The 70,722-nt window shown below is 45.1% G+C and overlaps 3 protein-coding genes and 1 long non-coding RNA gene across 19 annotated transcripts in view; 3 read left to right on the forward strand and 1 right to left on the reverse strand.

Moving 5' to 3' along the window:
- Nucleotides 1-1,378: 1,378 nt before the first annotated feature.
- Nucleotides 1,379-28,469, forward strand: LOC107967499 (uncharacterized). Of its 7 annotated transcripts, none has more exons than XR_008538280.1 (5): nt 1,379-1,753; nt 3,492-4,301; nt 12,492-12,653; nt 12,786-12,843; nt 28,166-28,469. It is a non-coding gene; the product is annotated as an uncharacterized LOC107967499 (long non-coding RNA). The 7 variants fall into 7 exon arrangements; XR_008538281.1 differs by having other exon boundaries at nt 28,178-28,469; XR_008538283.1 differs by lacking the exon at nt 28,166-28,469 and adding an exon at nt 17,481-17,495.
- HSD17B6 (hydroxysteroid 17-beta dehydrogenase 6) lies at nt 9,985-35,019 on the reverse strand. The gene is made up of 4 exons (XM_016923169.4): nt 34,828-35,019; nt 23,970-24,180; nt 13,288-13,619; nt 9,985-10,445 (listed from the first exon to the last, which is right to left on the reverse strand). Exons 3-4 carry the CDS (start codon nt 13,598-13,600, stop codon nt 10,420-10,422), a joined length of 339 nt encoding a protein of 112 aa, XP_016778658.1. The 5' UTR covers nt 13,601-13,619; nt 23,970-24,180; nt 34,828-35,019; the 3' UTR covers nt 9,985-10,419.
- Nucleotides 34,997-57,050, forward strand: PRIM1 (DNA primase subunit 1). Of its 2 annotated transcripts, none has more exons than XM_001168535.6 (13): nt 34,997-35,213; nt 36,207-36,364; nt 40,374-40,480; nt 40,552-40,625; nt 41,219-41,355; nt 43,289-43,347; nt 44,316-44,425; nt 45,573-45,664; nt 45,834-45,975; nt 48,040-48,109; nt 48,870-48,961; nt 53,150-53,248; nt 55,657-57,050. In XM_001168535.6, exons 1-13 carry the CDS (start codon nt 35,111-35,113, stop codon nt 55,674-55,676), a joined length of 1,263 nt encoding a protein of 420 aa, XP_001168535.1. In that variant the 5' UTR covers nt 34,997-35,110; the 3' UTR covers nt 55,677-57,050. The 2 variants fall into 2 exon arrangements, with proteins under 2 accessions (XP_001168535.1, XP_054519126.1); XM_054663151.2 differs by lacking the exon at nt 55,657-57,050 and adding an exon at nt 53,643-55,615.
- Nucleotides 57,051-61,848: 4,798 nt separating this feature from the next.
- Nucleotides 61,849-70,722, forward strand: part of NACA (nascent polypeptide associated complex subunit alpha) — a 12,972-nt gene continuing 4,098 nt past the window's right edge. Inside the window, exons 1-3 of one of the 9 annotated variants that reach the window (XM_054663150.2) lie at nt 61,876-62,454; nt 62,885-62,956; nt 65,976-70,722. The exon at nt 65,976-70,722 is cut by the window's right edge and continues 665 nt beyond it. In XM_054663150.2, the coding sequence (XP_054519125.2) occupies nt 62,887-62,956; nt 65,976-70,722 (4,817 nt within the window). In that variant the 5' untranslated portion in view covers nt 61,876-62,454; nt 62,885-62,886. Of the gene's footprint in view, nt 62,455-62,858; nt 62,957-65,975 lie in introns of all 9 variants that reach the window. The other 8 variants (XM_054663149.2, XM_024347755.3, XM_024347759.2 and 5 more) reach the window with 8 other exon arrangements.

Here is a 70,722-nt window from a genome sequence, read left to right on the forward strand (position 1 = left end):
TCCCAGGTTCAAGCAGTTTTCCTGTCTCCACCTCCCGAGTAGCTGGGATTACAGGCATGCACCACCATGCCTGGCTAACTTTTGTATTTTTAGTAGAGACGGGGTTTCACCATGTTGGCCAGGCTGGTCTCGAACTCCTGACCTCAAATGATCTGCCCGCCTCAGCCTCCGAAAGTGCTGGGATTACAGGCATGAGCCACCGCACCCTGCCAGTTTTATACTTTTCTACATGAAGGTATTGAGAGGTGACAGCGTGCTGGCAGTCCTCAGAGCCCTCGCTTGCTCTCGGCACCTCCCCTCCCTGGGCTCCCACTTTGGTGGCATTTGAGGAGCCCTTCAGTCCCCCACTGCACTGTGGGAGCCCCCTTCTGGGCTGGCCAAGGCCGGAGCCCACTCCCTCAGCTTGCAGGGAGGTGTGGAGGGAGAGACACGAGCGGGAACCGGGGCTGTGTGCGGCACTTGCGGGCCAGCTGGAGTTCCGGGTGGGCGTGGGCTTGGTGGGCCCCGCACTCGGAGCAGCCAGCCAGGCCTGCTGGCCCCGGGCAATGGGGGACTTAGCACCCGGGCCAGTGGCTGCGGAGGGTGTACTGGGTCCCCCAGCAGTGCCAGCCCACCGGCGCTGCGCTCGATTTCTCGCCGGGCCTTGGATGCCTTCCCACGGGGCGGGGCTCAGGACCTGCAGCCCGCCATGCCTGAGCCTCCCACCCCCTCCGTGGGCTCCTGTGCGGCCGTGAGCCTCCCGGACGAGCACCACCCCCTGCTCCACGGCGCCCAGTCCCATCGACCACCCAAGGGCTGAGGAATGCGAGCGCACGGCACAGGACTGGCAGGCAGCTCCACCTGCAGCCCCGGTGCAGGATCCACTAGGTGAAGCCAGCTGGGCTCCTGAGTCTGGTGGGGACGTGGAGAGTCTTTATATCTAGCTCAGGGATTGTAAATACACCAATCAGCACCATGTGTTTAGCTCAAGGTTTGTGAGTGCACCAATCGACACTCCGTATCTAGCTGCTCTGGTGAGGACGTGGAGAACCTTTATGTCTAGCTCAAGGATTGTAAATACACCAATCGGCACTCTGTATCTAGCTAAAGGTTTGTAAACACACCAATCAGCACCCTGTGTTTAGCTCAAGGTTTGTGAGTGCACCAATCAACACTCTGTATCTAGCTGCTCTGGTGGGGCCTTGGAGAACCTGTGTGTGGAAAATCTGTATCTAACTAATCTGATGGGGATGTGGAGAACCTTTGTATCTAGCTCAGGGATTGTGAACGCACCAGTCAGCGCCCTGACAAAACAGGCCACTCGGCTCTACCAATCAGCAGGATGTGGGTGGGGCCAGATAAGAGAATAAAAGCAGGCTGCCCCAGCCAGCATTGGCAACCTGCTCGGGTCCCCTTCCACACTGTGGAAGCTTTGTTCTTTCACTCTTTGCAATAAATCTTGCTACTGCTCGCTCTTTGGGTCCATGCTGCTTTTATGAGCTGTAACACTCACCGCGAAGATCTGCAGCTTCACTCCTGAGCCCAGCAAGACCACGAGCCCACCGGGAGGAACGAACAACTCCAGACGCGCTACCTTAAGAGCTGTAATACTCACTGTGAAGGTCTGCAGCTTCACTCCTGAGCCAGCGAGACCACGAACCTACCAGAAGGAAGAAACTCCGAACACATCTGAACATCAGAAGGGACAGACTCCAGACGTGCTGCCTTACGAGCTGTAACACTCACCGCGAGGGTCCGCGGCTTCATTCTTGAGGTCAGTGAGACCAAGAACCCACTAATTCCAGACACAGTATTATACAAATTTTGTCAGATTTATTCCTAGGTACTTTATATTTTTGTTGTTGCTATTGCAAATTATAACATTTTAAAAATTAGTTTCTATATTATGTTTGAGATTTGCTTCAAGACATACTGATAGAAATGGTTTATAACTAATTGAATAAAACAAGAATTAATTAGCCCATTCTTTTCTGCTGGAGTGCAGTGGCGCAATCTCAGCTCACTGCAACATCTGCCTCCCAGGTTCAAGCGATTCTTGTGCCTCAGCCTACCAAGTAGCTGGGATCGCAGGTGCACGCCATGATGCCCGGCTAATTTTTATATTTTTAGTAGAGATGGGGTTTTGCCACGTTGGCCAGGCTGGTCTTGAACTCCTGACCTCAGGTGATCCATCCCCACCTCGGCCTCTCAAAGTGCTGGGATTACAGGCGTGAGCCACCGCGCCCAGCCAATTAGTCCATTCTTAAATAAAAAATAAAGGAGATAGACATGTCACCTTTTAAACATAGATGGAATGATGAAGTTAGAAATCACTATTTGCAACCATCGTAGTAATAACTGATTTAGATAAGAATCATTAGTAATTCTAAAAATTACTTGTTAAAGTTTGATGAGGAACAGGACATTTATACAATCTCAAAATAGCCTCACAAATTACTCATTAATTACAAAGGAAAAAATGTTAACTTTGCAGTGGAGAAGCATGGCAGACTCTAAGCAAGGATTCACAATTAACACCAATAATGAGATAAACACATCTATGCCTACTGACGTGATGCAGTGAGAGGGACACCATATCACTTCTGTGGCATTTCTGCCAAAATGCACATCCTGGATCTAATCATGAGGACACAGCATACAATCCAACTTGGGGTCGCTTTACAAAATAACTGGCCCACACTCTTTAAAAATGTCAGAAATGTGAAAGACAGAATTGTGAAAAAGAAATTAAACTATTCAAAATTAAGTGAGAACAGGAACATGACAATTGAATGCAAAGTAAGATGCTGCATTAGATCCTGGGGAAAAAATTTAATTGCTATATAGAACATTTTTCAAACAACTGGCAGAATTTATATAAGAACTAAAGATTAGATAATGGTATTACATCAAAGCAGGGTGACCAGATGTCTCTATTTACCTAGGACAGTACTCATTTATATTTGTTATCCCTGTGTAAATTTTTTTAATTTTTTGTATTCATACATAATAGATGTACTTATTTTGGGGATACATGTGATAATTTGATACATTCATATAATGTGTAAAGATAAAATCAGGGTTCCGTGTAAATGATTAATAGTGCCTCCTGGCCAGGCACGGTGGCTCACACCTGTAATCCCAGCACTCTGGGAGTCTGAGGCGGATGGATCACTTGAAGTCAGGAGTTTGAGACCAGCCTGGCCAACATGGTGAAACCTTGTCTCTATGAAAAATACAAAAATTAGCCGGGCATGGTGGCACATGCCTGTGATCCCAGATACTCAGGAGGCTGAGGCACAGGAATCACGTGAACCCAAGAGATGGAGGTTGCAGCGAGCCGAGATTGCGCCACTGCACTCCAGCCTGGGTAACAGAGCAAGACTCTGACTCAAAAAATAAATAAATAAAAGTGCCTCCTTTCACTCTCAAAAGTAACCCATATAGAGGTCACCCATATAGGGGAAAGTCTGCTGTGGGGATTTCTGAGAAATCTTTTGTTCTCCTCATAGAAGATGATAGATGCAGACATCACCACCATTCTCCCTTATACCATCATTCTCTTTTATGTGAAAGTTGCCAGAATCAAAATGGAGTCACTAATGTTTAAAGAAAGAAGAGCCCTGACAAATCGAGCCACAGAAGGCCATGAAGAGAAGGTTCTTTATGCTTGTATGCCTCACAAAAAAGACTCTGGAAAAATCGTATCCTTGCACAGAAGCCACCAGAAATTTCCATAAAAAACACTGCAAGAACATCTGCCCCCGAACTGCCTGTCCAACCTGGACTGACATCATCCTTGTTATTGATCTTTGTAGCCAAATATAATTATTTTAAAACAATTGTGCAATTCGCCTCTTTTCTTTAAAAATCTTTGTCTTCCTTTACCTCCCTGAATATGCACATAGTTTACTATGACGGGTATATTCTCATTGCAATACTCTATTCCCAAATAAATGTCTTTTTCTTTTAGAGAGCCTCCCTTTGTTATTTAGGTTGACTTATATGGTGTCACTTGAAAGTGATGTCTGGATCCGCAGCAACCATCTTACAACCTTGAAGTGACAAGCTGGAAGAAAAGGCCAGAAGATGCACATAGAGTTTAATCCTGACAGAGATGAGTTACTGAAGCAATGCCAGTGACCTCCTATCCGCTAATTTACTATTACTTAACAAACTTTTTTCTTTTTTTTTTTTGAGACAGGGTCTCGCTCTGTCACCCAGGCTGGAGTGCAGTGTTGTGATCTCAGCTCACTGCAAACTCCATCTCCCAGGTTCAAGCGATTCTCATGCTTCAGCCTCCTGATTAGCTGGGATTACAGGTGCGTACCACCACCCCTGGCTAATTTTTTTGTTTTGTTGTTGTTGTTGTTGAGACGAAGTCTCACTCTGTCACCCAGGCTGGAGTGCTGTGGCGCAATCTCAGCTCACTGCAACCTCTGCCTCCCAGGTTCAAGTGATTCTCCTGCCTCAGCCTCCCAAGCAGCTGGGATTACAGGCACCCGCCACCGCGCCTGGCTAATTTTTGTAGTTTTAGTAGAGACGGGGTTTCACCTTGTTGGCCATACTGTTCTCGAACTCCTGACCTAGTGATCCGCCCACCTCAGCCTCCCAAAGTGCTGGGATTACAGGAGTGAGCCACCATACCTGGCCAATTTTCGTATTTTTAGTAGAGACAGGGTTCGCCATGTTGGCCAAGCTGGTCTCAAACTCCTGACCACAGGTAATCCACCCCTGCCTCAGCCTCCCAAAGTGCTAGATTACAGGCGTGAGCCACCGTGCCTGGCCTAAGAAAACAAACTCTTACTTAAGTCATGCTATTTGAAGCCCGTTCTCCCACTTATGCACCAAACTGAATCCTCTCTCAACCTCCTTGCCATCATTTTAGCAATTCTCCAATCTCTCTCCTACATCATGACTTGTACTAAGTACCCAGTACAATAACTGAATAGAAGAGCTACCCCTATGTCCATCATTGTGAAGTTTTGGAACACCTGCAATAAAAGATAAAGATTCCAAGTAAAATAAACATTTATGTACTTATCTTCTAAATACAGCCTAAAACCTTCCATAGAATAGGGACAAAAAGGAACAAAGGAACAAGAATCAGAATGGCATTAAGGTTCTTAATGGATACGACAAGAAAGTGAAGCAATGTCTTTAAAATCCTGAAAGAAAATTATTTTCAACCCTAGAAGTCCATGCTCAGCTAATCTATTATAAGAACAGAGACCTTTTCTCTTTTTTTTTTTTTTTTGAGACGGAGTCTCACCCTCTCACTCAGGCTGGAGTGCAGTGGTGCGATCTCGGCTCACTGCAACCTCCACCTCCCGGGCTCAAGCGATTCTCCTGCCTCAGCCTCCAGAGTAGCTGGATTTCAGGTGCCCACCACTACACCCAGCTAATTTTTGTATTTTTAGTAAGATGAGGTTTCACCATGTTGGTCAGGCTGGTCTCGAACTCCTAACCGCAGGTGATCCACCCAGCTTGGCCTCCCAAAGTGCTGGGATTACAGGCGTGAGCCACCATGACTGGCCAACAGAGCATGCCTGGCCAACAGAGATTTTTTTTTTTTTTTGAGATGGAGTCTCACTCTGTCGCCCAGGCTGGAGTGCCGCGGCGCGATCTTGGCTCACTGCAAGCTCCACCTCCCGGGTTCACGCCATTCTCCTGCCTCAGCCTCCCGAACAGCTGGGACTAGAGGCACCTGCCACCACACCCGGCTAACTTTTTGTATTTTTAGTAGAGACGGGGGTTTCACCGTGTTCGCCAGGATGGTCTCGATCTCCTGACCTCGTGATCTGCCCGCCTCGGCCTCCCAAAGTGCTGGGATTACAGGTGTGAGCCACGCACCCGGCCTCACTTAGAACTTTTTAAAAGAGGCAAAGGCAGAGGAGAACAAAGGAAGGAGGAAGTAACTTGTGGAATGCTGAGAAAGGTAAAAACACCTTCAAATAAGGAAGAGGAACAGGCTATGACCTAATGCTTGTTTGGACCAGTATAAGCACGCCAGGGCAAATATTTAAGTTAAATTGTGGGAGCTAAGAACATAAAGTACATTGTTTTCTTTATTACAGCTAGCAGATATTTAAGAATGTTAGTACAGGTCTTTGAATAAATTATGTTTTTAAGAGAAGTCACTATTTATTCCTAATCAGATGGGGAGGAAAGTCTTTGAGGAGGAACCTCTACTTTACTTTTTACACCCCCCAAAAAATAAATCCCAAGCAGTATAAACAGAGAAATCCATACCTAAACACACCAAAATAAAGATCAAAGAAAAAATAAAATCAAAGAAAGAGAATATCCTTAAATAGCCAGAAAGAAAAGACAGATTATTTTCAAAGGAAAAACAATTAGGCTAACAACTGACTTATCAAGACATGAACAACAGGAGACAGAAGACTGGAATGGTGTCTTCAATGTGCCAAGAGAAAGTAATTATTAACATAGACTAGCCTATCTGCAAAATTATCTTTCAAGAATGAGGGTAATTAGACATTTTAATAAATTTTTTTTTAAAAAAAAGATTTTGCCCCAGCATCTTCTATAATTCTTAGGCATATATTCGGTAACGAAGAAAGCAATTTTAGATGGAAAATTCAAGAAGGAATAATGAGCAAAAAAAAAAAAAAAGGTAAAAAGAGGATAAATCTAAACAAACATTACATATTGGAGAGCCAAAAAACAGAACTGAAATACACAGCAGCAAGAGCATGTATGTCAGGAAGGATGACTGAAATGTGAGTGTTCTGAAGGCCTTGGATTACTCAGGAGAAAGGTAAAGATGTTAATTTTACATTTGATAAACCACATATGCACTTAAAATTTCTACAGGAACTACTAGGGAAATAGAAATAGAGAATATTATAGTACTTTCAATTTAGTAGTGGAAAAAGTGGAATAAAAATTCAATCAATTCAAAAGAGCATAAAGGAAACAGGAAAAAATGGGACAAATAAAAAGCACAAAATAAGATGAAAGAAATAAATCCAAACATAATAATTAAGGCCAGGCTCAGTGGCTCATGCCTGTAATCCCAACACTTTGGGAAGCTGAGGCATTAAGATCACTTGAGACCAGGAGTTTGAGACCAGCCTGGGCAATGCAGTGAGACCCACTCTACAAAACTTTTTAATTTTAAGTTAGCTAAGTGTGGTGGTGCACACCTGCAATCCTAGATACTCAGGAGGCTGAGGTGGGAGGATGGCTTGAGTCCAGGAATTCGACATTACAGTGAGCTGATCGTGGCATTACACTCCAACCTGGATGACAGAGTGAGACTTTGCCTCTAAAAAAAAATAAAATAATAATAATATAGTAGTACAGATGAAAGAAATGTTCTACTAAAAAAAAAATTGTCAGATTGGATTAGTTTTTATATCAGCTATATGCTACTTACAAGAGGCTCACATAAAATACAGAGACACAGAAAAGTTGAAAGTATAAGGATTAAAAAAGACTCCAAGGTGGCCGGGCGCGGTGGCTCACGCCTGTAATCCCAGCACTTCGGCAGGCCAAGACGAGCGGATCCCGAGGTCAGGAAATCGAGACCATCCTGGCAAACACGATGAAACCCCGTCTCTACTAAAAATACAAAAAAATTAGCCGGGCCTGATGGCGGGCGCCTGTAGTCCCAGCAACTTGTAAGGCTGAGGCAGGAGAATGGTGTGAACCCAGGAGGCGGAGCTTGCCGTGAGCCGAGATTGCGCCACTGCACTCCAGCCTGGGCGACTGAGCGAGACTCCGTCTCAAAAAAAAAAAAAAAAAAAAAAAAGACTCCAAGGTAAAAAGTCTTTGTAACTGAAGGGATAGTAACATTATAAACTGAGAGAAGGACTAGAAAGAAAAGTAGAATTGGTGAAGAGAGGCCGGGTGCAGTGGCTCATGCCTGTAATCCCAGCACTTTGGGAGGCCGAGGCGGGCGGATCACCTGAGGTCACCAGCCTGGCCAACATGGTGAAACCCTGTCTCTACTAAAAATACAAAAATTAGACGGGCATGGTGGTGTGTGCCTGTAATCCCAGCTACCTAGGAGGCTGAGGCAGCAGAATCGCTGGAACTCGGGAAGCAGAGGCTGCAGTGAGCTGAGATCGCGCCACTGCACTCCAGCCTGGGTGACACAGCAAGACTCTATCTCCAAGAAAGAAAAAACAAAAAAGAATTGGTGAAGAGGTGAGAGGAAAACAAAGACTCCTTTAGATTTTGTGAGTTTCAGGCACTAGTAGAATTTCCAGATGGAGAAATGCGGCAAGTAGTTGGAAATTCAAATGTGAGGAGTAAGAAACCAAGGGCACAGATAAAAAGGGTAATAGACAAAAGTATGAGTATAGAGGATTCATTCGGCATTTGTTGAGCCCTTAACATGTACCAGGCAAGGTGCCAGAAGTTGGAAATACAAAAATGAGTAAGAGAGGCCCATATCTTCAAGGAGCTTACAGTCTAAAAGATGGGAAAACAATAACAATACAATAGAAATAAACGGGTATGCACAGCAAAGAGACTATAACTACCCATAACTTCCGACTCCGCCTGGGGGAGTTAAGAACATCCTCAGACAAGAAGCAATATTTTATTATTTTTTTAAATTGAGATGGTATCTCACTGTGTTGCCCAGGCTGGTGTTGAACTCCTGGGCTCAAGCAATCCTCCCACCCCGGCCTCCCAAAGTGCTGGAAGGAAGTAATATTTTAAAATACATTTTAGATTTTCAACATTTTTTTAGCCAAATCAGTAAATTTTCAAGTTTAAAGTAAATTGTTTTTTTAAAAATTTACACTTTGGGCCAGGTGCAGTGCCTCACGCCTGTAATCCCAGCACTTTGGGAGGCCAAGACAGGCGGATCACCTGAGGTCAGGAGTTCGAGACCAGTCTGACCAACATGGAGAAACCCAGCTCTACTAAAAATACAAAATTAGCAGGGTATGGTGGTGGGCGCCTGTAATCCCAGCTACTTGGGAGGCTGAGGCAGGAGAATCGCTTGAACCTGGGAGGCGGAGTTTGCAGTGAGCGGAGATCATGCCGTTGCACGCCAGCCGGGGCAACAAGAGCAAAACTCCATTTCCAAAAAAAAAAAAAAATTTACACTTTGGAAGGCCAAGGCAAGTGGTTGGCTTGAGCCCAGGAGTCTGAGACCAACATGGGCAACATGGAGAAACCTCATGTCTACAAAAAATACAAAAATTAGCCAGGCATGGTGGTGCACCCCTGTAGTCCCAGCTACTCTGGAGGCTAAGAGGTAGAAGGATCACATGAGCCTGGGAGGTCAAGGCTGAAGTGAGCCGACCATGCCACTGCACTCCAGCCTAGGTGACAGGGCAGGACCCTGTCTCGAAAAATAAATAAATAGGCCGGACGTGGTGGCTCATGCCTGTAATCCCAGCATTTTGGGAGGCCGAGGCGGGCAGATCATGAAGTCAGGAGATTGAGACCATCCTGGCTAACACAGTGAAACCCTGTCTCTACTAAAAATACAAAAACAAAATTAGCCGGGCATGGTGTTGGGCGCCTGTAGTCCCAGCTATTTGGGAGGCTGAGGTGGGAGAATGGCGTGAACCCAGGAGGCGGGGCTTGCAGTGAGCCAAGATTGCACCGCTGCACTCCATCCTGGGCGACCGAGTGAGACTCCATCTCAAAAATAAATAAATAAACAAACAAATAAATAACATCCTGCAACCCAAGCAAAACAAGATTTTACTTTTTAGAGATGGGGTCTCACTGTGTTGTCCAGGCTGGAGTACAGTGGCTATTCACAAGTGCTATCATAGCCCACTGTAGCCTCAAACTCCTGCTCAAGCAATGTTCCCACCTCAGCCTCTCAAGTAGCTGGAACTACGATGTGTAGCCACTACACCCAGCCAAAAGAAGCAATTTCATTGCTACTTTGCAACTCCTAGAGTGAGGAGTTATTTAGGAGATCCAATTACCAGAATCTACTGAATCATAAAACCAAGGGAGAAGGAGAAGAAGGTAATCAAAGAGGAGTTGAATAATATCTAGACAAAATAGAACTTAAAAAGAGAATTTATTCATAATTGCCAAAAACTGAAAACAACCAAGATGTCCTTCATTAGGTGAATGATAAACTGTGGTACATACATACAATGGAATACTATGCAGCGAGAAAAAGAAATGAGCTGTCAGGCTCGGCGCAGTGGCTCATACCTGTAATTCCAGCATTTTGGGAGGCTGAGGCAAGAGGATCACTTGAGCCCAGAAGTTCAGTGCTGCAGTGAGCTATTATTGCACCGCTGCACTTCAACCTGGGCAACAGAGTAAGACCTCCATCTCAACAAAACAAAACAAACAAACAAAAAAACAGAAATGAGCTATGAAGCCATGAAAAGACATGGAGAACAGGTGTGGTGGCTCATGCCTGTAATCCCAACACTGGGAAGCCAAGGTTGGAGGATCTGTTGAGCCCAGGAGTTCAAGACCAGCCTAGGTGACATGGTGAGATGACGTCTCTAAAAGAAAAAAAATTTTTAATTAGCCAGGCATGGTGGTGTGTACCTGTACTCCAGCTACTTGGGAGGCTGAGGTGGGAGGATCGCTTGAACCAAGGAGAGTGAGGCTGCAGTGGGCCATGATCATTCCACTGCACTCAGGCCTGGGCAACAGAGCAAGATCCTGTCTCAAAAAAAAAAAAAAAAAAAGGCAAGACATGAAGGAATCTTAAATGCATACTGCTAAGTGAAAGAAGCCAGTCTAAAAGACTACATATAACATTATTCCGGCCGGGCGCGATGGCTCACGCCTGTAATCCTAACATTTTGGGAGGCCAAGGCGGGCAGATCACCTGAGGTCAGGAGTTCGAGGCAAGCCTGGCCAACATGGTGAAACCCCATCTCTACTAAAAATATAAAAATTAGCCCGGTATGGTGGTGCATGCTTGTAGTGCCAGCTACTTGGGAGGCTGAGAAAGGAGAATCGCTTGAAGCCGGGAGGTGGAGGTTGCAGTGAGCCGAGATTACGCCATTGCACTCCAACCTGGGTGACAAGAGTGAAATTCTGTCTCAAAAAAATATGATTCCAACTATATGACATCTGGAAATGGAAAAACTATGGAGACAGTAAAAAGAGCAGTGGTTGCCAGGAATGTGGGGAGTGATGAATATGTAAAGCACGAGGGACTTTTAGGGAACTGAAACTATTCTGTGTGATACAATAATGGTGGCTACTTGTCATTACACATTTGTTCAAACCCACAGAACTACATAATACAAAGTGAACCCTAATGTAAACTATGGACTTTAGTTAACGATAACATATCAACATTGGTTCATCAATTGTAACAAATGTACCACACCAATGAAAGATGTTAATAATAGGGAAAACTGGGCAGGCACAGTGGCTCATGCCTGTCATCCCAGCACTTTGGGAGGCTGAGGCAAGAGGATCGCCTGAGGTTGGGAGTTCAAGACCAGCCTGGCTAACATGCTGAAACCCCGTCTCTACTAAAAATACAAAAACTCCCTGTCTCTACTGAAAATACAAAAAGTTAGCCGGGCGTGGTGGCGGGCGCCTGTAGTCCCACCTACTCAGGAGACTGAGGCAGGAGAATGGCGTGAACCCGGGAGGCGGAGTTTGCAGTGAGCCAAGATCGCACCACTGCACTCCAGCCTGGGCAACAGAGCGAGACTCCATCTCAAAAAAAAAAAAATACAAAAACTAGCCAGGCGTAGTGGTACATGCCTTTAGTCCCAGCTACTCGGGAGGCTGAGTTATGAGAATTGCTTGAATCTGGGGGGCGGAGGTTGCAGTGAGCCAAGATTTCGCCACTGCACTCCAGTCTTGGCGACAGAGTAAAACTCTGTCTCAAAAAAAAAAAGGGAAAATTGTTGAGGGGGTATATAGGAACTCGGTACTTTCTGTTCAATTTTCTATAAACCTAAAATTTCTCTAAGAAATAGTGTGTTGATTTTTAAATATAATGAAATTTTAAAACATTTTTTAAAGAAGACCAAAGATTGACTTCAAGAAATGCCTGTATTTTAAGTAGCAGCCAAGATAATCAGATTCTTAAGAACATCTTAGCCTGGGCAATATACCAAGACCGTGTTTCTGCTAAAAATAAAAATAAAAAAAAATTAGCCAGGCATGGTGGCAACCGCTTCTAATCCCAGCTAATTGAAAGGGTGAGGCAGGAAGATCGCTTGAGCCCAGGAGATCAAGGCTGCAGTGAGCTATGATCATGCCACTGTACCCCAACTCCTCAAATATAAAGAATTATGTTTATAAATACTCTACTTCCAATATGAGATAATAGCTTCAAATCTATTGAGCTTGTTTTTCAACAACAAAATAAACATTGTTAAGGAAATTAAACGCCACAAAAGACCTCAACAGTCCTTCAAATGACAAGGCCAGCCTTCTAAGCTCAGCTTTGATACACACAGTCAGCCCTTCATATCCATGGATTCAATCAATCGTGGATAGAAAACACAATTTTTAATTTGCATCTGTACTGAACATATACAGACTTTTTTCCTTGTCATTATTCCCTAAACCAGGGGTCTCCAGTGCCTGGGCCATAGACTGGTACCAGCCCATGGCCTGTTAGAAACCAGGCCGCACAGCAGGAGGTGAGCAGCAGACAAGCAAGCAAAGCTTCATCTGTATTTACAGCCACTCCCCATCACGGGCATTACTGCCTGAGCTCCGCCTCCTGTCAGGTCAGTGGCAGCAGTAGATTCTCACAGGAGCACTAACCCTATTGTGAACTGCACATGCCAGGGATATATCCTATGCACTCCTGTTGAGAATCTAATGCCTGATGATCTGTCACTGTCTCTTATTACCCCCAGATGGGACCATGTAGATACAGGAAAACAAGCTCAGGGCTCCAACTGATTCTACATCATGGTGAGTTGTATAATTATTTCATTATATATTACAATGTAATAATATAATGAAGTGCACAATAAATGCAATGCACTTGAATCATCCCAAAACCATCCCCACTCCCTGTCCATGGAAAAACTGTCTTCCACAAAACCGGTCCCTGGTGCCAAAAAGGCTGGGGACGGCTGCCCTAAACAATACAGTATAACTACTATTTACATATCATTTACAAAGTATTTAGTATTTTATGTAACCCAGGCATGATTTAAAGTATCCATACCTTAAAGGATGTGCATAGGTTATAACCAAATACTGCACTATTTTATATAAGGGATTTGAGCATCCTCGGATTTTAGTATCCACAAGCAGTCCTTGAACCAATCCCCAGGAGACACCAAGGAACAACTGTATATATAACCTTAGCATCTTCATGCTAAGTAAATAAAAGGAGAAAATATTTCATACCTCTGTCCCCCACATGCTCCTTCACCCACTGAGTAGCTGCAGCGATGCTCTCCATCTTGGTAACATCCAGGGTCACCGTCTCCAGCCTGTCAGACGTCTGGCCCCTCAGCTGCTCGGCCCCCTTCTCCGTCAGACACGCAGCCAGCACTCTCAAGCCTCGTGCATCCAGCTGTCTGGCCAGCAGGTTCCCAAAGCCCGAGTCACAGCCCGTGATAAAGACATACTTGTCTTGGAGGTGGCTCACCACCTGCCTCTCCCGGTACCAGTGCAGAAGGTAGTACAGGCCCACGAAGGCCGCCAGGTAGAGCCACATAGTGAAGGTGCTTCCTTCTCTTTCAATAGAAAGAAAACATTTTATTCCTTCCTTATTATTTAACAAATATATCTATTCAGTATTTGCCATGTGCCAGGCATTGCACTAGGTGATAGGGACTCTTTATTGATTAATACTTGGTCCTACCCTCAAGGGGCCACAGTCTAGAGAGGGAAGTCAGTGAGGTAACCAAACAAATCCAATGCAGTGTGAAAGGTGCCATAACAGAAGTATACACACAGTCTACAAAGGAAGATGACCGATAGCCTAGCACAGAAGGAATGATTTTGGTACTACTTCCTACCAAATAGGATAAGTAAGTTCAAAAAGTGGATAAGGATGACAACATTCCAGGCAGTAACAATGTGTACATGAAGGGAGTCGTGAGCAGCACAGAACTTCTTGAGACCTATAAACAATTCTGCATGAGTGCAGAGCAGAACATACATAAGAAGAGACTGGAGATGAGGTAGTGAAGGGCCAAATCATGAAGGGCCTTGTAAGCCACACTACGGAATCTGGATGTTATCCTGTGGACAGAGTATGTTACTAGAAGACATTAAACAGAGTATGCTACTAGAGTCAGGTGGCCAGATTAAGTTTTAGGAAGATTTGTCTCACAATGGCAGTGGAGGATAGATGAAACAGGTGTGGTGAAGGCAGTGAGATCCATTAGGAGATCCAATAGTTTGGGTGAGTTATTGCAGCCAAAGCAATTTGTAAACCTAGACCAATCAGAAGCATTGTTGAAATGAGTGTTCACAGATGCCTATGTTTCTATATGAAATTCTGAAGCAAAGTCCACCATTTTTTAGTAATCTATACATGTTGGCTGAACTAACATAATTCATAACAACATAGGTAGAGGTCAAATATGGGTATGGGCCCGCTAGCATCATAAGGCCTATACCACAACGCCTGCATGAGGCTAGTCTATGCAATTCAAACTCCTTAGTTTGACATGAATGTCCCCAGCACTCTGGCTACTTAGGCTTCTCTCTTGCATCCTACTCTTTAGCCAAAACAAACAACTTTCAGTCCCCTGCAAAGCACAGGCTTTTCATGCCTCTGCATACACTTCTTTCTACTGGAAAGAAGTAGCCCTCATCTACTTGGCAAATAACACTCTTTTTTTTTGAGACAGAGTTTCACTCTTTTTGCCCAGACTGGAGTGCAATGGCGCAATCTCAGCTCACTGCAACCTCCGCCTCCTGGGTTCAAGTGATTCTCCTTGCCTCAGCCTCCCGAGTAGCTGGGATTACAGGCACGTGCCACCAAGCCGGGCTAATTTTGTATTTTTAGTAGGGAGAGAGTTTTTTACCATGTCGGCCAGGCTAGTCGTGAACTCCTGACCTCAGGTGATCCACCCACCTTGGCCTCCCAAAATGCTGGGATTACAGGCATGAGCCACCACACCCAGCCATAACACTCATCTTTTAAGTCTCAGCCTAATCATCACTTTCATTCAGCAAACATTAATTCAACAACTACTTGAGTCAGACACAGTGTTAGGCACTGATACACAAGAGTGAACAATACATAGTCCATTTTTCATTGAATTCACAGTCTCATTATGAAGACTGACAACAATGCATTATAACAGAAGTAAAAACAGGAGGCTGCTGGAACACTCAGGAGAGGCTTCTAAGGCAGTTTAGAGAGGTCTGAGAAGCTTCCTAGAGAGAATAAAATATAAGTTGAGATCTACAGGTGTACTAGTCCGTTTTCACACAGCTATAAAGATACCACCCAAGACTGGGTAATTTATAAAGAAAAGAGGTTTAATTGATTCACAGTTCCACATGGCTGGGGAGGTCTCAGGAAAATTACAATCATGGTAGAAGGGGAAGCAAACACATGATGGCAGGAAAGCAAAAGCAAGCAAGAGAGGAACTACCAAACACTTATAAAACCATCAGCTCTCATGAGAACTCAACATGGGGGAAACCACCCCCGTGATCCAATCACCTCCCACCAGGTTCCTCCCTAAACACCTAGGAATTACAATTCAAGATATGATTTGGGTAGGGACACAAAGCCAAACCATATCAAAAGGATAATTAAAAAATAATAGCTAGGCCAGGCACACTGGCACATGCCTGTAATCTCAGCATGTTGGGAGGCCAAGGCAGGCAGATCACCTGAGGTCAGGAGTTTGAGATCAGCCTGGTCAACATGGCGAAACCCCATCTCTACAAAAATACAAAAATTAGCCAGGCATGATTGTGGGCACCTGTAATCCCAGCTACTCGGGAGGCTGAGGCAGGAGAATCGCTTGAACCCGGGAGGTGGAGGTTGCAGTGAGCCGAGATCATGCCATTGCATTCCAGCCTGGGTGACAGAGCGAGATTCTGCCCATCTCAAAAAAAAAAAAAAAATTGCAACCCTTGCCGAGCACTTGCTGTGTATCAGGCTCTGTTCTAAGATGTCACATATATTAACTTTTTGAATTCTCACAAGAACCCTACAAGATAGGTCCCATCATTATTCCTCTGTGTCAGTTCAGATACCAAGACAAAATTAGACATGCAAGAGATTATGGGGGAAACACCCTCAGAGGACAAAGGGGGAAGGCACAGGAATAGGTGGTAATGCAGATCTGACACCTCGGGAAGGAGAGGGGAACAGAAGGAGGAGAAGATAGGAAGAGCTTTAGACTGTAGTAGAGCCCCAAGAAAGTCTCAGCCAGGCCCATGAGCCTGAGCAAAGACTGCCACTGGAGAAGTTCCGCACTGGGCTGAACTGGTCCAGCTCCAGTACTGCCATCCTTCTGGTCATTGGCTGACCAGTGCCCAAGAGGAGCGTGCCTCAGTGTAAATACCACAGCAGATCGGAGGGTGCCACAACTGGAGGCTGGAAGTCAACCTCACTCCTCATAGCAGATTTTCTTGAGTGATCTGAGCAATGCACCTCAATGGCTGCCACACTGTTTCATAGGTGAGCACTGAGAGATTACATACAGTACTAGACAGAGGGGACAAAAAATGGTCCAGGCAAGAGACTTTCCTGCCCTGATTTAACCTGCCCCATGGTCTAACAGAATTGACTATACCCTCCTTAGTGTCCCCATTGTGGCCTGGGTTTATCATGATGCCTGCTGTACTTCATTGCACTGCTTTTCCCCATTTTTAGACTATAAGGCCCTTGAGAGCCCAGGTTACATATTAGTCTGCACCTGGCCCAGTGAATGGCACATAGCAGATACTTAATAAATGTTAGATAAATTAAGTTACACTAAGTAAAAATATCCTGAGAAAAAATTGAGAGGAAAAAAAGCAGGGAGAATGAGCCAGAGAAGTAGGAAAAAGCAAGCTGATGAAAGCCAAGGGAAGCGGGGCTTAATGAGGATCAGCAATGCAACCAGGAGGTCTGCTGGGTAATAGGAGGGCACTGGTGCTCTTAACGGGAAGACTCAGACAGTGAAGGGCACAGAAGCCAATCTTCAGTGGGCTGCTGCATGAATTGGAGGGCAGGAAGTGGAGCCGAGTGGAGACTCTTTTTCAAAAGCCTGGTCTGGGAAGGACAGGAGAGAAGGCAGTAAGTAGCGAGAGGGCAACTTAGGGTGTAGGCAAGTAAAGTGGAAGGAGACAGTGAAAGGGAGAAAACAGTGGAGAGAGGCATATATTGCTCCTCCCTCCCCCACCATCTTCTCTTTCTCTCCTTTTCCCCTCTTCCCTCTGTCTCTCTCCTTCCTTCTCTGAAGCCCTTTGCCTCTCTCCAATCTGAGAGCTCTGTGTTCTCTAGCCAGCTGCCTCTGTTCTGCCCAAGTGGCATTCCCTGGTGCACTACAGTAACACAGAGAGCTTCATCCTGACTGTTTATTGACTAAAAGGTAATTTTCTGTTGCCAGTCAAAGATGAAAACGTATTTCCCCCATTAGAGAGAAGCTTGGCCCTCACAGTTTCCCCGGGCATTACTATTCAGCCATCGCATGCCTAGCAGCAAGAAGACCTGCAGAAGAGATACACCTGGCGGAATCCCAAACCCTAGGCCAAACCTGAATGTGCCTCGAATATTTCAAATGTCCAAATACCCGAAGTGGCGTGGCCTGCTTGCTTTTACAAACCATTCATCTGCAAAAGCTGTGCAATTACTTTACGTTTTTGCCTTTGACTCAAATTATTTATACACAGTACTTAAGCTGCTATTTCTTGATTTACCAATTTTTGACATTCTCAATTAACTTCCTGCTATGGTAAATAAGAATTCAGCTTTCTTACATCATATTGTCAGTCTCTTCCTTTCTCATCTACACTATGCTATCTGGTTAATTTTATTTAATGAGTTTTGAGGTCGAGCCTTGAAAACACCTTCATAATCACACATGCATAAGTTAAGAACTTCCACTGTTTATTTCAGGTCTGATCCCCATCTTGGGCTTCATCATTGCTTGAAGCTACTCTCCCACAAAGATCTTGAAAAGCTAGGCCAGGCACGGTGGCTCACGCCTGTAATCCCAGCACTTTGGGAAGCTGAGGCAGGCAGATCACCTGAGGTCAGGAGTTCGAGACCAGCCTGGGCAACATGACTAAGCCCCATCTCTACTAAAAATACAAAAATTAGCTGAGTGTGGTGGCAGTGCCTGTAGTCCCAGCTACTTGGGAGGCGGAGGCACAAGAATCGCTTAAACCTGGGAGGCGGAGGTTGCAGTAAGCCAAGATCATGCCACTGCACTCCAGCTTAAGTGACGGAGTGAGACTCTGCCTCAAAAAAAAAAAAAAAAACCTTGAAAAGCTGAAACTGCCCTCTCTGCACAGCCCCATCCTATCTTTGGGGCTCTTCCCCTCCCCCCACTCCCCTCTACTTCTTTCTTCCTGCTCTGCCTTCCTTTTCCTCAGCCTCTCTCTATTACTGCAATCCTCTCACAGTTTCATTTGCCTCCTTATTCAGCACAGGTCTCATAGTTGGCCATTTTAGGGGTGCTTCACTAGCACCCCAAAGCCTTTACCATCCATGTTCTCTAGCTGCCAGCTGCCATGTGGTGCTAGAGAAAGACCAGAAAACAAACTTTTATACAACAAATCAATGTTATCCTATCTCAGCTGCGCCCCCTCCCCCCCGCCCACCGCCAATATAAGGCAAACCTTCTGTTTGCCTCCATTTGACTCCTCCCTTATTATTTCGCAACAACACCTGTTCCAAATCTTTACTAGCCTTCAAAATTTCCCAACCTCATGTTTACCTAGCTCTCCTTCCACAGATGAGCATACACGTTGCTTCCCTGCCAAAATCCAGATCTGCTCAACCTGGACACTCTAATTCCTACCCACAACATTTTGCCTGTCATCTCAGGGGGTTCCAGGGCCCAGTGAGGCTACCTCTGCTCTAAATTTCTCTGTATTGTCTTCTATCCTCTTTCTTCTGCCTTTCATCCTCCCTAAGACCATCCTAACCTGCCACCCCTTTAATAACCATCCTCTCTCTTCCCCATATGGCCAAAATATTCAAAGGGCAAGCACAGGCCCTCTATTTTCTTGCCACCCACGAGCTCCTTGCACTTCACCTTCCATTCCCATCACTCTCTGGAAAATCTCTCACAGCTCACCAAGGACCTATTAGCAGACAATTCCCAAGGCTTCCTCTCTCTTCTCCTCAGACCTCACTGCAATATTTAGCACATTCTTTTTTCTTATGATTTTATCTGATTCTTAGATCCTAACCTGGCCTTCAGTGAAGAAGAAGAAGATTGCTTTCAGATCGTGCCATGCTCTCATTGGATTCTGTCTGTGACTCCCTGTCACCCACAGGATAAAGTCAGAACTCCTCAGCTTGACACACGATAATAATAGTGAACAGTTATAGAGAACTTTCCTTGCCAGGCACTGTGTGAAACCATATATATATATATATATATATATATATATATACACACACATACATATACAATACACACACACACACATATGGTTTCACACATATATGTGTGTGTGTGTATATTGTATACATGTGTGTGTATACATTGTATATATATGTGTATATACGTGTATATATACACGTATACACACACGTATTTTATATATACATATATACACACATATATTATATATACACACATATATTATATATACATAATATACACAATATATACACATATACACGTATATATAATATATATTATATATGTGTGTATATATGTGTATATATAATATATCCTCTATTGTGTATATATAATATATACACTATATATATAATATATGTGTGTATATATATAATATATATAATATATATACACAATAGAGGGTATATGCAATTATTTTGTTTTTGTTTTCGTTTTGTTTTGTTTTGAGATGGAGTCTCGCTCTGTCCCCCAGGCTGGAGTGCAGTGATCTCGGCTCACTGCAAGCTCCGCCTCCCAGGTTCACGCCATTCTCCTGCCTCAGCCTCCCGAGTAGCTGGGACTACAGGCGCCTGCCACCACGCCCAGCTAATTTTTTTTTTTTATTTTTTAGTGGAGACAGAGTTTCACCGTGTTAGGCAGGATGGTCTCGATCTCCTGACCTCGTGATCCTCCCACCTCAGCCTCCCAAAGTGCTGGGATTACAGGCGTGAGCCACCGCGCCTGGCAGTGTATGCAATTATTATGCCCACTTTTCACATGAGGAAACTGAAGCACAGATTAAGGCAAGAATTAAGTGACTTTTCCAAGGTGAAACAGAGTGAATAGTAGAGACAGGATCAACTCCAGAGTGTTCACCTGCAGAAGCCTTGCATCTAACCACTGCGCTACACTGCCTTTCCCTTTCAAGACCAGCCTGGGCAACATGACTAAGCCCTATCTCTACTAAAAATACAAAAATTAGCTGACTTTTCATGGTCAGGCCGTGGCCTACATTTGCCCCTTGGCTCCTGTCTCTCACAGCCAGAAGCCATAGTTTAATCCTTCTGACTACCCAATTTGAAGCACACGCTTCTCCGTTCACTTCTGAGATGCTCTACTCCCGTTCTCCTACAGCAGTCACAGACAGCGTCCCTTCCCCTTCACCCCTCCCAGCTCCTCCTCTCCTTTCTCTACCCTAAATGCAAGGACTCCTCAATGCCTCTTGATTGGCCTATCACAGAAGCTTTCTCACTAACCCCACAGTGTCACTCTCACTTCCCCTCTCATCCACATAGGGCTGTCTGGTTAATTTCCCTAAAGCGCAGCTCTGCCGATGTCACTCCCTGAATAGCATTCAACCTACTGAAAATCTAAATCTAAAACCTTAGTTGTACAAGGCCCTCCATGATTGGATCTTGACCTTTTCTCCCCCTCCTCTTTCTCACACTGCCTATGTTCCATCAAAACCAAAGAGCTTTAAAATGAAGGAAGTATGATTTGCTGAGCCTTGGAGGACAGATGGTATTTGACATGCAGAGATTGGGAACCAGGGCATTTCAGGCAAAGGGAATAGTGAGAGCAAAGACCTGGAACATGGAAAGTACAGAGCACTAATAAATGGAGATACCAACAAGACTACTCTGGATGATTCCGACTACCTTTTGTCACACGCGTCCCAGTGAAGAGATCACCAAACAGGCTTTGTGTGAGCAACAAGGCTGTTTATTTCACCTGGGTGCAGGCGGGCTGAGTCCGAAAAGAGAGTCAGCAAAGGGAGATGGGGTGGGGTCGTTTTATAGGATTTGGGTGGGTAGCAGAAAATTACATTTAAAGGGGGTTTTTCTCTTGCAGGCAGGGGCGGGGGTCATAAGGTGCTCAGTGGGGGAGCTTCTGAGCCAGGAGAAGGAATTTCACGAGGTTAATCACTCAGTTAATGTGGGGCAGGAACAAATCACAGTGGTGGAATGTCATCAGTTGAGGCTATTTTCACTTCTTTTGTGGATCTTCAGTTGCTTCAGGCCATCTGGATGTATACATGCAGGTCACAGGGGATGTGATGGCTTAGCTTGGGCTCAGAGGCCTGACACCTTTCCTTTTCTTTCTTTCCAAGAACCTCTCTGCATGAGCTTCCCTGCCCCAACCCTGATTTTGTGGATAGTATAGAATCATGAGGCTGGGCACAGTGGCTCACACTTGTAATCCCAATACTTTAGAAGGCTGAGGTAGGCGAATTCCTTGAGGAGTTCGAGACCAGCCTGAGCAACATGGCAAAATCCCATCTCTACAAAAAATACAAAAACTAGGCAGGCATGGTGGGGAGTGCCTGTAGTCCCAGCTACTCTGGAGGCTGACACGGTGGGGGGAGGGGGTGGGAATCACTTTAGCCTGGGAGGTCGAGGTTGCAGTGAGCCATGATTGCACTACCGCACTCTATCCTGGGCAACAGAGCAACACCCTGTTTGGAAAAATTAATAAATAGATAATAAGAAAAAAAAGGATTGGTTTTGTGTGTGTGTGTTGTTGTTGTTGTTGTTGTTTGTTTTGAGATGGAATCTTGCTCTGTCGCCAGGCTGGAGTGCAGTGGCGTGATCTCAGCTCACTGCAACCTCTGCCTCCCGGGTTCCAGCGATCCTCCAGCCTCAGCCTCCTGAGTAGCTGGGACTACAGGCATGCAACACCATGCCCGGCTAATTTTTGTATTTTTTAGTAAAGACAAGGTTTTACCATATTGTCCAGGCTGGTCTCAAACTCCTGACCTCGTGATCCGCCTGCCTCAGCCTCCCAAAGTGCTGGGATTACAGGCGTGAGCCACCGCACCCAGCCTAAAAAAAATTTTCTTAAATAGAATCATGAGGCCAGGCACGGTGGCTCATGCTTTTAATCCCAGAACTTTGGGATGCTGAGGCAGGCAGATCACTTAAGGCCAGGAGTTCAAGACCTGGCCAACATAGCGAAACCTCGTCTCTACTAAAAATACAAAAATTAGTCAGGTGTGATGGCGGGCGCCTGTAATCCCAGCTACTCAGGAGGCTGAGGCAGGAGAATAGCTTGAACCTGGGAGGCAGAGGCCGCAATGAGCTGAGATCATGCCACTGCACTCCAGCCTGGAAGACAGAGTGAGACTCTGTCTCAAAAGAAAAAAATAAAAAATAGAATCATGAGCATAGACTCTGAGGCCAGATGGCCTGGGTTCAAAATCAGGCTTCGAGATTTACTTGTTCTGCAGCCTTGAGTAAGTGAACTGGCCTCTGTTCCTGTGTGCTCGTGTTCAAAATGGGAAAAAGAAACCTCAGTGATTTATTGAGAGGGTTAAATAAGTTAATGCATGTAAAGCAATACATAATTGTTAGATATTAGTATTATTTTGGGTAGTTGTTGTCTTATTATTGCCATATGAGACCTTTCTCCCTGAGCCCTGTCTCTTCCCCTGAGCTTTCATAGAAGGAAACTGTGCCGTGGGAATGTGCATTATCTGGTGCATTACACCACCACTTTTCTACAGTATGCATAACTCCACATATTGCAACATCCTTAATCATTTCTATCAGCTCTTTATCACTATTTTGGGCCATGCTCGTGCACCTTAACTTCCTTCTGTCTCAAGCGAGGACCTCTCTCTCTGCAATATAATACATGGCAAAGTAAGAAGTAGCCTTTATTCCCTTCTTTGGTTAAAATCTTCAGACCTGGGTTTGTCTATAAACTCCAATCAGTTTAGTCACTGATCCTAAGAGCAAGTCTGTAAACAGCACATGGCTCCCTGAACTGATCCACCATGACATTCTTTTCTTCCCACTTGGGCATACAGGCTAAGTATTCCTCAAGTCAATAATTGTTTTTTCTTTTCTTTTTGATTTTTTTTTTCTTTTTTTCTTTCTTTTTTTTTTTTTTTTTTTTTTTTGAGACACGGTCTCACTCTGTCATGTAGGCTGGAGTGCAGTGGTGCAATCACAGCTCACTGTAGCCTCGACCTCCTGGGCTCAGGTGATCCTCCCACCTCAGCCTCCCAAGTGGCTGGGACCACAGGTGTGCACCACCACACCTAGCTAATTTTTTGTATTTTTTGTAGAGACAGGGTTTCATCATGTTGCCCAGGCTGGTCCCAAACTCCTGAGTTCAAGGGATCCTCACTCCTCAACCTCTCAGAGTTCTGGGATCTTGGCCCAATCACAGAAGGCCCCTTTCCGCTTACCCAAAGTTTCATGAACTTACCCAACAGCTATCAGCATTAACCGTTAAAGAGCTTGTTTCCCCCACTGCCGAGAATCCCGTTTTCAGAGCATACCCAGAGTCCCTATTTGTAAGTATGAAATCACTCCCAACTTGTAACCAGTACTCTCCCAAACTTCATGGGAGTAAAGATCAAAAAAGCAGAGCAAGCAATCGTGACAAAATTTCTTTCACGAATCAAAGTTGAAGGATCTTTTAAGATGATAAAAAATCATAATCAAAACCTGTCTCCAAACAGACCATATCCCATATCCCCTACACACACACACACACACACACACACACACACAAACACACAACCACCCTTACCCACCTACATACCGGACTTGCTTAGGAAGAGTCCAGTCCTAGAGACTTGAAAGGACTTATTTGCAGACCAGGCAGCAGTCGGCTTCCTCCTGCCCCAACTGCTGCCCACTCCAACCTCTGCATTGCTCTTATAACACCTCCCTCTTGTGGTAAGAGTCCAGGCTGCTTCACTCCCTCATAGGGTTCTCACCAGTGTCATCCTTGATCAGCTGCAGAATCAGATCTGTTATTACCAAAATGAAAAACAGAAAGAAAGAAAAGAGCTGCCCTGACCAGAGAGTCTTGTATGCTCCTCAGCCCCCATGCTCTAATTTTTTTTTTTTTTTTTGAGACAGAGTCTCGCTCTGTCACCCAGGCTGGAGTGCAGTGGCATGATCTCGGCTCACTGCAACCTCCACCTCCCGGGTTCAAGCAATTCTCCTGCCTCAGCCTCTGGAGTAGCTGGGATTACAGGCGCCTGTAAAAATTTTTGTATTTTTAGTAGAGATGGGGTTTTACCAAGTTGGCCAGGCTGGTCTCGAGCTCCTGGCCTCAAGTGATCCACCTGCCTTGACTTCCCAAAGTGCTGGGATTACACATGAGCTGACGCACCCAGCCCTCTATTTATTTACTGAGACAGGGTTTCCCTCTGTCACTCAGGCTGGAGTGCAGTAGCACAATCTGGGCTCACTGCAGCCTCGACCTCCCAGGCTCAAGTGATCCTCCCACCTCAGCCTCCAGAGTAGCTGGGACTAAAGGTGCACGCCACCATGCCCAACTAATTTTGAGTTTTTTTGTTTGTTTGTTTGTTTGTTTTTTGTAGAGATGGGGTTTCACCAGCTTGCCCACGCTGGTCTCGAACTCCTGGGCTCAAACGATCTGCCTGCCTCAGCTTCCTAAAGTTCTAGGATTACAGGCGTGTACCACCGTGCCTGGCCCCATCCTCTAATTTAAACTGGAATATTACAATGCAAATCCCCTGCTGGAATGGGGTCGGAGGGCAGGTTGATTTTAGCAAAGCCCACTTCTTAAGACTGCCAACCTGAGATCAGCTGCTGCAAGCTGGGGCTGGCTCAGTCACCTTTCTGAAAGAACTGCAGCTGTTTCATAGCTTGAGCCCTGGACCTAGGGTTGTGTGTGTGTGTGTATATATATATATATATATATATTTTTTTTTTTAAGTAACAGCTTTATTGAGGCATAATTCACATATCATACAATTCACTCTTTTGAAGTGTACAATTCAATGGGTTTTAGTATATTCACAAGGTTGTGCAACAATCATCACTATCTAGTTTCAGAATACTTTTATTATCCCAAAAGAACCCCATACTCCTTAGCAGTCACCTCCCATTCTTTCCTCCCACACCCCACTCCTGGCAACCAGTAATCTACTTTCCATGTTTGTGGATTTGCCTATTCTGGACACTTCATATAAATGGAATCACACAATATGTGACCTTTGTGACTGGCTTCTTCTGTTTAGCATAATGTTTTCAAGGTTCATCTATTTATCAGTACTTCATTTTAATGTCTGAATCGTATTCCATTGTGTGGCTATTCCACGTTTTGTTTATGCATCCATCAACTGATAAACATTTGGGTTGTTTCTGCTTTTTTGTGTTATTATGAATAATGCTGAAACGAATATTTACATACAGATTTTTTTGTGTGGACATGGGCCTTCAATTCTCTTGGATATATGTACCCTAAGAGTGAAATTGCTGGGTCAAATGATAACTCTATTTTTAACATTTTGAGGAATTCCCAAACTGTTTTCCAAAGAGGCTGCACCATTTTACAATCTCACCAGCTTCATATGAGGGTTCCAAATTCTCCACATGCTCACCAACACTTATTATCTTTTTTTTTTTTTTTTTTTTTTTTTTTGAGAGGGAGTCTCACTCTGTCACCCAGGCTGGAGGGCAGTGGTGCGATCTCAGCTTACTGCAACCTCTGCCTCCTGGGTTCAAGTGATTCTCCTGCCTCAGCCTCCTGAGTAGCTGGGATTACAGGTGCATGCCACGACACCCGGCTAATTTTTGTATTTTTAGTAGAGAGGAGTTTTCGCCATGTTGACCAGGCTGGTCTCAAACTCCTGACCTCAAGTGATCCACTCACCTCGGCCTCCCAAAGTGCTGGGATTACAGGCATGAGCCACCGTGCCTGGCCATATTATCTTTTTTATTTTAGCCATCCTAGTTGGTATGGATTGATATCTCACTGTGGTTTTGATTTGCATTTCCCTAATGACTAATGATGTTGAGCATCCTTTCATGTGCTTATTGGCTATTTGTTTGTCTTCTCTGGTGAAATGCCTATTCAAATCTTTTGCTCATTTTTTGTCTTATATTAAATGTGATGAGTCACAGTACGACCCCGTAGTAAAATCGTACTTAGGGAGAATCACAACAGTACCTCAAACTCAACACATTCAAAACTAAAATGATGATGATTCACTGCAATCTGGTCCTCCTCATTTTCATGTTATTTCCTATCTGCATATGTATTCAACAAATTTAATAAGTGCTTAATAGATGCCAGGCAACTCCCTTCCACCCAGTTGCCCAAGTCTGAAACCTGGGAATCATCCTAGACCCCTTCCTCATTCCCCATGTCCAATCAATATTAATTCTACCTCCTTAAAGTCATTATGTCCATCCCATCCCTTCCATCTCCACTTTACTGCCTTAGCTCAGGCCATCAGTATTTCTCACCTGGTTTCTGGCAACAGTCTGCTAGGATTGCTCCACCTCTGGTTGCTCTCTACCCTCCTATTTGCCCTCTACAGGGCTCCAGAGTTTATTTATAAAACACAACTCTGAGGCCAGGGGCGGTGGCTCACACCTGTAATCCCAGCACTTTGGAAGGCCGAGGTGGGAAGATCACTTGAGCCCAGGAGTTCGAGACCAGCTTGGCCAATATTGCAAAACCCCGTCTCTACACAAAATACAAAAATTAGCTGGGTGTGGTGGCACATGCCCATAATCCCAGCTACTCGGGAGGCCGAGGTGGGAGGATCACCTGAGCCTGGGAAGGTTGAAGCTGCAGTGAGCCATGATCATGCCACTGCACTCCAGCTTGGATGACAGAGACCCTGTCTCATAAATAAACAAACAAACAAACAAAACACAACTCTGATTATGTTTCTACTCTGCTTAAAACCCTTCCATGAGCCAGGAATGGTGGCTCACATCTGTAATCCCAGCACTTTGGGAGGCCAAGGCAGGTGAATCAGTTGAGGTCAGGAGTTCGAGACCAGCCTGGCCAACATGGCAAAACCCCACCTCTACTACCAATACAAAAAAATTAGCTGGGAATGGTGGCACATAACTGTAATTCCAGCTACTAGGGAGGCTGATGCATGAGAATCGCTTGAACCCAAGGGTCATTGCTTGAGCTGAGATGGCGTCACTGCACTCCAGCCTGGGTGACAGAGTGACACTCTGAAAAAAAAAAAAAAAAAAAACCTTCCATGGCTTCCCATTGTCTTCACACAAATCCAAATTCCTATGAAGGAACAAGGCTTAATGTTGTGCTTTAATGTGAATCTGCCAATCCTTTATTTCAAGCAGTCTACAAGGAGAAAGCTAGAGCCAAAACATGTATAGCCTTATGGCTAACAAGAGAACCTACACAATATTTATATTGGCAGATTGCTTACCTAAAGTCTGGTAGGTTAATTTACAGTTTAGGTTTTAAAAACTCAGTTTCCTATACCAAACGCATCAAATAGATTAAAGAGCAATTGCAACGTCCCAGAACACGTTTTATTGGCTTTGTGATCATCATGTGCTCTGTTAGAGGGAAAATTCCTGTGAGATCAATCCAAAACTCTGGCATTTAAACAAATATGACGGAACTCTCTGCTACTTTTCATTAGTTTATGATAACAAGAGACAGAGCTTATCATATTTAAACTGAGATGTGACTTTGGCCCCATTCTCCTTTTGTTTATTATGCTCCTGTGTCAGTAGTTTCATATTTGAAACTGTCCTTATGAACCTTTGAAAATTAATCAGGAAAGAAGGGAGAGAAAGAAATGAAAACAAACCAAGCTTGCAACACATTCAGCATTAATCATTAGGTCAGCTGGCTCTCTGACCTGCTTTCTCAACATTGTTTAGGCATATTGTCCTAGAATCACATAGATCGGACAGTATAGTTCCCCTTAACTGCTCTATTATAGATAACAACTTGAACATTATAAAATGTTGTTTCCATTTGAGATATCCTTTCAGGTCCTGCACACCAGTGAAACTAATGAGGTCAGCTGATCTGAAGGACCCCATCGACATCAGCAGTTCTGAAGGATCACACAAGGAGCTGACTCACTGAATGCAGTTTCCACATCCTGACGACTTCATCCCTTTGACCCCAACCACTCAATGACCCCAATTTTCCAGTCCCTCATTCTCCACAATCCCCTTAAAAACCCCAGCCCAGAACTCCTCAGGGAGATGGACTTGAAGATCTCCTCTCATCTCCTTGCTCAGCCACCCTGCAATCATTAAACTCTTTCTCTGCTGCAAACCCTACTGTCTCAGTGTATTGGTATGTTGCTGTGCAGTGGGCATACAAACCTGTTGGTCCTGTAACATATTTTCTAATCTTCTCTTCTTTATTTTATTAACGAGGAAAATAACTAACATAGGAGTACTCCAAGTTTTCAAGCAACTTACTTACTTCAACAGGATTTTAACTCCCAAGGCTTCTTGTCAAATATTAATAGGATCAATAGTTTATTTTCATTTTAACCAAATAAAGTAGATGATGAATAATTTTTACTTCCACACTCCTTAACTTGGCAGGCAATGCTCTGACCATGGCTTACCTCTTAGCCCTATCTCTCACTATACCCTCCCTTGAAGTCTGGGCTCTGTCCATATGAAACTATTGGCAGCTTCCCAAAAGTGCCATTTATACTTTTGTGCCTGTGTTCCCTGTACCAATCTTATCCATGTCTTAAGAACATGGCAAAACAAATAGACAGTTGGGTTAAAAATGCACCTATAATACTTCATTACGCTTTTTTGGGGCGGGGGGACAGGGTCTTGCTCTATCACCAGGCTGGAGTACAGTGGCACAGTCACAGCTCACTGCAGCCTCAACCTCCTGGGCTCAAGCAATCCACCTCAGCCTCACTGGGACTACAGGCATGAGCAACCATGCCACACTAATTATTGTATTTTTTGTAGAGATGGGGTTTCGCCATGTTGGCCAGGCTGGTCTCAAACTTCTGAGCTCAAGTGATCCACCTGCCTCTGCCTATCAAAATGCTAGGATTACAGACATGAGCCACCATGCCCAGCTCATTCATTACACTTTTTTATTTGTGTCTATTGCCCCTAGTATGATATAGCTTTCTCAGAAGCCGAAATCATGTCATTAATTATTTTCCCCACAGTTCATCTCAGTGCCCAACACATATGTTCATTAACTATTTGTAGAATAAATGAATGAATTCATGAATGACTGAATCAACCATACCTTTACAGAATAGATCATCCTTTCAGATGCTAAAAACACCCAGAATAACAATAGGACTTAAACTAGACAGGCAATCAATGAGGCAAGTGTCGAAGTCTGCAAACAACATGGGGCAAGAAACTTGAGGCTGATAGATATACCACAAAAAAAGACTAAAAACGATGGTAGAGCCAGGTAGCATAAGGACTGAAGGAAAAAAGGGGTTTGCACCTATGTGTATGAAATCACAAAGGGAAACAAACTGAATGGTGATACTGCCTCCCAGTGGCATTTGAGATAAAGGCCTCTATGCCAGAGCACTTTTTTTTTTTTTTTTTTTTTTGAAACAGAGTCTCACTCTGTCGCCAGTCTGCAGTACAGTGGCGCCATCTCAGCTCACTGCAACCTCCGACTCCCTGGTTCAAGCGATTCTCCTGCCTCAGCCTCCCGAGTAGCTGGGACTACAGGCACATGCCACCACGCCCGGCTAGTAATTTTTTTGTATTTTTAGTAGAGATGGGGTTTCACTATGCTGGCCAGGCTTGTTTCGAACTCCTGACCTCAGGATCTGCCTGTCTCGGCCTCCCAAAGTGCTGGGATTACAGGCATGAGCCACCTGGCCTGGCCCGTTCCTCTGAATATACTTAATATACCCGAGGTGGGCTGATTGCTTGAGCCCAGAAGTTCGAGACCAGCCTGGACAACACGGTGAGATCCCATCTCTACAAAAAATAAAAATAACAATAAATTTAAAATTTAACCCTTTTCCCATTTGCCCCAAGAATACTTGCTGGCAGCACTTGTAGCTGCAGCATTTATCCAGAGATAACTTTGCCGTGAAATATCTTGCTTTTATTATTATTTTCATATTGCTCTAGTATTACTGACTTTGGAAACAAAAGACATCATTCTATTAACAGCATTCTGTTTTCAGTAGTGGTACTTCCACTTACAAAATACAGTAATTCTGATCATTAAAACTGTCAAATCCTAGAAAATGCTGAATTCCTATGTATGATGTTAACATCATTCTTGAACATTTGTTGGCCAAAGATTCATTTGATTAATCCACAATTCTGATTATTCCAATGACTTTAATGTTAGTTCTGTTTAGAAATAACTCCAAGAGGCCAGGCGCAGTGGCTCCCACCTGTAATCCCAGCACTTTGGGAGGATGAGGTGGGTGGATCGCCTCAGGTCAGGAGTTCAAGACCAGACTGGCCAACATGGTGAAACCCCATCTCTACTAAAAATACACAAATTAGCCGGGCATGTGGGCAGGCACCTGTAATCCCAGCTACTCAGGAGGCTGAGGCAGGAGAATGGCTCGAGCCTGGGAGGCAGAGGGTGCAGTGAGCCGAGACTGCACCACTGCACTCCAGCCTGGGCGACTGAGCGGGACTCTACCTCAAAAGAAAGAAAGAGAGAGAAAGAGAGAGAGAGAGAGAAAGAAAAAGAGAGAAAGAGAAAGAAAGAAAGAAAGAGAGAGAGAGAGAAAGAACTCCAAGAACAGTTTTTATATTTTATTTTCACATTGGAAATCAGTCAGATTTGTTTCAGCCCCAAAGAGCGTGCTTATGTAAAATTAAATGACTGCTGGCAGCGAGCTGCACTTTTTCCTTCCAAACAGGAAAAGAGTTAAAAAAAAAAAAAAAAAAAAAAAAAAGAGGCTAGGCGTGGTGGCTCACACCTGTAATCCCAGCACTTTGGGAGGCTGAGGCGGGTGGATCACAAGGTCAGGAGATCGAGACCATCCTGGCTAACATGGTGAAACCCCATCTCTACTAAAAAAATACAAAAAAAATTAGCCGGGCGTGGTGGCGGACACCTGTAGTCCCAGCCACTCAGGAGGCTGAGGCAGGAGAATAGCGTGAACCCAGGAGACGGAGCTTGCAGTAAGCCAAGATCGCGTCACTGCACTCCAGCCTGGGCGACTGAAAAAGACTCCGTCTCAAAAAAAAGAAAAGAAAAGAAAAAGAAAATAGGGATGATGTTGGCAACTACTGCATAGAGTTCTCATGAGGGATAAATTCATAAAATGGTACCTGACATCATGGCAAAAGCTATATACAGCAATACCTCATTTTATTGTGCTTCACTTTATTATGCTCCATAGATATTGCATTTTTTACACATTGAAGCTTTGTGGCAACCCTACATACAGTGAGTCTATTAGTGCAATTTTTCCAACAGCATGTGTTTGCTTCATGTCTCTATGTCACATTTTGGTAATCCTTGCAATATTTCAAACTTTTTCATTATTATTGTATCTGTTACAGTGATCCGTGATCAGTGATCTTTGAGGTACTATTGTAATTGTTTGGGGGTGCAACGAACTGTGCCTATATAAGAAGACAAACTTAATCAATAAATGTTGTGTGTGTTCTGACTGTTCTACCAATATGCTGTTCTCCTCTCTCTCTCCCTCTCCTCAGGCCTCCCTATTCCCTAAGACACAACAATATTGAAACTAAGCCAATTAACAACCCTACAATGACCTCTAAGTATTGAAGTGACAAAAAGAGCCCCCCATCTCTCACTTTAAATCAAAACGTAGAAATGATTAAGCTTAGTGAGAAAGGAATGTTGAAAGCTGAGACAGACCAAAACCTAGGCCCCTTGCACCAAGCAATTAGCCAAGTTGTAAATACGAAGGAAAAGTTCTGTTTTTTTGAGACAGGTCTCAGTCTGTTGCCCAGGTTGGAGTGCAGTGCCCTAATCTTGGCTCACTGCACCCTCCGCCTCCTGGGCTCAGGTGATCCTCCCACCCCAGCCTCCCAAGTAGCTGGCACCACAGGCCTGCGCCACCACACCTGGCTAATTTTTGTAGTTTTTGTAGAGATGAGGTCTCGCTATGTTGCCCAGGCTGGTCTCAAACTCCTGGACTATGGCAATCCTCCCACCTTGGCCTCCCAAAGTGCTGGCATTACAGGCGTGAGCCACTGCACTCGGCCTTAAATTTGAGACAGAGTGTTACTCTGTCACCCAGGCTGGAGTGTAATGGCACGATACTGGCTCACTGCAACCTCTGCCTGTCTGACTCAAGTGATCCTCCCACCTCAGCCTCCTGAGCAGCTGAGGCCACAGATGCATGCCACCACACCCTGTTAATTTTTCTGGGCTTTTTTGTTTGTTTGGTTTGGTTTGGTAGAGACAGGGTTTTGCCATGTTGCCCAAACTGGTCTTGAACTCCCTGACTCAAGCGATCTGCCCACCTTGGCCTCCCAAAGAGCTGGGATTACAGGTGTGAGCTATCAGGCCTGGCCTGGAAAAGTTCCTTCCTGGAAAAGTTCCTGAAGAAAATTACAAGTGCTACTTCAGGGAACACACAAACGATAAGAAGGTGAAACAGCCTTATTGCTGATATGGAGAAACTTTTAGTGTGCTGAATAGAAGATCAAACCAGCCATAACTTCCCTTAAGCCAAAGCCTCACCCACAGCAAGGTTACTCTCTTTAATTATATGAAAGCTGAGACAGGTGAGAAAGCTGCCGAAGTTTGAAGCCAGCAGAAGTTGGTTCATGAGGTTTAAGGAGAGAAGCCATCTCCGTAAGATAAAAGTGCTAGACAAGGCTAGAGGTAGTGGCTCACACAAGTAATCCCAGCACTTTAGGAGGCCAAAGCAGGTGGATCACTTGAGGCCAGGAGTTTGAGACCAGCCTGGCCAACATAGTGAAACCCTGTCTCTACTAAAAATACAAAAGTTAGCTGGGCGTGGCAGTGCACACCTGTAATCCTAGCTATTTGGGAGGCTGAGGCATGAGAATTGCTTGAGCCTGGGTGACCAAGGTTGCAGTGAGCCATGATTGCGCCACTGCATTCCAACCTGGGCGACACGGCGAGACTCTGTCTCAAAAAAATAAGTAAAATAAAATAAAACTATGTTTTTCATGTGACATGTTATTCATGTGACTGCCCACTCTAGCCCACAATTGCCATAAGGTATCATTACACAGTAAGAGTGATTGGCAGATCTCCACATCAATAGCAGATGGGTTCCCTTCATACTTGTAAAGCTCTCCATGATTCTGCAAGCTTCCTATAATTCATATTTTCTTATACCTGGGTGTTCTATTTGAGAGACTAAATATATGAACAGCAGCCAGACCATATATAAAAACAGAACTCTGACCCACAATCTACAGCAACCTGCTGGGGAAACCAACCCCCTTATCTATAATAAACAGCACAGGAAGCAAGCTTGCTACAAGTCAGACTTGTATAAAGTCAAACTGCTATCTCTAATGATGATCCTGGAGGCCAAACAACAACCCCTGTAGCAATGGGCCCAAATGCCTTAACTAGTGTCCTACAGCTTCCTTAACAGCTTCCAACATAGGTCCAACCAAAGAAAGCCAAACACCCACCCCTAAACCAATCACATACCGCATCCTACTGCTAGTTAGCCCAGGTACAGCTTCTCCATGCCAACAGCCTCCAATCAAAGAACACCTTGACGGCTTCCCTTTTTTATAAAGCTTTCCTACTCCTCTGCCTGCCTTTGAGTCCTATCAAATGCAAGTGATGATGGCTGACTCCCTTGCTATAGTAAGCTCTGAATAAATAGCCTATGCTTTTCTCATTTGGTTATTTGTTTATTTCCACATATTGGATCTAGTAATTCATGAAATTCCATGAAGAACTAATTTCCAAAACTTTTTTTTTTTTAGACACGGTCTTTCTCTGTTGCCCAGACTGGAGTGCAGTGGCACTATCATGGCTCACAACAGCCTGGACCTCCCAAGCTCAAGAGATTGATTGCCCCCTCCCCCCACTCCCCGCCCCCCACCCTTCAGCCTCTAGGGTAGCTGGGACTACAGGCGCACGCAACTACATCTGGCTAGTTGTGTGTGGGTGTGTGTGTGTAGACAGAGATCTCACAATGTTGCCCCAACCGGTCTCGAACTCCTGGCCTCAAGCGATCCTCCTGCCTTGGCCTCCCAAAGTGCTGACGTTACAAGCATGAGCCACCGCGCCTGCCTACAAACGTTTTTAAAAGATACTGGTGTCGGCCAGGCGTGGTGGCTCACGCCTGTAATCCCAGCACTTTGGGAGGCTGAGGCGGGCGGATCACGAGGTCGGGAGATCGAGACCATCCTGGCTAACCCGATGAAACCCCGTCTCTACTAAAAATAAAAAAATTTAAAAATTAAAAAAAATTAGCCAGGCGTGGTGGCTGGCGCCTGTAGTCCCAGCTACTCGGGAGGCTGAGGCAGGAGAATGGCGTGAACCCGGGAGGCGGAGCTTGCAGTGAGCCGAGATCGCGCCACTGCACTCCAGCCTGGGCAACAGAGCGAGACTCTGTCTCAACAAAAAACAAAAAAAAGATACTGGTGTTATTTCTAAAACATCCAAAAAGTTCACGTGGAGCATCCTTTTTACTTCATCTTAATAACCTAAATCAATATGCTGTAGGTCTCACATTTCCGGAGAAGATCCTCTTCCTGGAATGGACGCGGCCTTCTGCCCACAAGAGCGGTGGCCCTAGTGCCCGAACGCGTGGGCAGATCGCAAACTGCTGCGTCTCCCGCAGCCCCCGCCCGCACCAAGTGGGAACTACAATTCCCGGCGGCCCCGGCCGACTGCGGGCCGCCGGGTCAGACAGCCGACCTCGGCCATAAGCGCCTGCGCAGTCGCGGGGCCGCCGGCCGTGCTGTTCCCGCCAATTCCTGTGGTAATCCTTACCGTGGCGAGTTCCGCGTTCGATGGAGACGTTTGACCCCACCGAGCTGCCCGAGCTGCTTAAACTTTATTACCGGAGGCTCTTTCCCTACTCTCAGTACTATCGCTGGCTCAACTACGGTGGAGGTGATGGAGGCGAGGAATGGGTTCGGGAGCGGAGTGTGAGGAGGTTGGAGGCGGGGTGTCCTTAGAATGACAATATGAAGCGCCTTCTGTGCACCAGGCTTTGTGCCGCGCGCCTTCATTTGCTCTCTCGAGCCCGCCCCACCACTTCCTAGGTGTAAATGGGCCGAGAGAGGATATAATAAGCCAGCCTGCGGCCACGCGGTAAAAAAAAAAAAAAAAAACAGAGCCGCCGCTCCTACCTCTCCGTGGTCAGGCTCACATTAGGTGCCCGGTTTACCTGCAGCGGTGCCCAGGGGGTTACTGGGGCGTAGCGTGAAGCTGCTGAGGCATGGTTTGCATCAGGAGCGGAAGAGCCTCTCTCAGAGGAAGAGAAATACTTTCTTCCTTGCAGCTGAATTTATTCGTGCGAATCGAGGAGAGAGGGGTGGCATTACATATTTAAAATATTTATGCATCTGTTTCGTCTTTTGTACCGTTCCCTAGCAAATACGGAATGGTAACTGCTTTCAAATTAGGGACTAGGTCATGTGGATTTTGTTTTGTTTTTCTTTTACATCTACCACGGTGTTGAGCATAGGGGGCTCATTAAAAAACATCTTCTCGGGCCGAGTGCCGTGGCTTACGCCTATAATCCCAGCGCTTTGGAAAGCCGAGGAGGACGGATTACCTGAGGTCAGGAATTCGAGACCAGCCTGGCCAACATGGTGAAACCCCGTTTCTACATAAAATACAAAAATTATCTGGGCATGGTGGGTCGCATGCCTGTAGTCCCAGCTACAGCCTCGGGAGGCTGAGGTGGTAGGATCCCTTGAACCCGGGAGGCGGAGGTTGCAGTGAGCCTTTATCGAGCCACTGCACTCCAGTCTGGACGACAGAGCAGGAAGCAAGCAAGATTCCCTCACCGAAAAAAAAAACTTCTCATTGGCTAAAATTATAATGCCCTGAGCCAAATAAAGTAGCAAATTAACTTTAAAATGTACATTTATTTTGCAGTGATAAAGAATTACTTTCAACACCGTGAATTTTCATTCACATTGAAAGATGATATTTACATTCGCTACCAATCCTTCAACAACCAGAGTGATCTGGAAAAGGAGATGCAGAAAATGAATCCATACAAGATTGATATAGGCGCAGTATATTCTCACAGAGTAAGAAATCTTTTTTTAATATATTTTGTTGTTTTATTTTGTAAACCAAGAATGGGTTGATTCCTCTTGCGTTTTGAGATTAAATGTTTAGAGTTTATTCTAGATGAAAAGCCACTTTTTAATTGTTTGGCAAGTGATTAATCCTTTTTTGTTCTTTGACGTTCTGCATTACTGATGAAATCATTTGGGAGTGAATTGGTTGCATTTTTACTAGGACAAAAAAAATTGAGTATCTAGCTACTAGGAAGAGGAAGTCGACATGATTTAGGAAAGGGAAATAATTAGCCGGGCGTGGTGGTACGCGCCTGTAATCCCAGCTACTGAGGAGGCTGAGGCAGGAGAATCGCTTGAACCCGGGAGGTGGAGGTTGCAGTGAGCCAAGATCGCGCCATTGCACTCCAGTCTGGGCGACAGAGCGAGACTTGGCCTCAAAAAAAAAAAAGAGGGAAATAAAAGAGAATTACATTCTCTCCCACCATGGAAGTTATTCTTTTTTTCTTTTGTTTATTTTTATTGAGGTCAAATATACATATAAAATTTATTATCTTTACCACGTTTAAGTGTACAGTTCAGTCATAATAAACATTTATATTCTTTTTCCTTCATACCCCTGGAGTTATTCTTGATTCCTCTCTTTCTCACATTCCCATACCCATTCTATTAGGAAATCCCTTTGGCTCTACCATAAGTGTATCTAAAATCCAGCCACTACTACCAGTGCTACCAACATTATCATCTCATCTGAATTACTGTAAAAACCTCCTAACAGTTTGCCTTTGTAGAATCTAGAGTCCATTCTCAATACAGAAGCTAGAGTAATCCTTTTAAAACAACTCAGAATCTGTGATTCCTCTGCTGAAAACATTCTCTGGTGGCTGCTCATTTCACTGACTAAAAGTCCTTCTCTCCCCCTCATTCATTCCTGCCACACTGACCCTTGCTCAAGCTGTTTCCACTGCCTAAAACCCATTTCTATACTTGGTTCATCCCCTCACCTCCTTCAAATCTTTGCTCAAATAGCACCTTCTCAGTGAGGTCTACTAAAACCTGCCACTCCTCCCACCCCCTGCCACTGGTATATTCTAAGTTCCCTAGAAGAGTGCCTGGCAAGAGACAGTACACTATAAATATTTGTTGAGTGAATGAACAAACCAAAATTGCCCTTCTTCCCCTTCTCAAATATATACACTGGTGGGTGGAGGGAATACATACATAGCATAATAGCTTTTATGTGGAGTTTTTCATGTTATATAACTTGTTTCTTGTATCAATCCTCATTCTTTTTACAAAGGAGGAAACAGGCCCAGAGAACTTGAATAGTTTGCACAAGCTCACACACAATTTCTAAATGATAGAGCTGGCACTTAAACCCAGGGTTTCTGACTCTAAATCCCAGACCTGTCTCTCATCATCAAAGTAAGGGGAGAAGAGGTAATAAAAGGCAGGCAGAAAAAAATACTTTGGAGTTGTTTTACTTCCCCTTTATAGGTTGAGAATAAAACTGAAAATGAACTTCTAAGAAGGGTTAGGGTGCCACTCTCTACTTCCTTCTCCTTAATTTCTAAAGGGAGAAAACGTCTCATTTTTTTCTTGGGCCAAGACAGAAGCATCTATAGACCTTTATTTACTTTTTGTGTTTTGTTTTGTGATTTTTATCAGTTATGTATGCACATGGTTTACAAAATCAAGTACTTCTATTCGGCTTTTAAAAAATCTGCTACCAGGCTGGGCCGGTGGTTCACATCTGTAACTCTAGCACTTTGAGAGGCTGAGGCGAGCAGATAACTTGAGGTCAGGAGTTCAAGACCAGCCTGGCCAACATGGTAAAACTGTGTCTCTACCAAAAAATACAAAAACAGCCGGGCATGGTGGCACATGCCTACAGTCCCAGCTACTCAGGAGGCTGAGGCAGGAGAATTGCTTGAACCCGGTAGGTGGAGGTTGCAGTGGGTCAAGATCACGCCACTGCACTCCAGCCTGGGCGACAGAGTGAGACCCTGTCTAAAAAAAATTCTGCTACCCTTCCCCCTCATTTTTTGCTACCCAGAAGCAACCACTTTCTTTCTTTCTTTCTTTCTTTTGTTGAGACAAGTCTAGCTCTCTTGCCCAGGCTGGAGTGCAGTGGCTCGTCTCAGCTCACTGCAATTTCTGCCTCCCGGTTTCAAGCGATTCTCCCACCTCAGCTTCCCGGGTAGCTGGGATTATAGGCGCACACCACCACACTTGTCTAATTTTTGTGTTTTTTAGTAGAGACGGGGTTTTGCCATGTTGGCCAGGCTGGTCACGAACTCCTGACCTCAAGTGATCCACCCGCCTTGGCCTCCCAAAATGCTGGGATTACAAGCATGAGCTACCACACCCAGACCCAGAAGCAACCACTTTCTTTTAGCTAAAGCTTTTTTTTTTTTTTTTTTTTGAGACAGAGTCTCGCTCTGTCATCCAGGCTGGAGTGCAGTGGCATGATCTCGGCTCACTGCAGCCTCCGCCTCCCGGGTTCAAGCGATTCTCCTGCCTCAGCCTCCCAAGTAGCTGGGATTACAGGTGTGTGCCACCACGCCTGGCTAATTTTTTGTATTTTTAGTAGAGACGGGGTTTCACCATGTTAGCCAGGTTGGTCTCGATCTCCTGACCTCGTGATCTGCCCGCCTCAGCCTCCCAAAGTGCTGAGATTACAGTCGTGAGCCACTGCGCCCAGCCCTGTTCAGATTATTTAGAGAGGAATCTTCTAGCTTCCTGCCTGAGTTGGTAGTGGAAGAGTACAGAAGTGGGTGGAAAGGGCTGGGTCTTAACATTCCACATATAAATGTCTAATTATTCCCCTAATATCAATTTGTAATATCAATACAACACACTCTTCAATTGTACTTGTTGTCCAAGTCCAGGGACCTTCTGTTTTATGCTCTCCGGAAAATAATTCAGGTGTCTTCTGCCAGGGAAATGAAAGAGCAGTCACCTAGCTCTGCAAGCTAACTGTACGAATCTGGGTAGCTAACTGCTTCTTAACTATGCTTTGAACCAATCCTCCTTTTTTTTTCCCTTCAGTCAAGGGTGGCCTTGAAAAATCTTCCTGTTTTTCATCTCAGCTTCACTAAACACGCACTTACTCATTCCAGCAATACCTGGTATCACCTATCCCTGAGCCTTTTGGGGGTTCTGAGGTATAAATTGGGTTGCGCCTCTTATCTTTCCTTACTGACAGCCTAAGATTTAGTTTTATGAATCTCCTCAGTAATCACTCCCTTCTGACTTACAGTTATAAAAACTTATGGTGGAATTACCCTCTCAGGTTCTTTTTTTTGAGACAGAGTCTCGCTCTGTCACCCAGGCTGGAGTGCAGTGGCGTGATCTTGACTCACAGCAACTTCCACCTCCCGGGTTCAATGATTCTCCTGCTTCAGCTTCCCAAGTAGCTGGGACTACCGGCATATGCCATCACACCCGGCTAATTTTTGTATCTTTAGTAGGGAGACAGTTTCACCATATTGGCCATGCTGGTTTCAAACTCCTGACCTCAAGTGATCTGCCCGCCTCAGCCTCTCAAAGTGCTGGGATTACAGGCATGAGCCACCGTGCCCAGCTTCTCATAGCCTCTTTATAATAAAGTCTCAATTCAAACTAACTGGGGAGATCTTTTTGAATTATTGAAAAATTTTAAATACTTGTATGTATGGTAACAAGTAAAGGTTCTTAAAACACCTTGCAATAGGCCATTATTTGTATACGTTCCCTTGTCAGAAGACTAAAAACAGCTTTATTATTATCCTTATTGACCAACAAACATTTATGATGGATGTGTATTCATTAAACCCTGCTTTAAGTTGGTGAAAGTTAAGACTCTCATCAATAGTGTATGTGTAAGATCCAAAATAATGAACTTTCACTGCCATAAAGTTGGCATTATATAGTCTCTTTATTTCTGTTTGGCAACTTTTTCCATATGTGTAGAAAATAAGCAGATTTAGCAGTGTGGCAGCTCTTATAGAAACTGATCAATATTTTGTATTTGTAGCCCAATCAACACAATACAGTGAAGCTGGGAGCTTTCCAGGCTCAGGAAAAAGAACTGGTATTTGACATTGACATGACAGACTATGACGATGTGAGGAGATGTTGTAGGTGAGCACTGTGTGTCTTGCTGTTAGGGTGGGTGATATCACTGACAATGAGTAATGATGACTCTGCTTTAGTTCTGCAGACATATGTCCTAAGTGCTGGACCCTCATGACAATGGCCATACGCATCATTGACAGAGCATTGAAGGGCAAGTATCAGCAGTTTCTGACTGGGGTCAAGTGTAAGAATCGGTTTTCCTCTGACTACTATTAACTATTAGTCTCTGTATTTTGTGATCAAATCTCATTAATTTGTGTGTGTGTGTGTGTGTGTGTGTGTGTGTGTGTGTGTGTGTGACGAGTCTCGCTCTGTCAGCCAGGCTGGAGTGCAGTGGGACAATGTTGGCTCACTGCAACCTCTGCCTCCTGGGTTCAAGTGATTCTCCTGCCTCAGCCTCCTGAGTAGCTGGGACTACAGGCGCACGCCACCACGCCCAGTTAATTTTTGTATTTTTAGTAGAGGCAGCGTTTCACCATGTTGGTCAGGCTGGTCTCGAACTCCTGACCTCGTGATCTGCCCACCTCGGCCTCCCAAAGTGCTGGGATTACAGGCGTGAGCTACCACACCTGGCCTAATAAAATAGTTTTTTAAAAAAGAAAGAAATTCCCAGCAGAGAGACCAGGATGGGTAAAGAGATGAAGCAAGAACATGGGGAGCACAGGAAACAACAAGTAATTTAATATACATTAATTAAGGAGTTTATAGATTTGTTTTAAAACTTATTATTTCTCTCTTCCTCAGAGGACTTTGGATTTAAGCATCGTCTCTGGGTATATTCTGGAAGGAGAGGTGTTCATTGTTGGGTCTGTGATGAATCAGTTAGAAAACTGTCTTCTGCCGTACGTTCTGGGATAGTTGAGTATTTGAGCCTTGTAAAGGTAAGATCCTCTTAATTCTAATTTGCATTGCTTTAGTTTCTAGATGTTACCAAGCCTGATATGTTTACTGTCAAAGAAAATGAAACTATCTTTTTTTTTTTTTTGAGATGGACTCTCACTCTGTTGCCCAGGCTGAACTGCAATGGCATGATCTTGGCTCACTACTGCAAGCTCTGCTTCCTGGGTCCAAGCAATTCTCCTGCCTCAGCCTCCCGAGTAGCTGGGACTACAGGCTCCCGCCACTGTGCCCAGCTAAATTTTGTATTTTTAGTAAAGACTGGGTTTCGCCATGTTGGCCAGGCTGGCCTAGAACTCCTAGCCTCAGGTGATTCACCCACCTCAGCCTCCCAAAGTGCTGGGATTACAGGCATGAGCCACCACACTGGCCTAAAACTTATCTTTAATGGCATTCACATTGCAGAGTAAATGATCTTACCAATAGATCATTTAAAGTCATAGTAGCTACATGTTTTAAGATATTTCATTTTATTTTGCTATAAATATCTTCCTTTGTGGCATATGTAAAATAATAGATAAAATAGATTTATTATATATAAAATAATAGAACATGTTAAAGTTTGGTTTTGGTTTTGGTTTGTTTTTTTTGGTTTTTTTTTTTGTTTGTTTTTTTTTTTTGAGACACGGTCTCACCCTGTCACCCAGGCTGGAGTACAGTAACATGACCACAGCTCACTGCAGCCTTGACCTCCTGGTCTCAAGTGACCCTTCTACCTCAGCCTCCTGAGTAGCTGGGACTAAAGGCATGCGCCACCATGCCCAGCCAATTTTTTAATTTTTTGCAGAAACAGGGTCTCACTATATTGCCCAGGGTGTTCTTGAACTCCTAAACTCAAACTATCCTCCCACCTCAGGCTCCCAAAATGCTGAGATTACAGGTGTGAGCCACTACATCCAGCCTACAAAATTTTTTGTTTTTGTTTTTGTTTTTGAGACGGAGTCTCGCTCTGTTACCCAGGCTGGAGTGCAGTGGCGCTATCTTGGCTCACCACAACCTCCGCGTCCCGGGTTCAAGCAATTCTCCTGTCTTAGCCTCCCAAGTAGCTGGGATTACAGGCACTTGCCACCACACCCGGCTAATTTTTGTATTTAGCCAGGCATGTTGGCAAGTGGAAACAGGGTTTCATCATATTGGTCAGGCTGGTCTCGAACTCCTGACCTCAGGTGATCCGCCCGCCTCAGCCTCTCAAAGTGCTGGGATTACAAGTGTGAGCCACTGCGTCCAGCCCTAGAAATGTTTTAATTATAATTATGCATCACTTAACAATAAGGATACATCCTGAGAAATACATCACTTTGCAAAAGTCATGGAGTATACTTACACAGACCCAGATGGTATAGCCTACTATACATCTAGGCTATATGGTATAACCTATTGCTCCTAGGCTACAACCTGTACAGCATGTTACTGTACTCAATACTGTAGGCAATTGTAACACAATGATAGGTATTGATGTAGCTAAACATACCTAAACATAGAAAAGTCACAGTAAAAATACAGTATTGCAATCTTATGGGACCCACCATCTTTTTCTTTTTTTTTTTGAGATGGAGTCTCACTCTTGTCACCCTGGCTAGAGTGCAATGATGCGATCTTGGCTCACTGCAACCTCTGCCTCCCGAGTTCAAGCGACTCTCCTGCCTCAGCCTCCCGAGTAGCTAGGATTACAGGCATGCGCCACCATGCCTAGCTAATTTTTTGTATTTTTAATAGAGATGGGATTCAGGCTGGTCTTGAACTCTTGACCTCAGGTGATCCACCCACCTCAGCCTCCCAAAATGCTGGGATTACAGGTGTGAGCCACCGCGCCCACCATCTTATATGCAGTCCATCATGACTAAAATGTCGTTATGCTGCACATGACTGTATTTATATTGTATACCTGAAGTTCTTTTTTAATGATTTATTTTTCAGGGTGGTCAAGATGTTAAAAAGAAAGTTCACCTAAGTGAAAAAATTCACCCTTTTATCAGGTCTGTTGGAAAAGTCTCCATGCACTTTAAGGTGTCTGATTTACTGGCATGTGCCTTTAGAGTTACCTTGCTATCAATTTTCACTGCTGGGTAGCATTTTATAATAATAATAGCTATGGTTAATTGAGTGCCTATTTTATGCTGCAGTATTCCTAAAAGGTGCTTTACAGATGTTCTCATTGCTCTTCAAAAAAACCCCACAAGAGACTCAATGGTATCTCCATTTATAGATAAGGAAAATGAGTTTTAGAGAGATTTTATAATGAGCTTGGCATCACACGACAAGTTAATTGTTAAATTTAGGATTCATGCCCTGGTCTGCCTGACTGTAAAGCCTACTCCATTGCTTTTTCCACTGAATTCACTACTTCTCTAGGATAGTGGAAAAAGCCTTATATTAGGAGTAAAAATTCCTACTCTGCCACTTACTATGATCTTGATAAAATATTGACAAAATATTGCTGCCTCCATTTCCTTATCTCTATGATGGGGAGAACAGCATGCACTCTACCTGTCTCACAGTTGTATCAATAATTAAGTGAAAGAGTAAATGTGATGCATATTTGTAAACTGCAAACATTATATGATTGTTGAGATATTAATACAAGCAATTCACAGTGGAAAGTGTAGGCTGCATCCCACATTCTACTACTGATGTATTATGGTGTCCTGGGTTGGTTACTTTCTACCCTTATTGCGTATATTAACCTTCTAAGTTGTGAGGTTTAAAAAGTAAACATTTCTTGTATACCCATTCTGTGCCAGGTTCTATGTCAGGTTCTTTTCCCTTAAAAGTGTCTCATTTAATTATCATAACCCTGCACAGGGTAGTATTCCCATTTTACCTAGTTAAGTTCTGAAAATGTCATGAAAATAAGCAGTAGTTTTCCCCACAATGGCAGCAATACCTATGTGGCATATGTGTTACTGATAGTGTTGGGACTCTGTTGTTATTGTTGTTCTTACAGAAAATCTATAAACATAATAAAAAAATACTTTGAAGAATATGCCTTGGTTAATCAAGATATTCTCGAAAATAAAGAAAGCTGGGATAAGATTTTAGCCCTTGTTCCTGAAAATATCCTTTCCCGTGATCATTTCTGTGTGAGCTAGTTGTTTTGATCTGTGATATTATAAATGTTAGACATGTCTGCTTGTAAGTTCTCATATACTTATAAGTTTAATCTTTTTTACACAAAATATCTCCTGTATTTCTGGATTTTAGTATCTCTGGTCTGGAACATAATAAAAAATGGGGCCATGTTGCAAATCAGTTTTCTCATTTTGGAAGTTGGTCCTAGAATTAACAGCTAAAGAATGGTGAATTACATAGTCAAAATACATGCAGACCAGGGAAAACTTTACATCATACCTTATAGTTATTTTGGCATTCTTTCTGTTATATCATCACTGTATTTTTACAGGGGAAGATTTCAATGATACAACTGGTGTTGGTTTGGTTTGGGGTTTTTTTGTTGTTGTTTTTTTTTTTAAGACGGAGTCTTACTGTGTTGCCCAGGCTGGAGTGTGCAGTGGTGTGATCTTGGCTTACTGCAACCTCCGCCTCCCGGGTTCAAACAATTCTCCTGCCTTAGCCTCCCAAATAGCTGGGACTGCAGGCACACGCCACCACGCCCAGCTAATTTTTGTGTTTTTATAGAGACGGGGTCTCACCATGTTAGCCAAGCTGGTCTCAAATGATCCACCCACCTCAGCCTCCCAAAATATTGGGAATACAGGCATGAGCCACTGTGCCCGGCCGGATACAGCTGTTGAGTTTAACATTTGTGGGGTGGGTTGTTTTGTTGTTGAGATGGAGTCTCACTCTGTTGCCCAGGCTGTAGCACAGTGGCACAATCTCAGCTCACTGCAACCTTCACCTTGCAGGTTTAAGCAATTTTCCTGCCTCAGCCTCCAGAGTAGCTAGGATTACAGATGTGCACCACCATGCCCTGCTGATTTTTCTATTTTTAGTAGAGATGGGGTTTCACCATGTTGGCCAGGCTGGTCTCGAACTCCTGACCTCACGTGATCCACCCACCTCAGCCTCCCAAAGTGCTGGGAGTACAGGCATGAGCCACCACACCCAGTCAACATTTATATTTCAAGAAATGTTAATAACTACTTTCTGAATATTTATAAGACACCCTTGTGGTAATACATACTTAAAACTAAATTGTTCATTGATGTTCCCTAAATGAGTCTGTTCCTTAATGACCCATCACCAATTCATGATGAACTTCAACAAAGCTTCCAAAAGTCTCACAATTCACTTCAGCGTTGGGAGCACTTGAAGAAAGTAGCCAGCAGATATCAGGTATATGCCACTGAAATCTGTATTACAGATATAATAATGCAATTCTTAATTAAATTGATTGCTTTGCCTAGTCAGTTAAAGATGGTTGAAGATCGTTTTTTTAACTTTCTTTAAAGAAATCTTCAACAGTTCCTACTGATCCTCATGTTGGCCTTGTATCTGCTTTTAGAATAACATCAAAAATGACAAATATGGACCCTGGCTGGAGTGGGAGATTATGCTCCAGTACTGTTTTCCACGGCTGGATATCAATGTCAGCAAAGGAATCAATCATCTACTGAAGAGCCCTTTTAGTGTTCATCCTAAAACAGGTACTACACAAGGAAACTAAGGAAAACTAAAAGAAAAATGAGTTGCTATTGGCTTTAGTAAGCATGGCATTAGGTCTGAATATATATAATGTCTGTGATTTAAAGGTAGAAGAATTGCTCTGTCACCTAATACCTAAGTCAGTTAAGTAGCTACCAGATGAGTTTCTACTATGTAACTTTTTCAGTTGGGTTTCTGAGGTTCCATATTAGATTTGGAGAGGACCATCAAAATCTTAGGACAACAGCTCTCATTGTACAGATGAGAAAACGGTGGCCCAAGATGTAACCCATCCAAGGTCATAAAAAAAAAATTGTGTGTGACTGTATGTGGTGGCTTGCTCCTGTAATCCCAGCACTTGAGGAGGGCAAGGTGGGCAAATCACTTGAGCCCCAGAGTCTAACACCAGCCTAGGCCACATGTCTAAACACCCTTTCTACAAAAAATACAAAAATTAGCTAGACGTGGTGGTGCATGCCTGTAGTTCCAGCTACTCAAGAGGCTGAGGCAGGAGGATCACTTGAGCCTGGGAAGTTGAGGCTGCAGTGAGCTGTGATGGTGCCACTGCACTCCAGCCTGGGCAACAGAGTGAGACCCTGTCTCAAAAAAAAGAAAAAAAGAAAGAAATGAACTCTACTCCTAGCACTGACAAAAACAAAAAAAAATTTTTTTCGAGAAAGAGTCTCACTCTGTCACCCAGGCTGGAGTGCACTGGTGCGATCTCGGCTCACCGATCAGCTCAAGCGATCCTTCTGCCTCACCCTCCTGAGTAGCTGGTACTACAGGCACGTGCTACCACAGCCAGCTAATATTTTGTAGACAGGGTTTTGCCATGTTGCCCAGGTTGGTCTTGAACTCTTGAGCTCAAGCAATTCACCTGCCCCAGTCTCCCAAAGTGCTGGGATTACAGACAAGACCCACTGCGCCCAGCCTCATTACGTCACTTTTGAGATGTGTTAAATTCTATATGGTATCCTAGGGGGGTATTATAAAAGAGTAGAGGAATTTCTATTTTATTTCCTAAATGCTTTTTAAAGGTGTCTGACATGTGGGTATCTGTATTGATCTCAAATAAACCAAGCCAATGTAAATATTATAGTTCCATCTATTTTGTTCTATTTTCAGGACTCACTAACTCTGAGATTGTTCTGAACTTAAATATGGAATATTTAAATATACTTTATTTCTAAATATAGAAATAAAAGTAGGGATAAGAGCAACTGGGAAATAGCTCAACAGTCTTCACATTTGCTTTTTGGTTTTGGTTTTTGTTTTTTTTCTTTCCTTTTTTTTCGAGACAGAGTCCCACTCTGTCACCCAGGCTGGAGTACAGTGGCGCGACCTTGGCTCACTGCAGCCTCTGCCTTCCAGGTTCAAGCAATTCTCTGCCTCACCCTCCCAAGTAGCTGGGATTACAGGTACCCGCCACCACACCCAGCTAATTTTTGTATTTTTAGTAGAGACGGGGTTTCACCATCTTGGCCAGGCTGGTCTTGAACTCCTGACCTTGTGATCCACCCTCCTCAGCCTCCCAGAGTGCTGGGATTACAGGCGTGAGCCACTGCACCTGGCTGGTTTTTCAAAGAGAAATAAAAGGCATGCTGGACATGATCATTCACACCTGTAATCCCAGCAACTCAGGAAGCTGAGGCAAGAGGATTGTTTGAGGCCAGGAGTTCTGGGCAACATAGTGAGACCCCAACTCAACAAAAATTGAAAAACTGGCCAGGCCAGGAGCAGTAGCTCACGTCTATAATCCTAGCACTTTGGGAGACAACTGAGGTGGGAGGATCACTTGAGCCCAGGACATCAAGCCTGCAGTGAGCTATGACCATGCTACTGTATGTACTCTAGCATGGGTGACAAAGTGAGGCATTAACTCTAAAAAAGAGTAAGGGCACAGCTAATGTGAAAGTAATTTATATTTCTAAATACTCTTCTTAACAGATAAATTTAACCCTTTGTCTAAGCCTTAAATAAAAATTTTAACCAAAAATAACCTGTAGGAGATGCCTATAATGATTTATAGTCCACAACCATCAGTTTATAACTTTTGTGTCTTACAGGTCGCATATCTGTGCCTATTGATTTGCAGAAAGTGGACCAGTTTGATCCATTTACTGTTCCGACCATAAGGTATGTTTCAGATCATTGATCACTCCTAGTTTGTAATTGTTGTTATGAATTTTAAATAAATTGAATTAGCCTCCTTAGAGAAGTAGTTGCATGGGAATGGTATATTTGGTTATGGAAACCAAATAAGGTTCAAAGGTTAGATGACGATGCCCTAATAGAACAATACAAGATTTTCACCTGCTGTTATGTAAGAAAAAGATTTTAAGGTCAAGTAAATTTAGGAAATTCTGACTTAAACAGATTAAAAGTATCTTTTACTACAGTATTTCACAGTCTTTCATATGATAATATGCATGAAAAACTCCAAGAAGAGATCATGGTGTTTAGAATATCCCAAATTTAGTTGGCCACATAATTTTTTTACAGTAAATTTTATGGGATTCACATGCTATTATACACTGGATAATGCTGATCAGAAACCAACATTAAACGTCTCTTGTTCGGTGAGGCGCGGTGGCTCATGCCTGTAATCCCAACACTTTGGGAGGGCAAAGCGCGTGGATCACAAGGTCAAGAGATCGAGACCATCCTGGCCAACATGGTGGAACCCTGTCTCTACTAAAAATACAAAAATTAGCTGCGCTTGGTGGCACACGCCTGTAGTCCCAGCTACTTGGGAGGCTGAGGCAGAAGAATCACTTGAACCTGGGAGGCGGAGGTTGCAGTGAGCCAAGATCGCACCACCACACTCCGGCCTGGCAACAGAGCAAGACTCCGTCTCAAAAACAAAAACAAAATTCTCTTGTTCTGTTACTTGCAGCTTCATCTGCCGTGAATTGGATGCCATTTCCACTAATGAAGAGGAAAAAGAGGAGAATGAAGCTGAATCTGATGTCAAACATAGAACCAGAGGTAAGGTAATATTTTGAAGCTTCACTTTAATACAGGGTTTTTATATAGATATCCATCTGTCACTCCAGTAATTAATTCTCTGATTCAACTAGAATGGATCAGCATTTGTCCTGGAACTGCATACAATGTTTGTGTCCTTTCTTCAACAGTGGCCCAAGTGGTGTTATTGAATCCAGTCTGATTCAACACATATTTCCTAAGTAACTTCTAATGCTAGGATCTATACTGTAAGATTAAACTATCAATAAGTATGAATAATCAGTCTCTGAGATTCACCACCTATTTATTTAACAACTATTATATATGCAGTACTTTTTTTCTTTGTTTCTGATGCATATAGGTGGGTTTTATGGTAAACGTATGTCTAAACTGTTTACCAAGTTGTATATTCAAGAATTTGAAGAAGCTGGCTGGGCGCAGTGGCTCACGCCTGTAATCCCGGCTCTTTGGGAGGCCGAGGCAGGCAGATCACTTGAGGTCAGGAGTTCAAGACCAGCCTGGCCAACATGGTGAAACCCCAACTCTGCTAAATATACAAAAATCAACCAGGCATGGTGGAGGGCACCTGTAATCCCAGCTACTCGGGAAGCTGAGTCAGGAGAATCGCTTGAACCCGGGAGGCAGGGGTTGCAGTGAGCCAAGATTGTGCCACTGCACTCCAGCCTGGGCGGCAGAGGGAGACTGTCTCAAACAAACAAACAAAAAAAAAGAATTTGAAGAAGCTAAGGAATTTCTAAATCTTCCTGCTAATGGAAGGCAAATCTAACACCTAAGAGATACTGCAGGCCAGGCGCGATGGCTCACACCTGTAATCCCAGCACTTTGGGAGGCCCAGGTGGGTTGATCACCTGAGGTCCTGAGTTCGAGACCGGCCTGACCAACATGGAGAAACCCTGTCTATCCTAAAAATACAGAATTAGCCGGCTGTGGTGGCACATGCCTGTAATCCCAGCTGCTCGGAAGGCAGAGGCAGGAGAATCGCTTGAACTCAGGAGGTGGAGGTTGCGGTGAGCCAAGATCGCGCCATTGCACTCCACCCTGGGCAACAAGAGCAAAACTCCGTCTCAAAAAAAAAAAAAAGATGCTGCATAGCAGCGCAGCACTCCCCAACCTTTTTGGCATCAGGTACCAGTTTTGTGGAAGACAATTTTTGCACGGACTGCAAAGAGAGGGGGAGGAGTTGGGGATGGTTCCAGGATGAAACTTTTTTACCTCAGATCATCAGGCATTAGATTCTGATAAGGAGTGCGCAACCTAGATCCCTCACATGCGCAGTTCACAATAGGGTTCATGCTCCTTTGAGAATTTAGTGCTTCTGCTGATCTAACATAAGGCAGAGCTCAGGCGGTAATGCTCGCTTACTGCTCACCTCACACCTGTAATCCCAGCACTTTGGGAGGCTGAGGCAAGAGGAGCCTAGGAGTTTGAGACCACCCTGGGCAACACAGAGAGACCCTGTCTCTCCAAAAAAAAAAAATTTAGCTAGACATGCTGGCAGGCACCTGTGGTCTCAGCTACTCAAGAGGCTGTTTGAGCCCAGGAGGTTAAGGCTGCAGTAAGCCTTGACCACACCACTGTACTCCAGCCTGGGTGTCAGAGAGAGACCTTGTCTCAAAATGAAAATTATGTGGCCGGGCGCAGTAGCTCATGCCTGTAATCCCAGCACTCTGGGAGGTCAAGGTGGGTGGATCACCTGAGGTCAGGAGTTCGGGACCAGCCTGGCCAACATGGTTAAACCCCGTCTCTGCTAAAAATACAAAAATTAGCCAGGCATGGTGGCGCACACCTGTAGTCCCAGCTATTCAGGAGGCTGAGGCACAAGAATCACTTGAGCCCGGGAGGCAGAGGTTGCAGGGAGCTGAAGTTGCACCACTGCACTCCAGCCTGGGAAACAGAGTGAGACTTCGTCTCAAAAAAAAAAAAGTATAATTTCTTTCTTACTCTTTTTAAAGAACTATTATGAGGATTCTTAATTCCATGCAAACGTAGGATACTACTAAAATCCAAATTTTATGTGAAACTCCTTTCTTATTCTCAATCATATTTTCCCATTGGGTATCATTATAGGTTATGTAATTAAATGGATGAATAAAATTGTATATTCTTTTTTTTTTTTTTTTTTTTTTAAGAGAAAGAGTCTTACTCTGTCACCCAGGCTAGTGTGCAATGGTGCAATCTCAGCTCATTGCAACCTCCGCCTCCTGGGTTCAAGCAATTCTCCTGCCTCAGCCTCCTGAGTAGCTGGAGTTACAGGTGCCCGCCACGACGTCCAGCTAATTTTTGTATTTTTACTAGAGACAGGGTTTCTCCATGTTGGTCAGGCTGGTCTCGAACTCACGACCTCAGGTAATCCACCTGCCTCGGCCTCCCAAAGTGCTGGGATTATAGGCATGAGCCACCGCACCCTGCCTATATTAAATTTTTTGTTGTGTACATTTTTTAAACTATTTTATAAATCAAAGAATACTTAATGCAGGCCAGGCGTAGTGGCTGATGCCTGTAGGCCCAGCACTTTGGGAGCCTGAGGCGGGTGGATCACCTGAGGTCAGGAGTTCAAGACCAGCCTGGCCAACATGGCGAAACCCCATCTTTACTAAAAATACAAAAATTATCTGGGCGTCGTGGTGGGCGCCTATAATCCTAGCTACTCGGGAGGCTGAGGCAGAAGAATCGCTTGAACCCAGGAGGTGGAGGTTGCAATAAGCCGAGATTGCCCCACTGCACTCCAGCCTGGGAGACAGAGCAAGACTCCATCTCAAAAAAAAAAAACAAGAATACTCAATGTAAAAACTTCTAATAATCTCCAAAAGGGCATGACCAGAGCCTGAGCAACACAAGACCTTGTCTCTACTAAAAATAAAAAATTAGCCAGCTGTGGTGGCACTCCCTGTGATCCCAGCTACTTGGGAGGCTGAGGTGGGAGGATCATTTAAGCCAGGGAAGTCAAAGCTGCAGTGAGCTGCAATTGCACCACTGCATTCTAGCCTGGGCAAAAAAGCAAGACAGTGTCTCAAAAATAAGACATGGGGCCGGGCACGGTGGCTCACGCCTGTAATCCCAGCACTTTGGGAGGCTGAGGCGGGCAGATCACCAGGTCAAGAGATCAAAACCATCCTGGACAGCATGGTGAAACCCCGTCTCTACTAAAAATACAAAAACTTAGCCGGGCATGGTGGCACACACCTTATAGTCCCAGCTACTCAGGAGGCTGAGGCAGGAGAATCGCTTGAACTCGGGAGGCGGAGGTTGCGGTGAGCCAAGATTGCACCACTGCATACCAGCCTGGCAGCAGAGCAAGACTCAAAAATAAAGGCATGGACCGGGCGCGGTGGCTCACGCCTGTAATCCCAGCACTTTGGGAGGCCAAGGCAGGCAAATCACCTGAGGTCAGGAGTTCGAGACCAGCTTGGCCAACATGGTGAAACCCCATCTTTACTAAAAATACAAAAAATTAGCTCATTGTGGTGGCGGGCACCTGTAATCCCAGCTAGTCGGGAGGCTGAGGTAGGAGAATTGCTTGAACCTGGGAGGCGGAAGTTGCAGTAAGCCGAGATCGCACCATTGCGCTCCAGCCTGGGCAACAGAGTGAGACTCTGTCTCAAAAAAAAAAAAAAGAAAGAAAATATATATATATATTTTATATATATATATAAAAATATAAAAGACTTGTATGAAAGAGAGTATCATATATCTCAATTTTTATTACATGCAAAAATAATATTTTAGCTGGGCATGGTGGCATGTGTCTGTAATCCCAGCACTTTCAGAGGCTGAGGCTGGGAGATCACTCGAGCTCAGGAGTTCAAGACCAGCCTGAGCAACAGAGTGAGACCTCGTCTCTACAAATACCAAAAAAAAAAAAAAAAGTTGGTTGGGCATGGTGGTACATGCCTGTAGTTATAGCTACTCAGGAAGCAGAGATGGGAAGATCCCTTGAGCCCAGTAGATCGAGGCTGCAGTGAGCCAAGACGGAACCACTGTACTTCAGCCTGCATGACAGAGTGAAATCCTGTCTCAGTAATAATTTCACCTTTTTTAATGTGACTAATATAGTATTTAAAAGTATGTATGTTTCTCTCATATTTCAATTGGGCAGCCCTAGAGAATTCTTATAAGAAACTTAGTTGTGTTTTCATGTTATTCTTGCTGCCAGTATGCTAATTATAATGTACATTCTTCATAATTTAGATTATAAGAAGACCAGTCTAGCACCTTATGTGAAAGTTTTTGAACATTTTCTTGAAAATCTGGATAAATCCCGAAAAGGAGAACTTCTTAAGAAGAGTGGTAAGACTCTATGCCTTTCCCTTCTATCTAGTTAGATATTATTATTAGTAGAAATGAGCAATTTTTGAGTTCTAGTCTTTCTTTGCCCTCCTTCCAAAATTTACAGATTTATCTTACTATCCTTAATGTTTTGGAAATTGAGGTTCCTTAATTCAATTTAACGCATAGTTATTAAACACATTCTAAGTATCAGGTCTATAAGGGAGACAAAGATGAATTAACATCGTGCCTCCTTGCCCTTAAGAAGTACTAACTTGGCCAGGCACGGTGGCTCACGCCTGTAATCCCAGCACTTTGGGAGACCAAGGCAGTTGGATCACTTGAGGTCAGGAATTCGAGACCAGCCTGGCCAACATGGTGAAACCCTGTTTCTACTAAAAATACAAAAAATTAGCTGGGCGTGGTGGCAGGCACCTGTAATCCCAGCTACTCAGGAGGCCGAGACATGAGAATCGCTTGAACCGGGGAGGCAGAGGTTGCAGTGAGCTGAGATCACACCATCGCACTCCAGCCTGGGCAACAGAGCAAGACTCCATCTCAAAAAAAAAAAGAAGTACTAACTTAATACAAAAAAAAAAGTACAAAATGCTAAGAAAGAGATTTTATCTGATGGACTCTGAGATTTCAAATGAAAATGGTGGTATCTGAACTCCTTTCAGTGTAGCTGCTGTAAGAATTCTAATCCCTAGCCGGGTGCAGTGGCTCACACCTGTAATCCCAGCACTTTGGGATGCTGAAGCAGGTGGATCGCCTGAGGTCAGAAGTTCAAAACAAGCCTAGCCAACATAGTAAAACCCCATCTCTACTAAAAATACAAAAAATTAGCTGGGTGTGGTGGTGGGAGCCTGTAATCCCAGCTACTAGGGAGGCTGAGGCAGGAGAATCACTTGAACCCAGGAGGCAGAGGTTGCAGTGAGCCGAAATTGTGCCATTGCACTCCAGCCTGGGCAACAAGAGCAAAACTCCATCTCAAAAAAAAAAAAACCCTAGGCCGGACACGGTGGCTCACACCTGTAATCCTAGCACTTTGGGAGGCCAAAGCAGGTGGATCACCTGAGGTCAGGAGTTCAAGACCAGCCTGGCCAACACGGTGAAACTCCGTCTCTACTAAAAATACAAAAATTAGCCGGGCGTGGTATTGTGCGCCTGTAATCCCAGCTACTTGGGAGGCTGAGGCAGGAGAATCACTTGAAGCCGGGAGGTGGAGGTTGCAGTGAGCCAAGATCGCACCATTGCACTCCAGCCTGGGCAACAGAGCAAGACACTATCTCAAAAAAAAAAAAATTTCTAATCCCTAATGCCAATATACTATACCATAAGGTATGAGAAGGATTTCCACAAGCAGAAATATGATAAGACAAGGGTATGGAGGTGGAAAAAGGCCAAGGGTTGTTCATTCTTGAAGGAACAGCAAGAGCAAAGACAGACAGGAAAGCATCCAGTTACTCTGGAAGCCATCAAGTAGTACAGCTAATCTAGTATACTGTGTGTCCAGAAGTGATGGGCTATAAATCCAAAGAAGCAAACTGAATGGCCTTGAATTCCAAGCTTATGTGTTTGGGCTTGGTTTTGGGCTTAATAGGAAGCTTTTAAAAGTTCTGAGGAAGGGAATGCCATGATTTGTAGTTTTTATCTAGAAAGATAAATCTGGGCAAGACAGGGACTAGAATAGAGCCCAAGAGGCCAACTGCACTATTGCCACTAGAACAGTAGCACTGGAGATCTCCGAAAAGTGCAAATACTGGAACCATCCTTGAGACTTGCTAATGATTTAGAAGTGAAGAGATGAAAGATGGAAGGGAAAATGTTATAGAAGCCAGGGGAAAGAAAAGTGCAAGATTATCAAGTGTCAGGTACAGTAGGAAACTAATAAAATCCTGCTGCGTATAATAACTGGAAAGAAACACAAAGAGGATAGCAGTGTCAAATGAAGGGTACTCTAAATGGGAGACATATGAGCATATGTATAAGCCAATATGAAAAAAATCAGCAGATTGAATATTATTCAAGAGATGAAGGATACTCTAGAAAACTGTGACAATGTTATAGCAATACAAATTATCTTGCCACTTCATTTTTTATTTAAATATGTGATAGTTTAAGCAGTAGTGCCTAAGATAATGCTCTACTCAGTAGACACTCGTATGTGTGATTAATGGATGAACAACAACTCTGAGCTTGGAAAGCCTGGTTGAAGCTGCCATTGCAACTGGCAGTATTAAGTCCTTTGTATCCTCACTGTTCCATACTAGCTCAGCCTATGATGTGGACTTCAACAAATGTGTAAGCAAATCTTTGTGCATGATGTGTGTTAAATAGAAGCATTAGGCAAAAAAGAATGTAAAAATAAATGGGCTTTGTTTTGTTTTCCTTTGCTGTTCTTCCATATATTATCTATTCTATTTTAGATTTACAAAAAGATTTCTGAAGACAGAGCTCCTCAAACCATTGTGGATATCTTCTGCCTTCAACCACAGATCAAATACTTCAAGAGCCATTTAATAAATATGGCAGAACTATATATGTGTCTTAAACCTCAAAGTAAATTTTCCTTGAGAAATAATTTATGTTGAAAAGATTTCCTGGCCAAGTGCAGTGGCTCACACCTGTTATCCCAGCACTTTGGGAGGCCGAGGCAGGCGGATCACCTGAGGTCAGTAGTTCGAGACTAGCCTGGCCAAGATGGTGAAACCCCCGTCTCTACTAAAACTACAAAAATCAGTCGGGTGTGGTGGTGCATACAGTAATCCTAGCTACTTGGGAGGCTGAGGCAGGAGAATTGCTTGAACCCAGGAGGCAGAGGTTGCAGTGAGCTGAGATCACAGCCACTGGGCGACAGAGCAAGACTCCATCTCAAAAAAGAAACAAAACAAAACAAAAAAAAAAGTAAGATTTCCTGAGACGACCAAGGAGAGTGTCAAGGTTCCTGGAAGGAGAAATAAAAGGAGGCATAAGTGGATTGCAGATAATTTTGTAAAATTCAATATTCTACAAGGATAATTCTAAGGCTTCTGATATAAATACCCAGTTCTACTAGTTGCCATATATAGAGGTAAGTGAGCAGTAATAGGACTGTCATCTCAGCTCACTTGATACGTCATATGTTTGGGTGAATGATGGTTTTGTCCTTAAGTTTTAGACATTTAATTATATCTAGAGGGCCAGGCACAGTGGCTCATACCTGTAATCCCAACACTTTGGGAGGCCAAGACAGGCAGATCACCTGAGGCTAGGAGTTTTTTTGTTTTTTTTTTTTGTTTGTTTGTTTTTGAGACAGAGTCTTGCTCTGTCACCCGGGCTGGAGTGCAGTGGCACGATCTTGGCTCACTGCAAGCTCTGCCTGCTGGGCTCATGCCATTCTCCTGCCTCAGCCTCCCAAATAGCTGAGACTACAGGTGCCCGCCACCACGCCCAGCTAATTTTTTTTGTATTTTTAGTAGAGACGGGGTTTCACTATGTTAGCCAGGATGGTCTCGATCTCCTGACCTCGTGATCTGCCTGTCTCGGCCTCCCAAAGTGCTGGGATTACAGGTGTGAGCCACCACGCCCGACTGAGGCCAGGAGTTCAAGGCCAGCCTGGCCAACATGGTGAAACCTGGTCTCCACTAAAAATACAAGAAAATTAGCCAGGTGTGGTGGCGGGCACCTGTAATCCCAGCTACTAAGAAGGCTGAGGCAAGAGAATCACCTGAACCCATGAGGTGGAGGTTACAGTGAGCTGAGATCACGCCACTGCACTCCATCCTGGGCAACATAAATAAAAATTATAAAATAAATAAAACGTATTAAACTTGTGAAAATACTTGGGACTTTTTATGTATCTAGGTACTTCAGTTTTTAAAGTTTGATTTTGTGAGATGGGTTCTAATGTGTCCGATTTCTCTTGCCCTGTTTTACAACTAATCTAAACAAAACAGTCATTCTAGTTTATATTCTGTCTTCCGAGAAACATTGAGAAGCAAGCTGTCAGGCTGGTGCTTTTAATGACAATGAAAATTTTCCTTCCTTTGCATTTCCTTTAACATTGTTTCCTCTACAATCAATCTTTTCTTATCTTCTGGTTTATATGAAACAGACTCTATAATGCAGTAAACACATTGATTCCTTGACCTATATTTTAAGAAAATTCCTGCTGGGTGCAGTGGCTCACACCTATAATCCCAGCACTTTGGGAGGCCGAGGCAGGTAAATCACTTGAGGTCAGGAATTTCAGACCAGCCTGACCAGCATGGTGAAACTCTGTCTCTACTAAAAATACAGACCTGGTGATGCACGCCTATACTCCCAGCCACTCGAACCCGGGAGGCAGAGGTTGCAGTGAGCCGAGATTGCACCATTGCACTCCAGCCTGGGCAATAAGAGTGAAACTCCGTCTCAAAAAAAAGGAAAATTCCTCGTTGTTTGGTTTTTTCGTTTGTTTATTTGTTTGTTTTTGAGCCAGAGTCTCACTCTGTCGTCTAGGCTGGAGTGCAGTGGAGCAATCCGCCTCCCTGCAACCTCCACCTCCCAGGTTCAAGCGATTCTCCTGCCTCAGCTTCCCGAGTAGCTGGGACTGCAGGTGCACGCCGCCACACCCAGCTGATTTTTTGTATTTTTAGTAGAGACAGGTTTTCACCATGTTGCCCAGGCTGGTGTCGAACTCCTGAGCTTGGGCAATCCACCTGCCTTGGCCTCCCAGGTGTGAGCCACCTCACCTGGCCCAAAAATTCTTCATTATTTGAGCTTATGTGTACTATAGGTTATTAAGTCTTCAGGTTCTAGAAACAGTGGGTCGATTAAAACTCCTGAATACAAAATTACTAGAGACTCATTATTCCAGAACTAATCAGTAAAGAACTCAGAAGGAGAGTGGAAAGACTGGTATGCTTTTAAAAAGAGACTTTTTTTTTTTTTTTTTTTTTGAGACGGAGTCTCACTCTGCGGCCCAGGCTAGAGTGCAGTGGCGCCATCTCGGCTCACTACAAACTCCACCTCCCAGGTTCACGCCATTCTCCTGTCTCAGCCTCCTGAGTAGCTGGGACTACAGGTGCGTGCCATCATGCCCAGCTAATTTTTTGTATTTTTAGTAGAGATGGGGTTTCACCGTGTTAGCCAGGATGGTCTCGATCTCCTGACCTCGTGATCCACCCGCCTCAGCCTCCCAAAGTGCTGGGATTACAGGCGTGAGCCACCACGCCCGGCCTCAAAAAGAGACGTTTTCAGCTTTCATTATCATTTTATAAATATGTCTAGCATTAAAGTGCCTTAACTCCTGGGCTCAAGGGATCCTCGTGCCTCAGCTTCTGGAGTAGCTGGGACTACAGATATGTGCCACCTTGCCAGGCTTACGTTTTATTTTGTTGTGGAGACGGGGTCTTGCCATCTTACCCAGGCTGGTCTCTAATTGCTGGGTTAAGCAGTTCACCTGCCTTGGCCTCCCAAACTGCTGAGATTACAGGTGTGAGCCACGGCACCCAGCCAATGTTTAGTTCTTAAAGACAGCAAAAATATACCCAAGGACTACTGACTTCCCCTTTTCTTGATTTGCCAATTCAGTCACATATTAGAACTGTAGAAACAAAGGGGCAAAGAAATGGCTTCTATCTTCAAAATTGCCAACTTAAGAAACAGCTAGCCGGGTGTGGTGGCTCACACCTGTAATCCCAGCATTTTAGGAGGCAGAGTGGGCAGATCACTTGAGGCCAGGAGTTCAAGACCAGCCTGGGCAACATGGCAAAACCCCGTCTCTACAAAAAATACAAAAATTAACTGGGTATGGTGTTGTGCACCTGTAGTTCCAGCTACTCGGGAGGCTGAGGTGGGAGAATTGTTTAAGCCCAGGAGGCGGAGGCTGCAGTGAGACATAATCACCCCACTGTACTCCAGCCTGGGCAACAGAGCCAGACCCTGTCTCAAAAAAAAAAAAAGGAAAAAAAAATACATCCTTCCTTGGCTAGTCATTACTACAGAGAGAGGAAAAAGTAAGTGGGCTTGCTGGGGAAGAAAGGAAAATTGTGAATATGTAGTTTTGTCTAAGGAAATGGGCTATTTCTGGTCCTTCTGAAGGTAAATGGACTAAAGGACTGCATTGAAAATCTTCCAGATCATGTATTTATTAGGTAGAAATTGATTATGTCTACAATTTAATAGTAACAAACTTTTTAAGTTTTATATAAAGATTACATGGGATAATTTTATGAGATAGACTGTTTCTTTTTCCTTCCAATTAGAGTGTGAGTGTGTGTGTGTATATATACACACAGACTAATTTAATCTTCCAAACAATCCTATCAATCAGGTACTATTTTTCCCATTTTACAGATCAGGAAACTGACATGAATATATATATAGGTTAATTGCCTAAACTGACCTAATAGATTTAGACAAAGGAGTCTTATTTCAGAGTCTGTCTTTAATGACTCCACAATATTGCCTCTCCTATTTGAGGAGGATTTCAGAATTTCCCATTCCTGGTAAACCCCCACTATCTCACTTAATTTTAATTCACCAATCCTAATCCTCATTTCACTACGCTAAGGATTTCAGAAATGTTAAAGTAGCTTTCAAAGCATTTTAAATTTTCACTGCTTCCGTTAAAAGGCGGCCACACCAGGTATGGTGGCTTACGCCTGTAATCCTAGCACTATGGGAGGCCGAAGCGGGTGGATTGCCTGAGCTCAGGAGTTCGAGACCAGCCTGGGCAACACGGTGAAACAGGAGAATTTTTGTGGCAGGAGAATTGCCAGAATCCGGGAGGCGGAGGTTGCAGTAAGCTGAGATCGCGCCACTGCACTCCAGCCTGGGTGACAGCGAGACTCCGTCTCAAAAAAAAAAAAAAAAAAAAGGTGGCCACAGTCGTCTTAAAGCTATTAAATCAGGCCAGGCATAGTGGCTCACACCTGTAATCCCAGCACTTTGGGAGGCTGAGGCAGGCGGATAACCTACGGTCAGGAGTCCGGGCGGGGTGGCGGGTACCTATAATCCCAGCTACTCTGGAGGCTGAGACGAGAATCGCTTGAACCCGGGAGGCCGAGGTTGCAGTAAGCCGAGATCGCGCCACTGCACTCCAGCCTGGGCGACAGAGCGAGACTCCGCCTCAAAAAATAAATAAATGTTGACTGGTTTAGCTAATTCAGGTACAGCAAATATTTGTTGAGTTCTTTTGTAGGGCTGTGGGAAGATATGGGAGGCTTTTCATTAACACAACACTGATTTTACATTCTACTTTTCAAAAATACAGTTGTACAAAGCATGGTTTAAGGTGGGGTCCCAGACACCTGGAATAAATAAGCTTAGAATATCCAAGAAGTGCCAGGGGCGGTAGTTCACGCCTGTAATCCCAGCACTTTGGGAGGCCGAGGCAGGCGGATCACCTGAAGTCAGGAGGAGACCAGCCTGGCCAACATGGAGAAAGCCCGTCTCTACTAAAAATACAAAAAATAGACTGGCGTGGTGGCGCATGCCTGTAATCCCAGCTACCTGGGAGGCTGAGGCAGGAGAATAGCTTGACCCGGGAAGGGGAGGTTGCAGTGAGCCGAGATCGCGCCTTTGCACCTCAGCCTGGGCAATAAAAGTGAGACTCTGTCTCAAAAACAAAACAAACAGGCCGGGCATGGTGGCTCACGCCTGTAATCCCAGTAGTTTGGGAGGCTGAGGCAGGCGGATTACCTGAGGTCAGGAGTTCAAGACCAGCCTGGCCAACATGGTGAAACCCGTCTCTACTAAAAATACAAAAATTAGCCGGGGGTGGTGGCACACACCTGTAATCCCAGCTACTCGGGAGGCTGAGGCGGGACAACTGCTTGAGCCCTGGAGGCGGAGATTGCAGTGAGCCGAGATTGTGCCACTGCACTCTAGCCTGGCCGACAGAGCGACTCAAAAAAAAAAAAAAAAAAATCCAAGAAGTGCCCAAAATAGCAAGCAAAGGAATTGTATATGTGCCTATGTTCTTTTTTTCTGGGAAGGAGAATCTGCAGCTTTATAATTTCAACATCGGCTAAATTGTCGTGAACCTAAAACAATCAAAAGGGCCGGAATCTATTTAAAGAGTTTATTCAAGGGCAGTGTGAGGATGGACCAACCAGAAAACCTCCAAAGAATGGAGTCAGCCTTCAGAAGTAGAGAAGTTACGATTTCATTTATTTAGGGAGACAGAGGAGTTTTTAGCTGGATTACATTATCCATACAAGGTTGGAACATAATTACAGAATTTGGTTACAAGCAGTGTTTTTTGGGGGGGGGCGGGGGTACAGCTAACATTGTTTTACGGAGAGTTTAACACGCATGAGTTGCTGTCATCTGGTGACATCGTTTGAGTCTCTCTAGTCATTGAACAGAACAAGAAAAATAAATCGAATTAAATTTATAATCTGAACTGAAGTTATATGTGACCCATCACATCTCTCAAGTTTTAAAATGGGTTTTTTTGTTGTTGTTGATGGGGGGGGAGAGGGTCCAGCAGCTTTTAAATGTTTTCACATCGTGTGTTCCAAAAACAACTGGTTAGCCTAAGTCACTTCCACCCTCCAATGTTGTGAATGCAGTCTCTGTAGCATTCGCTATTTAATGTCTTATCTTCCTGCACTATTTGAGAAATCGCGAGGTCGACTTAATACCGCAGTCGCCACTTCGCGGGCCGGAGGGCGGAGTCTGCTTAGTTCTGAGGACTGCGTGGGTCCGCGCAGAAAGCTCCTGCTAGGCCTGCGCGTCCCGTTCTAAATTCTTACCCTTTAGCCCTTGTCACCACCCCCGCCGTGGGAACGGCCTGACAGTCACTCGTCAAAGGAAGTGGCTGCCGGCAGCTCTTGACCCGGAATCGGATCCTAGTCCCACCCCCTCCGCTCCAGGCTTCCTTCTGCAACAGGCGTGGGTCACGCTCTCGCTCGGTCTCTTTCTGCCGCCATCTTGGTTCCGCGTTCCCTGCACAGTAAGTACTTTCTGTGCCGCTACTCTCTATCCGCAGCCATCCGCCTTTCTTTCGGGCTAAGCCGCCCCGGGGACTGGGAGTTAAGGAGAGTTGGAGGCTTTACTGGGCCACAGGGTTCCTACTCGCCCCTGGGCCTCCGGACAAAATGGGGTCTGCGGTTGGTGTCCTGGCAAAAGCAGGGTAGAAGGGCTGCGGGCCGGGCCCAGAATCCGAGCCTGCAGAGATGGGAGCAGTTGCAGTGTTGAGGGCGGAAGAGGAGTGCGTCTTGTTTTGGGAACTGCTTCACAGGATCCAGAAAAGGGTAAGGGGTCACAGCCTTAGAACCTGTAACACCGTTCTCCTTGTGACAAGCAAGTGTTGGACTTAGAACACCCCTCCTGGTACCCCAAAGTCGGCAAACGTAGTCCAGGAGGCCCCAGCCCAGCCAGTGTGAGTATTAGGAGTGGAGGGGGTTCACAGTAGCGTCTGAAGTCTCCCATGATCGAGAGCCAGCCCGGGATCCTCTCCCTCGGGTTGAGAATGCAGTGGGAATTGCTGGCCTTGATAGAGGCGTGAGGGTCACATCATATTTACCTCTTATTCCCAGGTGCTTTGGGGAAGGTTGTCACCAAACACCCTCACGATTTTTTTCTAACAGCCCTCCTCGGAGTTTTTAAGAATACTTATCTCCGGGTTGGGCAAGTGAATGTATCCCAATCAATTTAGGCCTCCTTTTTATTCCCTTCCTTCAGAAATGCCCGGCGAAGCCACAGAAACCGTCCCTGCTACAGAGCAGGAGTTGCCGCAGCCCCAGGCTGAGACAGGTAGGTTTCCCTACCCTCCTTGCCATTAATTAAAATTAATCCTAAGGCCATTTGGTGGGCAAAATGACCAAGGGGAAATACACTTTTTAAGAGGATGGGGTTGCAGCTTTACCAAGGAGGATAGACCGTAAAATTACTATCCTGGAGATACTTCTTTAGGGATTTGGAGTAAAAATAATATTTTTAAGATTCGTGGACGTTAAAAGTACCCTAGCTTGCTTTCTATGTTATGCCTGTCGCCTCAAAAGAAGCTCTCCTGTGGAACCCCCACCTCACATAGGAAAACTCAGCAGGGAAGGGGCTCAGTGATTCTTACCTATTGGAACTAGATGACACAGGCCAAGGAGCCCGGAGCATTTGTGAAACTCCAGCCAGCAAGTTGCATCAAGGTTTTAGTTAGCAGAGCTTGGCATTGTGCCTTTATCACATGTCTGGATGAGATGTGTGCTGGTGGTAAATGTGTCCTACTGGGCCCCAGAGTCGTCCTAGGTCGGATAACTTGTTTATGGGTTGGTGGTGCTGAGATACTTCTAGTGTGCTGGAATAGTTCCTGCATCATTGTGTGAAACCCAGGATTGAAATAAATCCTTCTTTTATCCTTAGCGTCGAAATTAATGACTGAAGGCTAATTTTAAATTCTGGTTAAAACATATCTCTGTAGAAAACTTAGGAGGAGGTAATGAAAAGTTCTTAAAATGATAGCCTTTCTGAGTCAGTTGTGCAGCGTTAAATGAAGGAAATCTTCAGGCTGTAATCTTCATTCTCACCTTTTTGTTTTTTTTTTTAATTTCATTTGTTATTTAAGGGCAATTCCTGTCCCTTTTTGGAGTTACAGTAGAGTTGCTTATAGTTGAAAGCATAAAGCTTCTTCCCACCTGTTTGATTTTAGCAGCTGAAGGGATTAATACAGCTGCTAGGAAGGACAATAGGGGGCTCTAAGCTGGAGTATAAACAATATGAAATTCTTGAAGTACAAGGGGCTTAAGGAAGGGAAAAAATAAAGTACTGTTCTCTAAAGATTCTGTAATTTCAGTACAAAACGAGATTTTAGAGATTGTGTCATTGAACAACTTAATTTTACAAATACGAAGATTTGAAATTCAGATGAATTTAGAATAATCTGATTCAAGCTTCAAAACTAATGCATTTACTTCTGAAACAGTCCTTAGTGCTATTAAACGTATTCCTGAATAGTCTGAGTTGCATAGTAGGCTTATATTAAGGAAGTACCAATGATAAATACACAAGGTTTTATCTGTAATGATAGTCTATTAGAATGAAGAAGGAAGCTCAAGGAATTGTTGATGGTGTCAAAGCAAGTATTTGAGTCCTTATTCCATTTGAGGTCCAGTCAGAAGAAAACATATTCCATGTTTTTAATTCTGATTCATTATGTTTGGTAGTGTTTTCCTGTAATCGTTAGACTTTGGCCTACCCACTCTCCAGGAAAAACTAGTTGAGCCACCTTGTCTTTTCCATGGTAGGATGCCATAAGAACTTCAGAATTACTGGTTGAGTGAATTTTGAATTTGAGTTTTGGTACCACGGGCTTCCCCCCCGCCCCCCTTAACATTCCCTTCTAAGCATTGAGCATTTGTTGATCCAATTCTGTGTTACCTCCTGAATGCCAGAGATACTGTCTTACTGTCATGCCAAACATTGGTGTATTCTGACATAATGAAACACTTAAATTCCAAGTTAAGGAGTGGGGATCCAGTGTATTCTCGCCACTCCAATTGTCTTCTTTGGTTTGTTTTTTTTTTTGTTTGTTTGTTGTTTTTTTTTTTGAGACGGAGTCTCACCCTGTCACCCAGGCCGGAGTGCATGCAGTAGCGCGATCTTGGCTCACTGCAACCTCCACCTCCTGGGTTCAAGCCATTCTCCTGCCTCCGCCTCCTGAGTAGCTGGTATTACAGGTGTACACCACCACGCCCAGCTAATTTTTGTATTTTTAGTAGAGACGGGGTTTCACCATGTTGGTCAGGTCGGTCTGGAACTCCTGACCTCGTGATCCGCCCTCCCAGGCATCCCAAAGTGCTGGGATTACAGGCATGAGCCACTGTTCCAGGCTCTCCAATTCTCTTCTTCCAAAATAGCACCACAATCTTGTTTAACAAGTTAGGTTACAGTTTCATAATACAGTCCCTACCCTTGTGAGTAAGCTCTCTGCCTGGAGGTCTAATTCATGTCTAATTCATCTTGGATTGATGTCTGAAGAATTAACATCACCTAGGAAGGTTTATAGAGACTATTACCGTCCTTTTGTGGTTGGTTTTCTTGTTTGGGTTTTGTGAGTAAGTAAACTGGTAAGGTATAAAGAAGCTAAGTGACTTTAATACTTGATATTAAATTCTGAAGTGTTTCAACTTTAGGAAGAACTGAATTGTGCTGTGCACCTCCTTCCCAAAACTATTCTAACAGAGTCAGATGTTTCCTAGCCTAGTGGAAGCCTGAAAGTATAAAAGCCTGTGTTTTCTTATTCAGTTCAGATTCCCCATCATCGTCACTGCTCACTACTTTCTTTGTTCCAGTTTTCAGTATCTTTTCTGTTCATGATATTTGGGTGGACAGAGTAGCACAGCTGTTCTTCTCGTGGGAATTCTGTTGGCTGTGAGAAAGACTTGGGAATACAGTCCATTTCAAGAAGTAAGGGGAGGGCACAACTGGGAAAGCATAGAAAGCATGTTGTTCTTAACCTACCAAGAGTCTGTGCTCCCCATTTAGAGATAGGCTGCTCTTAGACTGTTCTCCTCACCCTAAAATAGTTGGTTTACTTTGGTAGAACTTGGGGAAGTGTGAGAAATTAGGAGGGGAATGTCTTCTCACTTGACCACTGAAAAATGTTTGGGGAAGGTTGTTGTTGCCTGTCACCTTTATCTAATCCTGCGTGGTGACTTAGACTGTCAGATTTTAAACTCCAGTGTTTCCTAGGAGGCATGTTGTACCAAGTTGGGCTGCATAACTCACCTTTTTTCTCCTCCCCCTCCCCCTTTCTTTATCTCCTTTTGCCTTTCTCCAGCTGTGCTACCTATGTCTTCAGCCTTGAGTGTCACTGCTGCCTTAGGGCAGCCTGGACCTACCCTCCCCCCTCCTTGCTCTCCTGCCCCACAACAGTGCCCTCTCTCAGCTGCTAACCAGGCTTCCCCATTCCCTTCCCCCTCTACTATTGCCTCGACCCCTTTAGAAGTTCCTTTTCCCCAGTCATCCTCTGGAACAGCCCTACCTTTGGGAACTGCCCCTGAAGCCCCAACCTTCCTACCAAACCTAATAGGGCCTCCCATCTCCCCAGCTGCCTTAGCTCTAGCCTCTCCCATGATAGCTCCAACTCTGAAAGGGACCCCTTCCTCTTCAGCTCCCTTAGCTCTGGTTGCCCTGGCTCCCCACTCAGTTCAGAAGAGTTCTGCTTTTCCACCTAACCTTCTTACTTCACCTCCTTCAGTGGCTGTAGCTGAGTCAGGGTCAGTGATAACTCTGTCGGCTCCCATTGCTCCCTCAGAACCAAAGACTAATCTTAATAAAGTTCCCTCTGAGGTAGTCCCTAATCCAAAAGGCACCCCCAGCCCTCCATGTATAGTCAGTACTGTTCCTTACCACTGTGTGACTCCCATGGCCTCTATTCAATCTGGAGTGGCCTCCCTTCCTCAGACAACACCCACAACTACCCTAGCCATCGCTTCCCCTCAAGTCAAAGATACCACCATTTCCTCAGTTCTGATTTCTCCACAAAACCCAGGAAGCCTCAGCCTGAAGGGGCCTGTTAGTCCACCTGCTGCCTTATCTCTTTCAACTCAGTCTCTTCCTGTGGTGACCTCTTCTCAAAAGACTGCAGGTCCCAACACCCCCTCAGATTTTCCCATTTCTCTGGGCTCTCATCTTGCACCTTTACATCAGAGTTCTTTTGGTTCTGTCCAACTTTTAGGTCAAACAGGTCCTAGTGCTTTGTCAGACCCTACAGTGAAGACCATTTCTGTAGATCGTTCTTCCACAGGGGCCTCTTATCCTTCTCAGAGATCTGTAATTCCTCCCCTTCCTTCCAGAAATGAGGTAGTTCCTGCTACTGTGGATGCCTTTCCAGTGGTGGCTCCATCTGTTGACAAAGGTCCCTCTACCATCTCTAGCATAACCTGCAGCCCTTCTGGCTCCTTAAATGTAGCTACCTCTTCATTATCTCCTACAACCTCTCTCATTCTCAAAAGCTCTCCTAATGCCACTCATCATTATCCTTTAGTGGCCCAAATGCCCGTTTCTTCTGTTGGAACCACCCCACTTGTGGTGACTAACCCCTGTACAATTGCTGCAGCACCTACTACTACCTTTGAGGTAGCTACTTGTGTTTCTCCTCCAATGTCATCAGGTCCCATAAGTAACATAGAACCAACTTCCCCTGCTGCCTTGGTTATGGCACCTGTGGCTCCCAAAGAGCCTTCTACTCAAGTAGCAACCACTCTGAGGATACCAGTCTCTCCTCCTCTGCCAGACCCTGAAGACCTCAAAAATCTCCCCAGTTCAGTATTGGTTAAATTTCCAACACAAAAAGACCTCCAAACAGTACCTGCCTCTCCTGAAGGAGCCCCTTTCTCTCCAGCCCAAGCAGGACTCACCACCAAGAAAGACCCTACTATATTACCGTTAGTCCAGGCAGCCCCTAAAAATTCCCCTTCTTTCCAAAGTACATCCTCTTCTCCAGAGATACCTCTTTCTCCTGAAGCCACCCTAGCAAAGAAAAGCCTTGGGGAGCCTCTCCCTATAGGTAAGCCAGCCAGCAGTATGACCTCCCCTCTGGGTGTTAACTCCTCGGCCTCTGTAATCAAGACAGATTCTTATGCAGGCCCAGACTCTGCTGGTCCGCTTCTCAAAAGTTCTCTCATTACCCCAACAGTGGCTGCATTTCCTTTGGAAAGTGCTGACCCTGCCGGGGTGGCTCCCACAACTGCCAAAGGTACCTCAACTTATACAACTGCAGCCAGCCCTTTTCTAGAAGGAACTGTCTCTTTAGCTCCTGAAAACCACCCAGTTAAGGAAGGTACTCTTACTACTTTACCCGTGGTTCCTACAGCTTCAGAAAATTGCCCTGTGGCTCCATCCCCCCAGAATACCTGTGCTCCTCTGGCTACCTTAGTGCTGGCCCCTGAAATCCCAAAGTCTGTGCCCTCACCCTCTCTTCCCCCAGCTGGGACTCCTCCAGGTACAAAAAAGGTTGATGGTATTTCTCATACTTCAGCATTGGCACCTGTTGCTTCCTCTCCCAAAGAGTGCCCAACTGAGGACTCTGGTGCTTCTGCTACTGCATCTTCCAAAGGAACTCTGACTTACCTAGCTGATTCCCCATCTCCTTTAGGGGTTAGTGTGTCTCCTCAGACTAAAAGACCTCCAACCAAGAAGGGTTCTGCTGGCCCTGATACTCCTGTTGGAAATCTCTCATCCCCTGTTTCTCCAGTTGAAGCTTCATTTCCTCCAGAGAATAGTCTTTCTTTCCAAGGCTCTAAAGACTCACCAGCCACGAAGCATTCTCCCACTCCTCCATCCCCCAAAGGGGCCCCTACTCCCTCAGCTGTGACTCCTTTGTCTCCCAAAGGAGTAACACTACCCCCCAAAGAGACCCCCACTCCTTCAGTGGTGAATCTGCCCTTCCCCAAAGAGGGTCCAGCTACTCCAGCACCCAAACAGGCTCCCGCTCTATCCATGACTTCCTCCCCCAAAAAGGCCCGAGCAACTCCAGCCCCTAAAGGAATCCCAGCTGCAACTCCTCCCTCCCCTAAAGGAGGCCCAGGTACCCCATCCCCGAAATGGGCCCCCACACCCCCAGCTGCAACTCCTCCCTCCCCCAAAGGAGGTCCAGCTACTCCATCCCCCAAAGGGGCCCCCACACCCCCAGCTGCGACTCCTCCCTCCCCCAAAGGAGGTCCAGCTACTCCATCCCCCAAAGGGACCCCCACACCCCCAGCTGTGACTCCTCCCTCCCCCAAAGGAAGTCCAGCAGCTACCCCATTCCCCAAAGGGGCACCCACACCCCCAGCTGCAACTCCTCCCTCCCCCAAAGGAAGTCCAGCTACCCCATCCCCCAAGGGGGCCCCCACTCCCCCAGCTGCGACTCCTCCCTCCCCAAAAGGAGGTCCAGCTACTCCATCCCCCAAAGGGGCCCCCACACCCCCAGCTGTGACTCCTCCCTCCCCCAAAGGAAGTCCAGCAGCTACCCCATTCCCCAAAGGGGCACCCACACCCCCAGCTGCAACTCCTCCCTCCCCCAAAGGAAGTCCAGCAGCTACCCCACTCCCCAAAGGGGCCCCCACAACCCCAGCTGCAACTCTTCCCTCCCCAAAAGGAGGTCTAGCTACCCCACCCCACAAAGGGGCACCCACAACCCCAGCTGCAACTCCTCCCTCCCCAAAAGGAGGTCTAGCTACCCCACCCCCAAAAGGGGCCCCCACAACCCCAGCTGCAACTCCTCCCTCCCCAAAAGGAGGTCTAGCTACCCCATCCCCCAAAGGGGCCCCCACAACCCCAGCTGCAACTCCTCCCTCCCCAAAAGGAGGCCCAGCTACCCCACCCCCCAAAGGGGCCCCCACTCCCCCAGCTGCAACTCCTCCCTCCCCAAAAGGAGGTCTAGCTACCCCACCCCACAAAGGGGCCCCCAATCCCGCAGTTGTAACTCCTCCCTCTCCAAAAGGAGGCCCAGCTACCTCACCCCCCAAAGGGGCCCCCACTCCCCCAGCTGCAACTCCTCCCTCCCCAAAAGGAAGCCCAGGTACCCCACCCCCCAAAGGGGCCCCCACTCCCCCAGCTGTAACTCCTCCCTCCCCTAAAGGGACCCCTACTCTCCCAGCTACAACTCCCTCCTCTAAAGGAGGCCCATCTACTCCATCCTCCAAAGAGGGCCCCACTCCCCCAGCTGCAACCCCCTCCCACAAAGGAGGTCCCGCTATGACTCCTCCCTCCCCCAAAAGAGGACCAGCTATCCCATCTCCCAAAGGGGACCCCACTTCCCCAGCAGTGATTCCTCTCTCCCCCAAAAAGGCTCCAGCAACTCCAGTCACCAGAGAAGGCGCAGCCACCCCATCCAAAGGAGATCTCACTCCCCCAGCAGTGACTCCTGTCTCCCTCAAAAAGGCCCCAGCAACTTCAGCCCCCAAAGGAGGCCCTGCTACCCCATCCTCCAAAGGGGATCCCACCCCCCCAGCAGTGAATCCTCCTTCCCCCAAGGAGCCCCCAGCCCCCAAACAAGTTGCCACTTCTTCCTCTCCCAAAAAGGCCCCAGCAACTCCAGCCCCCATGGGGGCCCCCACTCTGCCAGCTGTGATTCCTTCTTCCCCCAAAGAGGTCCCAGCTACCCCATCCTCCAGAAGGGACCCCATTGCCCCAACAGCGACTCTTCTCTCTAAAAAGACCCCAGCAACTCTAGCCCCCAAAGAGGCCCTCATTCCCCCAGCTATGACTGTTCCCTCCCCCAAAAAGACCCCAGCAATTCCAGCCCCCAAAGAAGCCCCAGCTACCCCATCCTCCAAAGAGGCCTCCAGTCCCCCAGCAGTGACTCCTTCCACTTACAAAGGGGCCCCATCCCCCAAAGAGCTCCTCATTCCACCAGCTGTGACTTCTCCCTCCCCCAAAGAGGCACCTACTCCTCCAGCTGTGACTCCTCCATCCCCCGAAAAGGGCCCAGCAACTCCAGCCCCCAAAGGGACTCCCACTTCCCCACCTGTGACTCCTTCCTCCCTCAAAGACTCCCCTACTTTCCCAGCTTCTGTCACATGTAAAATGGGGGCCACTGT

This window comes from Pan troglodytes, chromosome 10, assembly GCF_028858775.2.
Source record: "Pan troglodytes isolate AG18354 chromosome 10, NHGRI_mPanTro3-v2.0_pri, whole genome shotgun sequence".
In the NCBI taxonomy this organism is placed as follows: domain Eukaryota; kingdom Metazoa; phylum Chordata; class Mammalia; order Primates; family Hominidae; genus Pan; species Pan troglodytes.

Coding starts and splice junctions, on each gene's coding strand:
- HSD17B6 (XM_016923169.4), bottom strand. CDS start 13,600: ATGTGGCTCTACCTGGCGGCCTTCGTGGGCCTGTACTACCTTCTGCAC. Junction 10,446..13,287: donor GGAGCATGTGGGGGACAGAG/GTATGAAATATT, acceptor TTTTTCTTTTAG/AGACGTCATCTCACCATGTC.
- PRIM1 (XM_054663151.2), top strand. CDS start 35,111: ATGGAGACGTTTGACCCCACCGAGCTGCCCGAGCTGCTTAAACTTTAT. Junction 45,976..48,039: donor TAGTGTTCATCCTAAAACAG/GTACTACACAAG, acceptor TGTGTCTTACAG/GTCGCATATCTGTGCCTATT. Junction 53,249..53,642: donor AGAACTTCTTAAGAAGAGTG/GTAAGACTCTAT, acceptor ACAAAAAATTAG/CTGGGCGTGGTGGCAGGCAC.